Source organism: Carassius carassius, chromosome 13 (genome assembly GCF_963082965.1).
Source record: "Carassius carassius chromosome 13, fCarCar2.1, whole genome shotgun sequence".
NCBI classification, from domain to species: domain Eukaryota; kingdom Metazoa; phylum Chordata; class Actinopteri; order Cypriniformes; family Cyprinidae; genus Carassius; species Carassius carassius.
Window position 1 is genome coordinate 12,851,656 of NC_081767.1, and position 72,089 is coordinate 12,923,744.

Below are 72,089 nucleotides of genomic sequence, written 5' to 3' on the forward strand. Positions count from 1 at the left end.
TCTAGCAGTTTTTAATGCTTTTCTGTAGGATATGTTACTTTCCCGCCAAGCAATACGAAATACCTCTAGTTTTGTTTTCCTCCAGCTGCGCTCCATTTTTCGGGCTGCTCTCTTTAGGGTGCGAGTATGCTCATTATACCATGGTGTCAAACTGTTTTCCTTAACCTTCCTTAAGCGTAAAGGAGCAACTTTATTAAAAGTGCTAGAAAAGAGAGAGTCCATAGTTTCTGTTACATCATCAAGTTGTTCTGAGGTTTTGGATATGCTAAGGAATTTGGATACATCAGGAAGATAACTTAAAAAGCAGTCTTTTGTGTTAGAAGTGATGGTTCTTCCATACTTGTAACAAGAAGTAGAATTTACAATTTTGGCTATATGAATTTTGCAAAGAACTAAATAATGATCTGAGATATCATCACTTGGCTGAATAATTTCAACACCATCAACATCAATTCCATGTGACAGTATTAAATCTAGAGTATGATTTCGACAATGAGTAGGTCCTGAAACGTGTTGTCTAACACCAATAGAGTTCAGAATGTCTATAAATGCTGATCCCAATGCATCGTTTTCATTATCAACATGGATATTAAAATCACCAATGATTAAAACTTTATCTGCAGCCAGAACTAACTCGGATGTAAAATCACCAAACTCTTTAATAAAGTCTGTATGGTGCCCTGGTGGCCTGTATACAGTAGCCAGTACAAACATAACAGGGGATTTATCATTAACATTTGTTTCTTTGGATAATGTTATATGAAGTACCATTACTTCAAAAGAGTTATACTTGTAGCCTGCCCTCTGAGAAATCCTGAAAACGTTGTTATAAATTGAAGCAACACCTCCACCTTTGCCTTTTAGACGTGGCTCATGTTTATAACAATAATCTTGGGGGGTGGACTCATTTAAAATAATGTAATCATCAGGTTTTAGCCAGGTTTCTGTCAAACAGAGTACATCTATATTATGATCAGTGATCATATTATTTACAAAAAGTGTTTTCGTAGAAAGGGATCTGATATTCAATAAGCCAAGCTTTATCATTTGTTTATCCATATTGCTTCTGTTTTTTATTTGTTGAACCTCAATTAAATTGTTAATCTTAACTTGGTTTGGACGTTTTTTGTATTTTCTAGTTCGGGGAACAGACACAGTCTCTATAGTGTGATATCTAGGTGAAAAAGTCTCTATGTGCTGAGAATTAACTGACCTCTGTGACGGGAGGCGGCTAGCAGACGGTCGGTTTAGCCAGTCTGTCTGCTTCCTGACCTGGGCCCCAGTTAGTCAAGTATAAACACTAAGACTATTTGCCATATTTCTAGAGAGAAGAGTGGCACCACCCCAGGAGGGATGAAGACCATCTCTTTTAAACAGGTCAGGTCTGCCCCAAAAGCTCGTCCAATTGTCTATGAAACCTATGTTATCCTGTGGGCACCACTTAGACATCCAGCCATTGAGTGATGACAATCTGCTATGCATCTCATCACCACGGTAAGCAGGGATGGGACCAGAGCATATTACAGTGTCTGACATCGTGCTTGCAAGTTCACACACCTCTTTAATGTTATTTTTAGTGATCTCCGACTGGTGAAGTCGAACATCATTAGCGCCGGCATGAATAACAATCTTACTGTATTTACATTTAGCATTAGCCAGCACTTTTAAATTTGCCAAGATGTCAGGCGCTCTGGCTCCCGGTAAACATTTGACTATGGTGGCTGGTGTCTCTATATTCACGTTCCGTACAATAGAATCCCCAATAACTAGAGCACTTTCATCAGGTTTCTCAGTGGGTGCATCACTGAGTGGGGAGAACCTGTTTAATGTTTTGATCGGAACAGAAGGGTGATGTTTTGACCCACGACTACGCTGCCTCACCGTCACCCAGTTGCCCTGCTGCTGGGGCTCTGTTTCCGGAACCGAACAATGTACAGGAATCCCTGAGCTAGACGCATCCAAAGCCTAGAGCCCTAACATTCTTACTGTCCTCAATTAAAGTTTGGATGCGTGTCTCTAATTCTGAAATCTTCTCTGTCAGCCTAACTATTTCCCTGCATTTATCACATGTGAATCCCTCATCAGCGACAGAGATAGATAAACTGTACATGTGCAAGACGTGCAAGAAACAATGATAGGAGAAGCCATTACTCACCGTGCTTGATGAAAATTCTTACTGCGGTTGTTTGATGAACTTGTGAAAAACTCTTTAGCAGAAGTGACTTCACTTGTGTGTGTTATTGAAAAGTCACATAGAGTACACCAAATTCATTTTTTTAACAGTGCCACCTATTGGTCAAACTTGATAGGCCAAGTAATCATGCTACTAGAGGTGGTATTTATGATTTTTTTAGCCATTTCAATTACAATAATCCTAAAATTGCTGTTATTGCTCATTAATGCATTTGGTGTGATGCTCCATGCCATGCTTAGCTCCTACATTTGGCGTTGGAGTGCTTGGCCCCGTAATTGCTGCTTGCAGCTATATTTATTATTATTATTATTATTAATGTTGAAAAGAGCTGAGAATGGTATAGTATTGTATATTGTTATTGAAACTTAATATCTCACTTGATTATACATTTAGTGAGGAATTATAGTTTGGAAAAGTCTTTGGAAAAAGTCTAACTAGTAAAATGTTTACACTATATGTGAAAACTAGTATATAAATAAATAAAAAGAGACTTACTCATGTTTATGATCTCTGCTGAATAAAGTGCTTCATTCTTTTTTCGGAGGAAATCCATTTTGCAAATCCTCAACCACATCACATCTTTTTGGTGTGAATTATGTCCTATTCCTCTCATCGTGAAGCAAACAGTAAAATAAAAACTTGAAGAACAGTCTGGCTGCGTTGTCTTCTGTTGTGTGGGTGTATTCAAACCGCGCGCTTCAGTTTGAAACATTAGAATCTGAATAGGGCATTCAGCACGGGGGAGATAATGAAGATAGACATGAAAAACGGACATCGCATTGTTTTCATATAGATTACTTTATCACAGAATATTTGTTTTCAGCGGCACTTATTTAGTTTAAAAGTAGACATGTCAAGCTTTCTATAGATATCTCTCTCATGTATCTTTGTTGAGTATTCACAGAGTTACAGTTCATTTTAATAACGCGGGTCTAAATGAAGATCAGCGCAGACAAAGGCTGCAGACAGCACACCTTGTTTGTTATCTTTATTTTATAAGTGCACAAAGTTTTGTTGTTATTATGTCTGTATACAAAAAAAGGTAGACCCTTTACAGATTAGAATGATGTATTGCTCTTATCTGTACGATGAAAATTGAAAGTGTAATTTAAGTTCTTTTCAGGGTTATCAGGAGAAAATTACTCATAACGTGTATACGCGTTAATCGACTCCAGAGGGTTTACAGCCAGTAACTTCCTATACCCGATGTCGTAATTCCATTCTGTGGGGGTTAAACAATGAGAAATATGCGCAGGGATGTACTCTGCCATATGAAGGTGACCTCTGAGACAAAATCGCGGTGACGATCCACCGACGCCTTGTTCCTGTCACCAGTTCGAGTGAGGGACTCTCTGGCAACTCTCCATGTATGGAGGCATCTTTGAATAAACGAGTGCGCAGACTGGACAACAGCGTCGGATTCTTGGGAGGAGAATAAGGGTGGCTGGTAGCCTAAACAGCACTGGAAGGGAGACAAACCCATAGGCTCAACCATAGTTAATCTGGAACTCCAAGATGACGGTTCTGCGGATGCCACTCAACGCAAGACTCTCTCCAGATCTTGGTTAGCATGCTCATTCTGAACATTTGTCTGCGGGTGATACCTGGCAGTTGCCCCCAGTTGTCGACAGAATTCTGCCCAAAACTTAAACACAAATTGGGGACCCCTGTCAGAGACCACATTCACCGGGAGGCCATGAATATGGAAAACGTGATCCAGGATGACAGAGCTGAGCGGACTGTGGATTCCACCCCCCAGGTGAACATCGCTACCACCCGATCGGGAGGCAGAATGGTTAACGGTATAATTTTGTGTGTCTTTGGAAAGAAGACCCTTTGGGCTTTACTTTTTTATCAACCAGATTTGATAATGCTCAAAATATTAAAATTTATAGACACTGAAGTGTCTTGACCATACTGTTTTTTTATACAAATACATGAAATCAGTCCTGCAGCAATCTAGAAAAGTAATGGGTTGAAAGTCACATGTCTCATGAGTTTGTATTTCAAATCTGAAGAAGGTACCATGAAAAATGAGATTCCTGCAAACCTTTTTTTGAGACTATGTCTAGTCCCCCCCTCCACACCCCAAATATAAAAAAGAAATATTTTTAGGCTTCTACAAACTATTTAGTCATTAAACATACCACTGAATATTTTTTTTCAATTATAAAACACTAGACATAAACTTGACATCATATAAGTGATTTATTTGAGCACTAGAAAAATACAATAAGAATTGAGTAAGAAAAATAAGAAAAACAAAAAAAAGATTTAACTTTGCCAAATACAGAACATCCTGAGATTGCTAGAAATGCATAATTTACAATGAATTACAATGAAAATATGTGCTGATGGCCAGTTATAGAGATGGTAATAACACAAATGCGTCATAAACTACTCTCTATTCATATAGATGGCATTTACATTGATAGCTGTGATTACAAAGTAGAAACGAGCTGATTTGCGCTGATTTGCACTCATACAGATGGTAGTCATGCAGATACAGGCACATTCAACATAAAACACACTTACACATACATGAAAACTGTTGAAAAATAAAACAAATAAAGAAAAAGGCAATCATTTCCGCCTCCATCCGATGACATGTTTGTCAGAGTGCGCGTCACGGGTGCCAGAATTCAAATAAACAATCTTCTACTTATCTTTCACTTTTTTTCTTTTTTGTGGATCGTCTCATTCTGTTTGTGACACTGTACGCTACAAACCATGCCATTTTTTTACCACCAAGACGCAGTTTCTGACCGTGAGTTATTCCATAATGGACACAAACAATTCTGTCCCTGGAGAACTGAAATGTAAACAAAGGAATTATCATACATATTACAATGTTATTGCTTCATTGGACTAAACATGCTCCATGAGATGTTGTTCAGTGGACCCTTCCCTTTCTAACTAAACCGGGATTTACAGCTGTGGATGTGTTTATGACTCGCTATTACGATGAATCTGGAATGTACTGCGTTTTCATTCTTCATGTTTTGATGTGTACTTCTTACACAAATGTAGCAAATACAGTTTTTATAAGCTTTTCATTGAAAAAGAGCGATCTGTTGTCGATGCTTGAGGCTTAGATCTTCATAGTGATATATAGTTTGTTAAGATTAAATTTGTCCCACGACTGTGCGTGAAACTCGCACTTCTCCACCTTGGCGAATAAACGATTCTCAAGCAGCCGCTGGAGCACTCACCTGACATGTTGGACATGGTCGCGCTCGTTCTGGGAGAAGATCAGGATGTCGTCAAGATAAACAAATACAAACTGGTCGACCATGTCTCTAATCACGTCATTGACGAGTGCCTGGAAGACCGCCAGGGAGTTAGAAAGTCCAAAGGGCATAACCAAATACTCAAAGTGCCCCATGGGGGTGTTGAAGGTAGTCTTCCATTCGTCCCCCTCCCTAATCTGAACTATGTTATAAGCATTGTGAAGGTCCAACTTCGTAAACATGGTCGCCTTCTGCAAGAGCTCGAAGGCCGATGACATCAGCAGCAAAGGATAACGATTCTTGACTCTGATGTCATTCAAGCTCCATACATGGAGAGATCCATATTTCTTCACCACAAAGAAGAACCCTGCCTCAGCTGGAGAGGAAGAGGGCCGGATAATGCCAGCTACCTGAGAATCATTTATGTACTTCTCCATGGCCTCCCTGTCAGGCCCGGAAAGAGAGTAAAGATGCCCCCCATGTGGAGAAGTGCCAGGCAACACATCTATGAATGGGGGGAAAACAAATCTCCTCAGAATGATTACGCGAGAGGGTGAGAGTAATAAACCTGGTGGAGTGTGTAATTCTAGTGAGATAGGTGCCACAAAGAGTCCTGGCTGAAATGGGCTCGGCCAGTGGAACTTATGGAACTCCTAATCGGGCAGCCGACTCAATGTCCATAAAATCACCCTCTGCTCCAGAATCAATCAAAGCTTACAACTGATGAATAGTTTTATTAAATTGTAATGAAGCCTGGAGAACGGAATGACCACCAGAGGGTAGCAATGTATTAGTGATGCTCACCGTACACCCCTCCTTCACCACATGCCCCGCCCTCCCACAGTAAAGACACAGATTGTGATTGAGATGTTGGCGCCGCTCGTTGATCATCAGCTGGGCTCTCCCGATCTGCATGGACTCCTCCTCAGGCATGACGAGACGCTGAGAAGTTGCGTCACCCACCGCTCCAGCGACCAGGTCGGGGAAGAGCTTGTGAGATGCCATGCCCCTCCGATGCCGGGACAGGAGAGCTATCCGGTTGTCGACGTGGATGGTGAGGTCGACTAAACCATCGAGGCTGAGAGGCAGTTTGAAAGAATAGTTCATTGTCCCACATGGCCGATCCCCATTCTCTCGCATGTCCAATTAAAAGCGTGATGGTGAATGCCACTTTAGTTCGCTTTGTGGGTAAACAAGAGGGCTGGAGTGAATAAGTCAGAGAACATTGTGACAGAAAGGAACAGCATGAGTTGGGCTCACCGGAGTATGGAGCAGGTGGATTAAGATGAGGTTCGGAATGATGGGAAGCAACTGTCTCTGGTACGGACAGAGGTTGTACAACAGTAGTCTTGGGAGGAATAATCTGAAACCGATCAAGCCATTCTGTGAGATGGGTCAGTTGTAGTGACAGCTCTGATAAAGAGTGACGAGAAATGGTGATCTCCTCCTGCTGTCTACCCAGCAGTGTCCTTGCTGCCTGAGGATTCTATGAATGTCAATCTCCTCTGCTGGGTCCCTAGTGGTCAGTAGATTCTGTCAGGAACGTGAAGAGGAACTCAAACTCAGAAGATTCGTGCAACAGTTTATTTGGCACAATAGAAATTCAATACGTTAACGAAAATCCAAAACGTGTAGTGACACACACTCGAACAGAAACTTGGTGTAACAACTCCAGAGCCATCTGTACAGACACCTGTGAACACAGGCTGTGGAGACCACCTCAGGTGCAATGCCCAATGGGACTTAAAAACAAAACTGAGGATATCGGGCACACGGCCAGCAGAAAGATTCCTTGTCTAGGTGTCCTGAGCACAGCAGCTGAAGAAGTTAAGACAACAGACACACAGCACAATCACAACCGTTCATGAATGAAAATACAAAAGAATAAAAGGGAGAATGGTAAGAAGCAACAGATGAGAACAGCACATGTTAATATCTGTGTATAAACTAAACTCATTTAAGCTTTGTCAGTTTAAACATTTAAGAGCCAGAGGATGCGAGCTCGCGTGTGCAGTGAGAATATTTGTGAGTGCGCTTATCCGAAGCGCGCAAACCTCTGCCTCCGAACATGTGCAAATATAAGCTCTCTCTGAAGTATAGTGTTTAAATGGACAAATTCACACAAAAATTGTCAAAATGCCCGTCTTGGTAAGTGTCCTACAGCAGACATAGCCGGCTGAACGTAGGCCTACTGTATCAGTGCATTCTCTTAAAGTGACAGTCTTTATATTAATCGAACAGCAACAACAAAGAAATCACTCACTGCTCTTGATTAAAAAGCTTTTGTAACTTTAATAAACAACAATCTTTAATTTATACAGTCCAAATATACAATGCTGTTTTACATTTGATTACTTTATTCAATTTCTGTACCTAAAAGCTAATGCTAGACCTATCGAAACACAAGTGATCATTGTCATGTGGAGAATCTGGCCAATCATGAAACAGCTGTGTCGTCATCAGTGCTCCTGCTGTCGCTCTGGAGAAACTGTGGCAGCTGAGTCAGCCGGCTGCTCTCAAAACACTCTAAATACTTTGATGCCACACTTGACATTCATGTGGCGTCGGCACCGTCTCAAGTCGGACAAAATTTCTAACCAGCATGCACTGCTTCAAGTCAGATTGCTATCGGTTTGCGCAGTGCTGTGTGAAGTCGAACGCACCTAATGCCTGATACTCACTGAGTCAGCTGCCTAAAGTTTCGGATGCAGCCAGTTACCTCTCACTAGTGATTCCCGAAGGTTTAAATTAGTCACCCTCTGTTGTTCACAGAACAGTACACCAGGGTTCGTACACCTTCAAAAGTAAAAATCAACTGTGGTAAATAACCTGTTTACATACATACTCTTACCTTAGATAAAGAACACTCACAGATACAACACAGACACACCTTGTAAATCGATTGGATTTTTTAAGCCACATTATTAATTTGCATTGTTCTAAACAAAAATCATCAAATTGCCAGAAGGCTGCGCATTTGGACCGGTACAAACAGTTTGTATGGACATCCTTACCTTTGAATGTCCTTAGATTTGAGTCACAATGATAATTAATGTTGATTATATTTTTGGTGGGGGAAGGACACTTCATATTAATGGTAAATGGTAAATGGACTGCATTTATATAGTGCTTTCAACAGACCACATGGCCATCCAAAGCGCTTTACAAGTTGCCTCACATTCACCCATTCACACACTCATTCACACACCGACTGCGGTGTCAGCCATTCAAGGCGCCATCCAGCTTGTCGGGAGCAGCTAGGGTTAGGTGTCTTGCTCAAGGACACCTCGACACTTGGTCAGGTGGAGCCAGGGATTGAACCACCAACCTTCCGGTTTGTAGACAACCTACATGAACCACTGAGCCACTGCCGCCCTTCAATAGGTAATTTTAGTAGCATAAAACAAGATGGTTAATCCATTCGGGATTTAAACGTACAGAATCAAGCAACAAACATTCCTGATTAATGACTGACTATTCCACTACATCTCACGGACTACACCACAAATTAATTCTTGTTTACATTGTTTCAACTGTTAATGATATTCGAGAAAGTCCAGTCCAGTAACGCATGATCTGAACACAACTGTAGCATTCAACGCTGTGTGTGATTAATTATAATGCCAATAATACCTACGCTAATGCTGGGGAACACTGCATAAATATTGTAAGCATTGTGAGTCGATCTTAAATGTATACCACAATAACAGTTTCTTTCATTGTCACAGTCTTAAGATTTAGTTTAAAGGTGCCATCTGTCATATCTGGCAAAAAAATCAAGTCATACTCCACATTCCATACCAGATGGGGGCAGTATGCCTCAATAAAGTGAATTGGTCTACTCTAGAGTAACAAACGAGAAACAGCATAGTCTCTATGCTCCGCCCCTACCTTCACAACAACACTAGAGCATAGCTGAAGCCTATAAGACAGCGGTTCTCAGTTGCAGACCTCGCGCCCCACTGCTCTGCACATTTTGAACGTTTCTCTTAGAGCCTCAGACATTTGTTCTATTCGAACATAAGTGCCCTGCGAAGTGGACATCACAGGATATTCAGCCATGATTCCAGTTCGAAGTGAACGTAGCTATATGTTCCAATCAAAGTGCATTGAAGTGTGCAAGACGTGAATTTAAACTGTATTGATTTACAGAGGTATATGATGTCACAGTTGTCCATGTTTAAAGACGCTGCACAGCACAAATCAGTGAATGAATGTTTCGATGTGAGGTAAACTTCAACAGATTTCCCCTGCTCAGAGAGTAGGGAGCAATGAACATTTGAAAAACAGTTCATGCACGGAGTTCATTTCTAACGAGCTGATTATCTGAATCAGGTGTGTTAACAAAGAGAAACGTGCAAAATATGCAGAGCAGTGGGGCGCGAGGACTGGAATTGAGAACCGCTGCTATAAGAGGACGTTTTGCCTCCAGAGGAACGTTGGGTGATGTCAAGTGATTTTGAAACATGACATTTTCAAGCTACTCCCCTTCACCTTTACCAGTGAATATGTTCATATTCGTTTTGTTCATATTACATTGAGTTGTATATACACATTATTGGAATTAAATTAATTTGACAGACAGCATTCTGTCAACATCATTGGTCAACATCAGACAGCTGATGTTGACCAAGCTAACGCCAACCAACGCAACCAGAGCTGCCAATTCTCAAGCATTCACCGTGAGACACACGCAATTGACTCTTTTCACACGCTTCCATGCCACACATCAATTTTCTCACGTACAGAAAAACCACGAAGCAAAGAGGACACCGAGACCAACAGACTAGACAGAGCAGGTTACTTATGATATAAAAATATGGGTAAGTTATAGCTAGCTAATTATCAAACGCAGCTACGGTTAGCCATCGCTAACATTAGCACGTTTATAGAACAGCCTTCGATACATTTTATGTTATAACTTCCCGAAAAAAATACACAAACATATAAAACAAACTTCTAGCGAAATACTAACAGCATCTAACTTACCAATCCAAAAGAAATGTTGCAAGTTCGGTGTCGAACCTCATTTCTTTCAGGTCCATCAGTTGTCTCCAGCGATTGAAAGCAGTGCCGATGTTTACTCTGGTTCGGCTCCTTTTCTTATCGGATTTGATTTGTGTTTCCGAGCACGGTTGTTTCCCTGTAGCGGGTGGTGGTCTCTTGCCAAGGGCTTCAACCATCCTTCCGCTTGATTGACATCAGGTTAGATTACGCCCACAAGCCGTGCGAGTTATTCGTGTATTGCAGGTTGGCTGGTGGTTATGTTGCTCGCATACCGCCTCCCATGGCCGAAACTGGTATTACGACACCTGTCGGGCCGGGGCTAGTAATGCTACTGCTAATTAAGGTTGATATCTCTGCAGCACTATAACTTTACATTTTTTTAATGACATCATCGCCCTTATTTCTTCTCATACTTTTGATGCGTGTAGATAATTTTAAAAATATTTTTAGCTCAATTTTTGCACATGGCACCTTTAACTGAGCAGGGAAAATTTTGTTTACCTTTATATGTTCAAAGCGCACACTCTTCATGCAAAACAACCAGCAGACCTAACAGCAGACTACTCAATTATTTAGTTCTTGTTATACCATAATTTGTCATTTCGAGACATCACTGACTGAAGCTGCAATGTCCGGCAAGAAGGTTTTTTTTTTCTCCTCTATCGGAGGGCACGTGTAAATAAAGAGCACACAGCAGCCACATGCACAGACTCGAGCTGAGCTTCTTATTTTATGAAAAAAAACAATGATGAACCATTCAGTAAGAAAGCAAATTATGAACCAATGCACTGCATTTTCAAGCACTATCTAAATCCAAGCATTTTTTTTATTAAACCTTGAAAACACTGAATTAAATTTCAAGCATTTTCAAGGATTTCAAGCACCCGTACGATCCTGTATGACGGTGAACGTGACAAGTATAAGGCCTTGACCGTTTGGTCAGTTGCGGTTGCAGCCATCAGAGGCTCGCAAGTGGAGCCAGGCGAAAGCATAAATCCTGCTTGTGCAATGGCAGGTCTAGCACAATATGGTACTGGACACTAGTTAACATTAGATAAGCCTCAACAACCAAGCAGTCCCAATACCCTGATAGCTTTAAGCAAAGACCTTCTGAAGTGCAGTGGGGCAGCATCCCCTTATAGAAGAATAGAAGTAGTGAAGGGTGCTCTTTTATAAAAGCTAAAAAGAGCAGCATGCCCCTTTAGCAGTATGGCATATGGTCAGTACTCAAATTTAGGCAACAGCATAAACCCATGTCCAGATTACGGTTAGCATTTATATGAGCAAAATTTATGATCTGTACATTAAGTACCAAGCAACAGCATATCACTGATTTAAACACAGTGTGTCGGAAATAGTTGGATAAGATTAATGAAAGCATCCCCAATAGATGAGCCTGAAGCAGCAGCCCATTCATATCGACAGCCTTGACAACAGATTAACAAGACTTGTGCGTATATTTAACTGGAAGTGTTAAAGTTGTTGGGTCAGTCATATTAGTAAAATTTGGTGATGAATCACGGGCAAAGTGTCTATATCAAGTGCTCGCTCAGATCACTTTCAGTCCATCGCTTGACAAACAATGCAGCGAATTTGCTTAAATTCACAACTTGACATCCGGTGAGATACTCTGTGGGAATCCTGCCAAAAAATCCTGATTTAACGTTTCCTATGGAGATAGAGTTCCATCTGATTAGTTCCTGAGCGAGAGATAGCTCTTGCAAGCAGTTTTAGCCTTGCGAGCCATTTGAACATACTTACTGAGCAGCAGTCCCACGTATATATGTCCCATGTCTAATTGGAGAATGGTAGTGATTGGAGCTATTTGACAGCTGACCGCATCAGCTGGTCGCAGCCTATGCCTCTGAGGCCTGACTGAACTAACACTGCGCTCAATTAAGCCTACTGCTATATGAACAAAAGTGTAATAACATTTGGTTTGCAAACAATTTAAACAAATAAGGTGCTTTATACGGCAGTGTTCCTTTTACATAGTAGCAGGTAAAATATTTATTGTAGCCTAAATTTCAATTTATAACATTCATTAAATTAAAATAAATATAAAACAAGCCATCTGTCACTGCCAGGACATTCATGTTTTTATGGAAAATATACACACAGGGTTATTTGGCAAACAAAAAAGAAAATTATTTTCCTTTAAACTAATTAGTAATGTATCTGCCATTGCCATTAGCCCTTTACAGGCTCAGACTACAGATTATGGTGGGATATTTGAAATGCCAATAACAAGAAAGTATACGCAATATAATAAGGTGCAAGAACATGTAACATTTAGCTTTGTCCTTGACAGGGTACAAGATGACCTAAAATCTAAAACATGACATTGAAAAATTTTCTTTTTCGTTTTTTAAGAAATAATGGTGAATTAAATATTAGGAATACTAGTACAGTTTACTACAGAAAACTACATTTCAGTTCTTAGACTGTGTATTTAAATGATGTCTGTGCACTGATGCGTTTAGCCTCCTTGTATGAAGACCAACAAGTGTAAAGACCTGCAACTTTTTCCTGTGTGACTTCCCCGAGCAATGAAACAGACAACACACTTAATAATTGTTTATTATTTTCCCTTTACTCAATTTTTTTATGTTTTCTCTTTTTCACCTTTATCATGTGTTTCCAAACCATTCCTGTTGTCTCTGGAAACCGCTCTAATGTCACACTCAGATGGCAACGCAATGTTGCGAACCTGCATCCTAACCCTACAGCCTCTACTGCACCTCTTTCTTTCTCTGTGGGTCTCTGGAGTTGTCAGTCAGCTGTTAACAAAGCAGGCTTCATTTCTGCTTTTTCCTAAACTCCACACTCAGCATCTTGGGCTTGACTGAGACCTGGATTCATCCGGAAGACTCAGCAAGCCAAGCCGCTCTCTCTAACAAATTCTCTTTCTCTCAAAGTCCCTGTCAGGTTGGCTGGGGTGGGGGCACTGGTCTTCTCATTTCTAACAATTGGAATCTCATTCGAATCTCATGTGATCACTGTAGCAACTCCTATAAAACTCCAGGTTTTGGTAAATTACCACCCTCCTGGGCAAGTTCTATGCACCTTCCTAGAGGAGCTGGATTGCCTGCTGTCCTCATTCCCAGAGGACAGCAGTCCACTTTTAGTCTTTGGCGACTTCAACATTCATCTGGACAAGCCTTATGCTACAGATCTGAAATGACTTACCACTACTAGTACACACAAATCAGGCAACAAACTTGACTTAATTTACAAACATAATTGTATTACAGACAACACTTTGGAAAAACCCCTACATATCTCTGACCATTTCTTCATTACATTTAGACTACATTTTGCTACCTGTGTGCTCCAACCCCCCCAAAACGGTTTCTTTTAGACAAAACCTTCAATCTTTCCCTCCCATCTTTCCTCCATAGTATCCTCCTCTCTTCACTCACCTACCAATTTATCACCTCTGGATGTGAATGCAGCAACTAATACTTTATGCTCTACTTTAACCTCTTGTCTAGACAATATTTGCCCTCTCTCCTCCAAGGCAGCAGAGAGAAAATGTTGCAAATCAAAATATCCATCAGACCTGAGGATGTATCAGTCTTTGCTTTCATCTTTCTCTGCTGAAGTCCATACTGCAAAATCATCATACTTCCACAACAAGTTCAACAGCGCTCCAGACATGTGTATCTCTTCAAAACATTAAATTCTCTCCTCTGTTTCCCTCCACCACCTCCCACCACATAACAGGCGATGATTATAACGCATTCTTCACAGACAAAGAAACCAGAATGATAAATAGTCAGTTCTCAGCCCCCCACACACAGGACTTCAAACCATCTAAAACTCCTAAAACAGATAAAACTCCCATCTTCTCCTTCTGTCCCTTCACTGAGGAAGAAATATCAAAACTTATCTCCAGCCATCCTACAACGTGGCCTCTAGACCCAGTCCCCTCACACCCCCTCCAAGCAATCTCTCCTACACTTTTACCAGCAGTCACATATCAACAACACATCTCTCCTCACATGGACTTTCAGGGATTTCTACTTTGCTGATTTGAATCCTATCTTACTGATAGATCTTTCAGGGTGGCTTGGGGAGAGGAGGTATCCAAAGCTCATCAACTTGTCTCCGGGGTTTCTCAGGGATCAGTTCTTGGACCCCTCCTCTTCTACATATACATGACATTAACTGGGTCCCATCATGCAGGCACATGGATTATCCTACTATTGCTATGCCGATGACACACAGCTCTATCTTTCATTTCAGTCAGATGATCCAACGGTAGCTGCACGGATCTCAGGCTGCCTAGCGGACATCTCGGCATGGATAAAAGAATTTCACTTACAGCTCAACCTGGAAAAGACTGAGCTTCTTATCTTCCCTGCCACTCCAACTCTACAGAATGATTTCTCCATCCAGCTAGGCTCTTCTACAATTTCCCCATCAACAGTCAGAAATCTTGATGTAACCTTTGATGACCAGCTGACCTTAAAAGACCACATTGCAAAGACTACTCAATTTTGCAGGTTTGCATTGCACAATATCAGAAAGATCAGGCCCTTTCTAACGAAGCATACTGCACAACCTCTTGTTCAGGCCCTTGTCAATTCTAGGCTGGACTACTGCAAAGCTATTCTGGCTGGACTTCCATCAAGCACAATGAAACCTCTACAAATGATTCAGAATGCAGCGGCATGACTGGTTTTCAACGAACCCAAAAGAGGCCATGTTACACATCTCTTTATCTCCTTCACTGGCTACCAGTTGCGGCTTACATCAAGCTCAATTCATTGATGCTTGCATATAGAACAGCCACAGGTTCAGCACCTGCCTACTTCCACTCACTATTACGAATCAACATCCCCTCTAGAAGTCTGAGATCCACTAGTGAGCGACATACCCGTGTGCCCCACCCCCAAAACGGTTTCTTTTAGACAAACCATCAATCTCTTTCCCTCTCCCATCTTTCCTACATAGTATCCTCCTCTCTTCCCTCACCTACCAATTTCTGGATGTCATGGATGTATGAATGACCTTCCCACCCCTATCCGGAATGATGAATCCCTGACAATATTGAAGCAATGGCTATAAACTCTTCTCTTTCAAAAATACTTGGCTTCATCGTAACAAAAAAAAAAAAATTATATATTCCCCTTTTTTTCTAGCTTGTACTTGTACTTGTAGCTTGTACTTCGAACAATGTCTAAAACTTGGTATTGCAAACACTTCCTGTGTCTGTTTGCCAGAAGAATTCCTTTATGGATGCCCCAATTGTAAGTCAATTTGGATAAAAGTGTTTGCAAAATGACAAAATTTAAATTTAAATAAACTAATAAAACAAAATGGTACAAATAAAGTGCAGCACATGCAATGACTGTGGAAACTTGTACATTTGAAAGGATACTATGGCAAAGGTTTCCCTATTCAAACAGATTTTTTTATTTTATTTTATTTTTGTGATGAGTGGGGCGGGGCCAAGAGCCATGGGAACGGGTCGAGGCCGGTGGAATAATTGGAAATGAGTACCACTCAGCGGTATCGAGTCCCACGGAGGAGCTCCGGAGGGATAAAAGAGGAGTTACGACAGTGAAGGATGAGAGAGGACCAGGCCTGGACTTTATTTTGTGTTTTGGTTTTGTTTATGTGAGGCAGTCATCCACAAGGGGCAGTCATGCCAATTTGTGTTTATTTTGTAATTAAAGCTTCATTTGAATGTTTGCCGGTTCGTGCCTCCTTCTTCCCGTGACTATGAAGGGTTTTATATTGCTACACTGGTGCCGATAATCGCGACCTAGGGATAGGGACAGGTTTAGAGGTAGAGGATAGGGTGTGAGAGAGAAAGAGAGAGAGAGAAAGAGAGAGAGAGAGAGAAGGCAGGGTTTTGCCAACCTCACGGCATGCCACCAACTCGTCCTCCTCCAGGTCTAGCGACGCAGGCCGGTGGCACTGAGTCCACTGCGCTGTGGTCATTGGTAACCGTACGATGAACTTTTCCAGCAGTATCGATGATTTGGTCGACGCCGCTTCCCCTGCCCAACAGCTTTTTGCAGCATGCGTCCCAGAGCTGCTGAGCCATCACGAAGGGCCGGCCGTTTTCCCCCAGCTTCAGCGATCTGAAGCCCTGCAGGTGTCGTTCGGGGTTCAGGCCGACCCGCTGAAGGATTGCTCGAAAGAAGTCATTGTAGACCAGGAGGTTCGGAACTGGCAACTGCTGTGTGGCCATTTGTGCCTCCCTCGACAGCAACGGAATGAGACGCACTGGCCAGTTTATGCAGGGTCACCCACATGCCTCCGCAGTCCTTTCGAAAAGATCGATGAATGCCTCGGGGATCATCCTGCAGGCCTAACTTGTTCTAACTTGTCTTGTGGGCTGGCAGGGCTGGGGCAGGTGGACTTCCTCCAGCCCGAACCTTCCCGGTCGATCCAGCTCCGGAACAGCTTGCAGTCCTCTTGCTGCATCTGGACGAGGGCCTGGAAACAGTATTCTTGGTCTTCCCTCATGTCCAGCAGCTCTTGATGGTGTACCTGATGGAGTCCCATGAGCGAGTGGATGACCTCCGCAAATGTTAACCTTCCAGTGCTCCTCCGTGGGACTCGAGACCAGTGACTGGTGCAGGTGTCGCTCATTTCCAATTATTCCCACAAATCTCAGCCCTGAGACACAGGCATAAATAAAAATGTATTTTATTTTGTTTTATTTTATTTGTTTCTGAATATATAATTGACATAAACAATGAAAGCTATGTCATATACTTGGGAAATTATGAGCTTAATAGGGGAGGTCGTGCATGAATGGCTGCCCACTGCTCCGGATGTGTGTTCACCATGTTTGTGTTCACTGCTGTGTGTGCACTTTGGATGGGTTAAATGCAGAGCACAAATTCTGAGTATGTGTCACCTTTATCACCTTTATTTATATAGCGCTTTAAACAAAATACATTGCGTCAAAGCAACTGAACAACATTCATTAGGAAAACAGTGTCAATAATGCAAAAATTATAGTTAAAGGCAGTTCATCATTGGATTCAGTTATGTCATCTCTGTTCAGTTAAATAGTGTCTGTGCATTTATTTGCAATCAAGTCAACAATATCGCTGTAGATGAAGTGTCCCCAACTAAGCAAGCCAGAGGCGACAGCGGCAAGGAACCGAAACTCCATCGGTGACAGAATGGAGAAAAAAACCTTGGGAGAAACCAGGCTCAGTTGGGGGGCCAGTTCTCATCTGACCAGACGAAACCAGTAGTTCAATTCCAGGCTGCAGCAAAGTCAGATTGTGCAGAAGAATCATCTGTTTCCTGTGGTCTTGTCCTGGTGATCCTCTGAGACAAGGTCTTTACAGGGAATCTGTATCTGGGGCTCTAGTTGTCCTGGTCTCCGCTGTCTTTCAGGGATGTAGAGGTCCTTTCTAGGTGCTGATCCACCATCTGGTCTGGATACGTACTGGATCCGGGTGACTGCAGTGACCCTCTGATCTGGACACAGACTGGATCTGGTGGCCACGGTGACCTCGGAACAAGAGAGAAACAGACAAATATTAGCGTAGATGCCATTCTTCTAATGATGTAGCAAGTACATAGGGTGTTATGGGAAGTGTTTCTGGTTCCGGTTTACCTAATTAATGCAGCCTAAAAATCCTTTAACGGATTTGGATATTAAAAGCATATTAGTATGTTATGTGTATGCCAGGTTAAAGAGATGGGTCTTTAATCTAGATTTAAACTGCAAGAGTGTGTCTGCCTCCCGAACAATGTTAGGTAGGTTATTCCAGAGTTTAGGCGCCAAATAAGAAAAGGATCTGCCGCCCGCAGTTGATTTTGATATTCTAGGTATTATCAAATTGCCTGGGTTTTGAGAACGTAGCGGACGTAGAGGATTATAATGTAAAAGGAGCTCATTCAAATACTGAGGTGCTTAACCATTCAGGGCTATATAAGTAATAAGCAATATTTTAAAATCTATACGATGCTTGATAGGGAGCCAGTGCAGTGTTGACAGGACCAGGTTAATATGGTCATACTTCCTGGTTCTAGTAAGAACTCTTGCTGCTGCATTTTGGACTAGCTGTAGTTTGTTTACTAATCGTGCAGAACAACCACCCAATAAAGCATTACAATAATCTAACCTTGAGGTCATAAATGCATGGATTAACATTTCTGCATTTGACATTGAGAGCATAGGCCGTAATTTAGATATATTTTTGAGATGGAAAAATGAAGTTTTACAAATGCTAGAAACGTGGCTTTCTAAGGAAAGATTGCGATCAAATAGCACACCTAGGTTCCTAACTGATGACGAAGAATTGACAGAGCAACCATCAAGTCTTAGACAGTGTTCTAGGTTATTACAAGCGGAGTTTTTAGGTCCTATAATTAACACCTCTGTTTTTTCAGAATTTAGCAGTAAGAAATTACTCGTCATCCAGATTTTTATATCGACTATGCAATCCATTAATTTTTCAAATTTGTTGTGTTTCACCGGGCTGCGAAGAAATATAGAGCTGAGTATCATCAGCATAACAGTTAAAGCTAACACCATGTTTCCTGATGATATCTCCCAAGGGTAACATATAAAGCGTGAAGAGTAGCGGCCCTAGTACTGAGCCTTGAGGTACTCCATACTGCACTTGTGATCGATAGGATAGATCTTCATTCACTGCTACGAACTGATGGCGGTCATATAAGTACGATTTAAACCATGCTAATGCACTTCCACTGATGCCAACAAAGTGTTCAAGTCTATGCAAAAGAATGTTGTGGTCAATTGTGTCAAACGCAGCACTAAGATCCAATAAAACTAATAGAGAGATACACCCACGATCAGATGATAAGAGCAGATCATTTGTAAGGAGAGCAGTCTCAGTACTATGATACGGTCTAAATCCTGACTGGAAATCCTCACATATACCATTTTTCTCTAAGAAGGAATATAATTGTGAGGATGCCACCTTTTCTAGTATCTTGGAAAGAAAAGGGAGATTCGAGATTGGTCTATAATTAACTAGTTCTTTGGGGTCAAGTTGTGGTTTTTTGATGAGAGGCTTAATAACAGCCAGTTTGAAGGTTTTGGGAACATATCCTAATGACAATGAGGAATTAATAATAGTCAGAAGAGGATCTATGACTTCTGGAAGCACCTCTTTTAGGAGCTTAGATGGTATAGGGTCTAACATACATGTTGTTGGTTTAGATGATTTAACAAGTTTATACAATTCTTCCTCTCCTATAGTAGAGAATGAGTGGAACTGTTCCTCAGGGGGTCTATAGTGCACTGTCTGATGTGATACTGTAGCTGACGGCTGAATGGTTGCAATTTTATCTCTAATAGTATCGATTTTAGAAGTAAAGTAGTTCATAAAGTCATTACTGCTGTGGTGTTGGGAAATGTCAACACTTGTTGAGGCTTTATTTTTTGTTAATTTAGCCACTGTATTGAATAAATACCTGGGGTTATGTTTGTTTTCTTCTAAAAGAGAAGAAAAGTAATCGGATCTAGCAGTTTTTAATGCTTTTCTGTAGGATATTTTACTTTCCCGCCAAGCAATACGAAATACCTCTAGTTTTGTTTTCCTCCAGCTGCGCTCCATTTTTCGGGCTGCTCTCTTTAGGGTGCGAGTATGCTCATTATACCTCCTTAAGCGTAAAGGAGCAACTTTATTTAAAGTGCTAGAAAAGAGAGAGTCCATTGTTTCTGTTACATCATCGAGTTGTTCTGAGGTTTTGGATATGCTAAGGAATTTGGTTACATCAGGAAGATAACTTAAAAAGCAGTCTTTTGTGGTAGAAGTGATGGTTCTTCCATACTTGTAACAAGAAGTAGAATTTACAATTTTGGCTATATGAAGTTTGCAAAGAACTAAATAATGATCTGAGATATCATCACTTGGCTGAATAATTTCAACACCATCAACATCAATTCCATGTGACAGTATTAAATCTAGAGTATGATTTCGACAATGAGTCCTGAAACGTGTTAAAAATATATCGTGTTAACGATATTAAAATCACCAACTATTAAAACTTTATCTGCAGCCAGAACTAACTCGGATGTAAAATCAGCAAACTCTTTAATAAAGTCTGTATGATGCCCTGGTGGCCTGTATACAGTAGCCAGTACAAACATAACAAGGGATTTATCATTAACATTTGTTTCTCTGGATAATGTTATATGAAGCACCATTACTTCAAACGAGTTATACTTGAAGCCTGCCCTCTGAGAAATCCTGAAAACGTTTTTATAAATTGAAGCAACACCTCCACCTTTGCCTTTTAGACACGGCTCATGTTTATAACAGTGATATTGGGGGGTGGACTCATTTAAAATAATGTAATCATCAGGTTTTAGCCAGGTTTCTGTCAAACAGAGTACATCTATATTATAATCAGTGATCATATTATTTACAAAAAGTGTTTTCGTAGAAAGGGATCTGATATTCAATAAGCCAAGCTTTATCATTTGTTTATCCATATTGCTTCTGTTTTTTTATTTGTTGAACCTCAGTTAAATTGTTAATCTTAACTTGGTTTGGACGTTTTTGGTATTTTCTAGTTCGGGGAACAGACACAGTCTCTATAGTGTGATATCTAGGTGAAAGAGTCTCTATGTGCTGAGAATTAACTGACCTCTGTGACGGGAGGCAGCTAGCAGGCGGTCGGTTTAGCCAGTCTGTCTGCTTCCTGACCTGGGCCCCAGTTAGTCAAGTATAAACACTAAGACTATTTGCCATATTTCTAGAGAGAAGAGTGGCGCCACCCCAGGAGGGATGAAGACCATCTCTTTTAAACAGGTCAGGTCTGCCCCAAAAGCTCGTCCAATTGTCTATGAAACCTATGTTATTCTGTGGGCACCACTTAGACATCCAGCCATTGAGTGATGACAATCTGCTATGCATCTCGTCACCACGGTAAGCAGGGAGGGGACCAGGGCATATTACAGTGTCTGACATCGTGCTTGCAAGTTCACACACCTCTTTAATGTTATTTTTAGTGATCTCCGACTGGCGAAGTCGAACATCATTAGCGCCGGCATGAATAACAATCTTACTGTATTTACGTTTAGCATTAGCCAGCACTTTTAAATTTGCCAAGATTTCAGGCGCTCTGGCTCCCGGTAAACATTTGACTATGGTGGCTGGTGTCTCTATATCCACGTTCCGTACAATAGAATCACCACTAACTAGAGCACTTTTATCAGGTTTCTCAGTGGGTGCATCACTGAGTGGGGAGAACCTGTTTAATGTTTTGATCGGAACAGAAGAGCGGTGTTTTGACCCACGACTACACTGCCTCACCGTCACCCAGTTGCCCTGCTGCAGGAACTCTGTTTCCGGAACCGAACAATGTATAGGAATCCCTGAGCTAGACGCATCCAAAGCCGTATCTAGAGCCCTAACATTCTTACTGTCCTCAATTAAAGTTTGGATGCGTGTCTCTAATTCTGAAATCTTCTCTGTCAGCCTAACTATTTCCCTGCATTTAACACATGTGAATCCCTCATCAGCGACAGAGATAAATAAACTGTACATGTGGCAAGAGGTGCAAGTAACAATAACAGGAGAATAACCATTACTCACCGTGTTTGATGAAATATTCTTACTGCGGTTGTTTGATGAACTTGTGAGCGAGAGGAGAGGAGAAAAGAAAACAGCGATAGGTTTGAATGAAAACGCTAATGACAAGCTAACGAGTGCTAACGCTTTGCAGGTGTACTGCACTCAAGGATATAAAATAAAAGTGAACGATCAAAGTTAATCTGATAAAATTGATCGATAATATCAGAAATATGGTGTGAATTAAGTTATATTTTACCACTTTAAAAAACAGAGAGTGATAGTAAGATAAAGATTCTAGAGAAAAGATAAAATAAAAACAGCTACACGGAGCTACGATTTGCTACAGAAGGCCAACAGGAAGTAGAGAAAACACTGTCCAACAGCGACACCCGCAGGCAGGGAGCAAACCAAAACTTTGAATTTGGATGCGATGTGTCACCATACTTGGCTGTATATCACTGTCACTGTCACTTTATCACACTCATAGATGCTAGGGGTGTGACAATACACTTAGCTCACAAGATGAGACAAAAATGCACATACTTGTTTCCCTAGAACCAATAGAACCCAGTGTTTCAATACTTTAAGAAATTATCAAATAACAATATATTTGCCTTTTAATCACAAAAAGTAAAACAATGCAGTTGTATTCTAAAATGTTTAAACTAATCTAGTGCTTAACTAATTATTATTTTCCTAATCATGTTATCTGATTATTTTGACAAGCGAGTAATCTGATATTATTTAGTAATTTTGTAATATTTGGCCACATGCAAAGTCAGAAACATTTATTTTGAAATCACGATGTACAATAGTTCAACACTGTTATTACAATACCAGTATAGCCTTACTTCTGGCTTTGCTACTGTCCGGACGTTCTTGCTTAGTGCTCTGCCCTTTGCTCCCTATATCTGTACTTTTCTCTGATTTTTCCAAGATTTTTATTTCAGCAGATCAGCACAGTGCTCAAACAACAAATGGTTGGCACTAAAACACTAAAACTAAAATCTCTTTGGGACTGGAATAATACCACGAAAAAGAAGACTTTGCCTCCCACTGCCTGCAGCTTACATTCCTGAGAATGTAAAACAGAGAAAAAAAATGCCTCCTTTTGAATCTACATGCTGCATGAACTGCTGCAAACTTCTACAAAGGATTGCAGTTCTTGAAACAACAGGGCAGAACACTCCAGCAGACCGTCGTCATGGACCCCCTCAGCATACAGCCGGTGGGTGAGTCTCATTAATCTAGTGAATCTCAACAGTTATACCAAGGTTAGAGGAACAAGTCGAAACTGATTGTCACACTAATTGATGGCACAAACAGGGAGCAAGTTCAAAAGACATTAGAGACATCAGATTGTCACGAATTTCTCGTATTGCTGCCGTAGCATCCTCTACCCCAGATACCGCTATGACAAGGCTCGAATACTAATATTCTACCATTATACCATACTAGTATTCTACCATTCTACATCTTGAGAACAGATTTTAAACATTAATAAATGCGGGTGAGGAATTCCCAAATGTGATTAATCATAGATCGCATCAGCCAGCAGCTAACATCACTACTAACAGGCGCTTAAGGTCGAGCAGACAACGGCATTTAGCTCAGAGTGCAGCCGAGCCAAGGACTCTGATAGTGGATACGAAACATCAGTAGCAGGACTACAACTACATGCTGATCTTGCTAACTTTTGCTTGGGCTGAACACATGGCTACAAAGACTGCAGTTTAAAAGAAGTAAATTTCATCGACAACTTCAGTCTTTTCTAAACCCGTAGACAATTTTTTATTTGGGATGGCCTCCACCCAAACAAACTTGGTGCAAGGGAAACAAATAAATAAATTAGATCGTGGAAAAGTTAATTTATTTCAGTAATTCAACTCAAATTGTGAAACTCGTGTATTAAATAAATTCAATCTGGTTTCCCTGTAACACCTGTGATGTCCCCGTAGATGTGCATGCCTCTGTATGTTTTTTTTTACTCTCCCTTCTCCTGTCAATTTCTTAGGTATGCCAACACGGAATGGTTATTTGTTCGGGAATATTTATTAGCGGGAGTGACGTCATGGCTTCCGCCACCAATCCTGTCCGGCACCAGAGTTTAAAATCGGGACAGGATGTTTGTGAAGACAGTTTTGCTTTCCTGTTCCTTTGTGAGTTGAGTTGACATTTGGTTGCTTTTTGCTATTTATGTTGGCCTTTTTGTAATTTTTGCTCTTTTTGGTATTGTGTTGATTAACTTTTTGCCCCAGGGGAAAACAGGACAGGTAGTGTGTCACGTGACGTACGTTTTGCAACACCTAGTGACTTTAATGTATAGACACACTAGTTAGACGTGAGCACCACTTGTGTCCTTCTCCCCCATTAATACCTGTTTTCTTTATTATTATTTAGTTAATGTAAAATTTTATAATTTCCTTCTTGTTGTTTTGTTACCTTATTCACTATCTTCACTATTATTGTCACACAATAAACTGTCATTATCTTCTTCGTCTGAAGCTTGCGTCCGAAGCATGGCAGGGAGCTAGAGGACGCAGTGTCTTGTTCCCTACTCAGGGAACTATGGTTACATTCGTAACCTGAGACAGTTCCCTTTCGAGGGAACTTCAAACTGCGTCCTCTAGGGGTCGCTTTGGAGAACAGTATACCCACGACGCCATGCTGAGGGGAGTGCAGGCCAGAATCATGGCGAGCACTAAGTACCAACTCTACCATTTCCATGGGAGTTTCCCCTGGGACATTTAGTCGGCTGTCTGTGACAGTACCCCTTACGGCCAAAAGGCTTAAGCTACATACCCAACTTAATTGTTAGGGCCTCAGCCCAGGGTAGAGCTGAAGGCTTGGAATCAGGAAAGATTCCTTCAAAGGGTTACGGCTAAGAACCTAGCATTTCTACCAAGTCTTGCCTCCCACACAGGGGCTACCGCTAGCTTACGCATAAGCTTGCTGAAAGAGCTGTCTCGAAAGTTCTCTAGTAGCAATACCCTGTTTAGATAGGTATCCGAGGATACATAGGTGGAGTGGCGCCCGAGATGAGCGGGGCTTTTACTAACTCAAGAAAGGGCATGAAGCAACCGCGCGAAGCCCTCACCATATAGGATTTCAGAAAGAACGCAGAATACTAGCGTGCGAACTTACCACAGTGTGGATTTCAGAAAGTATGCAAAGACTTCACGTGCACACTTACCATAGCATGGATTTTCAAATACTGTTCTAAGGAATGGCTCTCATGGCACTCTGATAGAGCAGCTCATAGATGGAATGTTGCATCTCAAAACAGTATGATTGAAAGTCATCAACTCGATCTATGGAAACAATACTGGAGCACTCTGGGAAAAAAAAAAGAGAACTCAGTCTCATATGAGAGGAGAACTCCGAGCTCAGAGTAGCGCGCTCATAGACGATCCTTTTTTGGAAAAAGGGCAGTGCTGCTAAATTACCAAGAGAATCACCCAAATAGCCCCTCACGTTGAGGGAAGCAATGCTTGAGGTTTATAAACAAATACACACTGGCTGAATGGTGCTCAAGGAACCAAGGTCTAATCATCTCAAGAAAGGGAATGAAGCGGAGCGCGTAACCATTATCGTACAGGATTTCTTAAAGTTTGCAGAGTCTTGCATGCAAACTTACCACTTGTGGATTTTAGAAAGTGCGCAAAGTGTTCACGTGCACACTGACCACCATGTGTTTTTGAGAAAGTACACAAAGCTTAGCGTGTGTACTTAAAGGTTCCTAAGCATCACAGAGGCGCTGAATCTTACGGGAGAGGCAAGCTCAATTTTACAAACCTCGGGCGAGGGGAGCATGACCTGAGGCAGCATATACAAGAAGACTTCTGTAACTGCCACCTCCACTTCCCGCTAGATGCGACAGCACCACTAAGCGGCCAGGAGACCCCTCGGGGTGACCTGGCCGGACATCCATGAAATTCCCTGCAGTGCTGTGCCAGGCCTGATGATCAAGGAGGCTCCCTCAGAAACCTGTGATCTTAGCCGCCTAATACCAGAACATGAAGCCGGATGGCTGGTGCTGGCGAGTGTTTAGTAAACACTGTAACTGAGCACTGCAAAGGAAGCGCACAGAGTTTATTAGTAGACACGTAACAACCAGCAATTTAATACACATAAGTAAATACAGAGAGGGTAACATTTACTCACCCACCCTCCTGTGCTGGAGCCCCGCTCAAGGGGCGCCTCCTTTTAGTCTGGACCATCAGTCAGGTGGTTGCTATGAACACAGAACCATAAAAACATTATAGGTCCAGCATAGGAGACTGTTATGCGAGAGGTTTCCACCTAACCTCGATCAGGTGGAGAGCTGGTGGTTACAAGGGAATTAGGAAGGGGAGGATAAAAGCAGAAGTTAACCCTCTGAAGTCGATTAACTCATATACGCGTTATGAGGCTATTTTCTCCTGATAACCTCTCAGACTCCAGAGGGTTAAAAATCCCCAAAGGGAATGAATAGATACCTCGGTATCACTCCGATTTGGACGAGAATGCTGCCTCGTCTAGATCACACCCCTTAGGCTCTGCTTACCTCCTCGTGACCCACGATTCCTCTAACCCCTGTCCACAGGTGGGGGAGGAGTGCGAGTTGCGACACTAGCCTTCTGTGCTGTCTTTGATTCTCAGATCGAGACAGGCCAGGACCCCTATTTTGTTCGGGCTCAGACCTGGACCTTTGTGGAACGAAGGATCTGAAAGCAGCAGAGCGCACCTTCGTCTCCCTGAACTTCTCAAATCGCCATCTCAACGGAAATACCGAAAAGTTCAGAAGGCGAAACCTGAGCATCGAGAAGAAAGCCTTTTCTTTCCTCCCGATGTCTGCCAGGTTCATCCACAGATGTCTCTCCACTGCCACCATGGCCGCCATAGTCCCGCCCATGGCGGAGGCGGCCTGCTTGGTAGCACGGAGAGAGATCCGTGGTGTAGTGCAGCTCAGCTACCTGATCAGAAAAAGGCCCCTGCCTCTATCCAGGTCTCTTAGCAGATCAGTCTGATATGCTTGAAGCACCAGCATTGTGTGTAATAAAGCCACAGCCTGACCTGCTACTGCGTATGCCTTGCCATTTAAGCGAGATGATTTTCTGAAGGGGCTTAGATGGCAAGGACAGAGATTAAGAGAGGATGTTTCCCCTGCAGAAAGAAAAAAATTCCACAGATAAAAATTATTTATAAATTATTTATAAAAATGTTAGCTCTTTCTACAGGGGGCATTCCCTCATAGCCGCTTTCGTGCATCACCTCGATGTCGGCAAATTACTTTCATGCCGAAACCGATGGATGCGAGAAGAAAACGGCATCTTTCATTTCTTTTTAATCTCTATATGGAGTTCATGCAGAAATGAAAGGCTCACCTGAGCTGGAGGGCTATGGTCAAAAGGTAATTTTCCCTCAATAACCTCCAACAGCTGTACATACGCAGGGCAGGAGAATTGAAAAGGCTCAGCCTCAGCTTCTTCACCATCCTCAAATATCTCCTGCTTTTCCTGGGTAAAAACCCAGCAGAGCACTAACCTCAGTATCAGAAAGTGTTAAAGATAGAACATCATCCTCCCGAGGCTCTCTTTTGTCTGTCACCCTTTTTTCTTTTTTTTTTTTTTAATGAGCTCGAAAGGGAAAGTCCTTCTTTAAACCATTCAGACAGATCCACCTGTATTCTCATGAGCTCATTCTCTTCAGTGCCTCAGCACGGACAGGTCCTGAACCGCGGGAAGAAAATGGCTGCCTTTTTTTCCCCTTTTCTTTCAGAAGAGAGACGAACGAAAGCGGAGCTTTTTCCATTGAAAAAAAACGCTCACAATGCACACAGATTGCCTCCTCAAAGACATCACGTGTGCTCTTCACCCAAACAAACGACTCAAAGAACGCGTGTGTCATCGGGTGTCAAATAACGCTGACACGGATGCACACATTGTCTAAACGCTTGCTAGTTGTCTCCATGATAAACAGAGAAAGATCGCCCTTACCGGTTCTTTCAGATGCACGCTTCAAACAAAACAGTCAGTGAAGATGAAGAAGATAATGACGTGCTCTCCCTGTGCTTATTTATAGTCGCGCCGGTAGTGACGTCGGAGGCTGTTGCCGGCCAACAAGTTGGTGTTTTTTCAATGTATGCTTCAGACACGGGACTATTTTTGGCTGTACTTTCAACGGTGAGTTCGTTTTTTCAACATTTTATATCATCTGACACGTTACTTAACAGAATTATGTAAATTGATGCAAAACAGAAACCTCTTATAATGGTCAAATAATTTTTTTAAAACATGCTTGACCATATGGTTGAGTTGGCACTCCATGGTAAACCTTGGCATGGAATGACAGCTCAACCGCATGGTAACAGTTTGGTGAAGTTATGCTACTTTTATTAAAATGCACAATTTTCCATGGAATAAAAACACTTCTGTTCATGCATTGTTATCAATATGTTACAGTTATAGTGTTATTATACTTAAATGGTTTAATATGTATGATTTTTGTAACATGCTGGTATTTATATATAATGGTGCATCATTTCCTTATTCCTGCCTTGTATTTCAGTGTTTTATCCACCTACAAGCACAGTGTGGATAAAGTCATGGTGTCTTATAAAGGCACAAGGGCTGGCAATCTCCGCCAATACATTGCCAATAAACCTGACAAGTGGGGCTTTAAAGTGTTCTGTCATGCCAGTTCATCTGGCATTATCCATGACCTACTGCTCTATCAAGGGCCGCCCACCTTCTTCAATGTTGATCTAAGTGAGGAAGAACAGGAGCTACTTCTAGGGAGCAAAGTGGTGACAACATTATGCAAAACCATAACACAGCCATGACTTTCAGTTGTCTTCTTTGACAATTACTTCACTAGTTTAGACCTGATCCTGAGCCTGCACGAAAAACTGGGCATCAAGTGCATCGGCACAGCCCCATCAAACCGCATCGGTGGAGCTCACCTGATAGAAGACAAAGAGCTGATGGAGAGCGGACGTGGAGCTCTTGACTATAAGTCTGCTGAAGGAGTACTCGCAGTCAAATGGTATGACAATACATGTGTTACCCTCCTGAGCAATGCCTGTGGGATCATGCCCCTTACAAGGGTCCAACGGTGGAGCAAAGATAAGAAAGCGAAGATTGCTGTCCCATGCCCTTCACTCATTGCTGCCTACAATCAGCATATGGGTGGCATAAATCTTTCTGACATGCTGGTTCACCTGTACAAGACCCCTGCCAAGTCACGACGCTGGTACTTCCCCCTGTTTGGATACGTCCTTGACCTGTCCATCTCCAATGCCTGGCTGGTCTACAAGAGAGACTGTGGTCTACTGAAGGAAAAACCAATGCCTCTCAAAAGATTTCGCCTGGCTGTGGCTCACAGTTTGAAACAAGTCAACAAGGCAGCACCCAGAGTTGGCAGACCATCATCTGCCTCTGCACCACAAATGTCCTGTGAGAAGAAGTGCCTCCCCCCAAGACCCCCCAAACCACAACCAGATGTACGCTACGACAACTATGGACATTTGCCACTTCATACTGACAACCGGGGGTGGTGCTGCCTCTGCCCAAAGGGTGTGTCAAGATGGAAATGTGGGAAGTGCAATGTTTTCCTGTGCTTGATCGGAGAGAGGGAATGTTTTGCAGCATACCATCGAAAATAACGTGGCCAAGGTTCCCATAGGTCCTATTTTGTTTGCGCATTTTATTTGAAAGATGTTTAATTTTTGAGTTCATTCAATTATACACAGCAGAGCTGAGAAGTTGGAGAGGACCCCATATGTTTTTGACAATACAATTGTCGTTAAAATTGTTGGAATTTTATGCAGAAAATGGGAGCGAAGTTCTTTTGTTGAAATAAAATTTACTTGACATGAATTGTTTCATGTTATTTTTATATTTTCAACTTTGTTTTTGTCTTTGTAGGTATAAAATTATCATTTAAATGCTATTATACATTTATAATTATGTAATAGGTACTTTTACCATCAAGCAGCATCTCAACCATTTGGTAGAGGCCTATATTTAAAAAACTGGGTGGTATATAATTATTTATTTTTATTAATTGTGTTATTAGTGCCCCAATAACCTAAAAAATGCAAACAAGTAATTTTTACATTGTTTTTTTCTTGGAGTGAACATTAAAGGGTTAAAGGCAAGAATGTTTCTGTAACATGCGTGCTATGCCCAGGAAAAAAGACTTTATCCACGTCTGCCTCAAGCAACTCAAATCTTATGAACCACCTCACATCAACACATGCTAACATGTTACTGTACTGAATATTTAATGCTGTGTTCAAACCAGACATGACTTGCGCGAATAAATCGCGTTATTCGCACGTAGTTGGACGCTTGAACATTTTCAGTTCATACGCTTCATTCGCGTGTGAAATTACCTTCACAACAGACACGAATTCACGTCATGGGGGTTTTCTGCCAGTTGAGTTCACTCAGCATTTTCAACCACCACTTTTATTCAGATATTTTTCTAAATATTACTGTTATTGTGCCATGAAATGCAGTTTTAAAAGTATTTCTTGCGAGAATGTACTTGTTTTAAACTCAAATATGCGGTTTATTTAAAAATGTGTTTTGCCGATTTTCGTAGGTTGTCTATTCGCGTCTTTGCATTGACTTAACATTGAAATCACTTGCGCCAGACGCTCTATTTGCGTCTGGTGTGAACGCACCATAAGAGTTGGATAGTGTTCTGTTTATTGTGCAGTAACTTTAGGCCTAATATACAGTTACAGAGATTTGCACTAATGGCCAGGTTTCCCTTTGTTTCTTTTTACCCAAGTTTAAATCTGTCTTAATTTTGTACTTGAATTTTATTTTCAATATTTTTTTTATATGTTTTTATTTCTATGCATATCATATGGCAGGCTGCAATCTATTGAGTTCAAATAAATACAACATCTAAAATACTTAGTGTTTTTATTCTTCAATCAGTTAATATAAACATTTTATATATTAAAGATGTTGTAGGACATAATAGCGTTATAGAACATAAAAAAATAATGTCACAGTTACTTTGCTGAGTAACTAATTACTTTTACAATGTGGTAACTGAGTTACTAGCTCAATTACATTTTGGGAGAAGTAATTTGTAACTGTAACTAATTACTTTTTTCAAGTAAGATGACCAACACTGGTGGATGGTGAGTCTAGTGGGAATGTAGGTGCTGATGTTGCTGTGGCAAACCTCAATCTCGTGGATGATGAGTGTAAACAGAGGGGAGGTAAGGCAGAGGTGATAGCCGATGCTAAGGCCAGCTTGCCACCGGTTTGATCTGTTCTCTCCAAGTTCTGTTAACTCAACAGACAGGACACGATTGAAAGTCCGCTTGGCCCATTTACAGTATGAGGCACAAGAGAAAGCTGAAGCTCTTCTGGCTGAGAAAAATCTGCGGTTGGAGATACGCAAACTCAAGATTGAGGCTGAGATGCAGATTAAGCTGCGACAGCTTGATCTGGAAGCAAGGAAAGTTTCTGCCGATTTAGTTGCACAGTTGGATTCAGGTCAGGTCTCTGATGTTACTCCGCAGACTGATCCATCACAGGTTACGTTTGACATAGGCAAGCACATTGCATTAGTACCTCAAATTTAAGAATCAGAAGTAGATTCCTATTTTAGTGCATTTGAGCACATTGCTACCTCTCTTCGTTGGCTAAAGAGGTCTGGTCTTTATTATTACAGTGCAAGTTGATGGGTAGAGCTCAGGAGGTATGCTCTACATTATCAATAGAGGAATGTATATGATATGAGTATATGAAGTCTGCTATTCTTCGCGCCTATGAGGCATGAGAAAATTCTACCCAGACTTTTGTGGAATTTGCAAGGAAAAAAGGGATTCTGTTTGACAAGTGCACAGCTAGTAAAGTAGATGATGTTAGCGAGTTACGAGAGGTTGTGCTGATTGAAGATTTTAAGGGATGCTTGACCGAGCTTGTTGTGGTTTATCTTATTGAACAGAAAGTACTGATGAGTTTGTTTTAACACACATCGCATCTGCTCGTCCAGAGAAGTCACAGTCTGTTCATCTTCAAAATCAAGCTGTACATCCTCGATCCAATCCACCCTGAAATAAAGAGGATCGCAAATGTTTTTATTGTCACAAATGCGAACACGTGATCGCAGACTGTTTGATGTTGAAACAACCACAAACTAAAAATGTAGGGTTTATTAAAACTCTTAAGCCAATTGTTACCTTGGCTAACAGGGAAAGAATTTCTGACAGTTACTGACCTTTTATATTAAAAGGGTTAATTTCTTTATTGGTAATTGTGAGGATCAGAAAGAAATAAAGATGCTCAGGGACACAGGTGCAATGCAGTAATTTATTTTGGCAGATAGGTTACCGTTGTCTGATGATACCTTTTGTGGTTCAAACGTCATTATAGAAGGCATTGAAACGTGCTGCATACATGTTCCATTGCATCGTGTACATTTGCAGAGAGAGTTAAGTCAAAGTCACCTTTATTTATATAGCGCTTTAAACAAAATACATTGCGTCAAAGCAACTGAACAACATTCATTAGGAAAACAGTGTCAATAATGCAAAATGATAGTTAAATTCAGTGACTCAAAGATTCAGTTATGATTCAGTTATGTCATCTCTGTTCAGTTAAATAGTGTCTGTGCATTTATTTGCAATCAAGTCAACGATACCGCTGTAGATGAAGTGTCCCCAACTAAGCAAGCCAGAGGCGACAGCGGCAAGGAACCGAAACTCCATCGGTGACAGAATGGAGAAAAAAACCTTGGGAGAAACCAGGCTCAGCATATTAGCGTAGATGCCATTCTTCTAATGATGTAGCAAGTACATAGTGTGTTATGGGAAGTGTTTCCGGTTCCGGTTTACCTAATTAATGCAGCCTAAAAGTCCTTTAACGGATTTGGATATTAAAAGCATATTAGTATGTTATGTGTATGCCAGGTTAAAGAGATGGGTCTTTAATCTAGATTTAAACTGCAAGAGTGTTTCTGCCTCCCGAACAATGTTAGGTAGGTTATTCCAGAGTTTAGGCGCCAAATAGGAAAAGGATCTGCCGCCCGCAGTTGATTTTGATATTCTAGGTATTATCAAATTGTACTAGGTATTATCTAGCTGTAGTTAGTTTCTGATCGTGGGTGTATCTCTCTATTAGTTTTATTGGATCTTAGTGCTGCGTTTGACACAATTGACCACAACATTCTTTTGCATAGACTTGAACACTTTGTTGGCATCAGTGGAAGTGCATTAGCATGGTTTAAATCGTACTTATATGACCGCCATCAGTTCGTAGCAGTGAATGAAGATGTATCCTATCGATCACAAGTGCAGTATGGAGTACCTCAAGGCTCAGTACTAGGGCCGCTACTCTTCACGCTTTATATGTTACCCTTGGGAGATATCATCAGGAAAAATGGTGTTAGCTTTCACTGTTATGTTGATGATACTCAGCTCTATATTTCTTCGCAGCCCGGTGAAACACACCAATTTGAAAAACTAATGGATTGCATAGTCGATATAAAAAACTGGATGACGAGTAATTTCTTACTGCTACATTCTGAAAAAACTGTGTTAATTATAGGACCTAAAAACTCTGCTTGTAATAACCTAGAACACTGTCTAAGACTTGATGGTTGCTCTGTCAATTCTTCGTCATCAGTTAGGAACCTAGGTGTGCTATTTGATCGCAATCTTTCCTTAGAAAGCCACGTTTCTAGCATTTGTAAAACTGCATTTTTCCATCTCAAAAATATATCTAAATTATGGCCTATGCTCTCAATGTCAAATGCAGAAATGTTAATCCATGCATTTATGACCTCAAGGTTAGATTATTGTAATGCTTTATTGGGTGGTTGTTCTGCACGCTTAGTAAACAAACTACAGCTAGTCCAAAATGCAGCAGCAAGAGTTCTTACTAGAACCAGGAAGTATGACCATATTAGCCCGGTCCTGTCAACACTGCACTGGCTCCCTATCAAGCATCGCATAGATTTTAAAATATTGCTTATTACTTATAAAGCCCTGAATGGTTTAGCACCTCAGTATTTGAATGAGCTCCTTTTACATTATAATCGTCTACGTCCGCTACGTTCTCAAAACTCAGGCAATTTGATAATACCTACAATATCAAAATCAACTGCAGGCGGCAGATCCTTTTCCTATTTGGCGCCCAAACTCTGGAATAACCTACCTAACATTGTTCGGGAGGCAGACACACTCTTGCAGTTTAAATCTAGATTAAAGACCCATCTCTTTAACCTGGCATACACATAACATACTAATATGCTTTTATTATCCAAATCCGTTAAAGGATTTTTAGGCTGCATTAATTAGGTAAACCGGAACCGGAAACACTTCCCATAACACCCTATGTACTTGCTACATCATTAGAAGAATGGCATCTACGTTAATATTTGTCTGTTTCTCTCTTGTTCCGAGGTCACCGTGGCCACCAGATCCAGTCTGTGTCCAGATCAGAGGGTCACTTCAGTCACCCGGATCCAGTACGTATCCAGACCAGATGCTGGATCAGCACCTAGAAAGGACCTCTACATCCCTGAAAGACAGTGGAGACCAGGACAACTAGAGCCCCAGATACAGATCCCCTGTAAAGACCTTGTCTCAGAGGAGCACCAGGACAAGACCACAGGAAACAGATGATTCTTCTGCACAATCTGACTTTGCTGCAGCCTGGAATTGAACTACTGGTTTCGTCTGGTCAGAGGAGAACTGGCCCCCCAACTGAGCCTGGTTTCTCCCAAGGTTTTTTTCTCCATTCTGTCACCGATGGAGTTTCGGTTCCTTGCCGCTGTCGCCTCTGGCTTGCTTAGTTGGGGACACTTCATCTACAGCGATATCGTTGACTTGATTGCAAATAAATGCACAGACACTATTTAACTGAACAGAGATGACATAACTGAATCCAATGATGAACTGCCTTTAACTATCATTTTTGCATTATTGACACTGTTTTCCTAATGAATGTTGTTCAGTTGCTTTGACGCAATGTATTTTGTTTAAAGCGCTATATAAATAAAAGTGACATGGACAGTATACCGTACACACAGTTTCAATGGAGGGACTGAGAGCTCTCTGACTAAATCTAAAATATCTTAAACTGTGTTCCAAAAATAAACAGAGGTCTCACTGGTTTGGAACGACATGAGGGTGAGTTATTAGTTACATCATTTTGATTATTGGGTGAACTAACCCTTTAAAGTGTGGCCAGAAACGGGCCAAAGTGAAATGTATATGTGTGTGTGCCTGACTTTGTGTTGATGTGTGCCTGACTATGTGTTGGTGGGTCGCTGGTGGTGGAGGACTGTGCTTCTCCTCTTCCTACCCCCCTCTCGATCGCCAGCCAAATACAACCAACGCCTCAACCATTGCTCCACCTCCTGGTTCGTAGATTCTCTGCATCCAGGATTTATCTGAATGGCTTCTAGAAACAAACAATTAAAAGATATCATGGCAGGTTTCAGAGTTTAAATATAAGTCATTTTAAAGACAAAGTAAAGACAGGCAATGCCATTTAAACTTAAATTTAATTTAGGCCTTTAAGTTAAGTCCCATTCTTCTGTTGACTTTGTGTGACAGACTTAAGGGAAAGGGATAGCATAATTTGTTCATACAGTTTCTTTACCACTATGGAGTTAAACAGACCCAGACCTTACAAAAGAGAGGTATACATAGTCTGACAAGCCAGACTATATCATAATGTGTAGTCTGACCACGAACGATAGACTAACACCCCTTTCACACGTACATGGTTATTTTGAAAAACGAAGACATTTCTCTGCATTTATGTCCTTTGTTAACATACAAAAAAGATTTGCCTCTAAAAACGGTGGCCATTACACTGGAGGCGGCCAAGAGCCTTTATTCACCCTGTATTGAGGGGTGGCAGCTCATCGAAGTGACTACGAAGCTGGTATATGAACCTAAAAATGTTGCCTGGTACATCTAATCAACACTTTTACCTGTAACAACATTCTTGACTTCTAGGCCCTGGGATGATGTTTTGCCATGGAGGCCTGTCCAATTGATTTTGCAGGCCAAGTCGTTCTGAAGAAGCATCTTCATGACCCTCCACACAGTGTCCTTAAGCGTCACGCCCCCAGCAAGGCCCAGTGTCAGCACTTGGAAAAAAAAATGTTTTAAAAAAAATATGAATGTTCATTGCGGAGAAAGCAAAAAAAAAAAAAAAAAAAGTTCTGAAAAAAAATCTGGTCCAACTACTAATGATAAAAGTAATTATTACCAAGTCCTTTCTCTTCTCTGGCTTTGTCTTAATGTCACGGTCCAGCGACAAAAGAGCCTCAGCATCCCTCAACGGCAGGAAACTTCCGTCCATTTGGTGTCCATGTGGTGTAGGTGTAGAAGAGAGATCCTGAACAATCCGCAGCAGATTTCTTTGCATATCACACATCACCTCCTGCTTGGCAATGATCTCTCGTAGTAATGCTGAAACCAGAACATTTTAAAAACTGTTCATTCATTGACAGCTGTAACATAGAAATGTATTATAAATGGAAATGGAGCATAAGGTCTCACCAGAGTGCAGGTCCATCTCAGAAGCAGCATGAGGGGCAAGATGGAATGGCTCAGAAGTTCCATGGTGGCGAGACGTTTGAGAGGGAAGATGGTAGGATGGCTCAGGAGGTCCATGGTGGCGAGATGGCTGAGGAGGAAGATGGTAGGATGGCTCAGGAGGTCCATGGTGGCGAGATGGCTGAGGGGGAAGATGGTAGGACGACTCAGGAGGTCCAAGGGCGTTAAACGGCTGCAGAGAGGCAAGTTGACTAGCTGGCGGAGATATTTCATCTGATGAGGAAATGGCATCATGCAACAGTGACGGCAGAGGTGGAATGGAGGGCACCTTAGGGAGGACTGGTTTTCGCTTTACAGACTCCTCATCAGACTCCTCCTGACTCGAGAGGAAGCGCTGGTTTGGTCTTTGAAAAGAGAAAACTAAAATTATTTGAAGCCCTACAGCCGTGTAAGGTCCGTTTACACTGCCTACTCTGAAGAGACCTATCTATGAATAAAACTCGATAAAACTAAGGTTTTGAAGTAAATTAAATCCTACAGTTACGGTTTCTCACCAACTACCCCACATACTATTTTTTTCAGTGATACTTCTTACAGAAATTTGGCAACTTAAATCTTTTTACATGCCTTTAAAGACTAACGTTATGTAGATAAAACTGAGCAAAATCTGAGTGCAACACACAATATCCTGGATTCAGCAGATTTGCAACATACCTGGTTTTTCTTTTTACTGGCCTCCCCTCCTCTGCTTCTGACTGGAGGTCTGTGTCATCTTCTGCCCGGCGAAGTTTCAACCTTGCCTCACTAAAGCTATCTGTCAAGAATGGGAACCAAGTGAAAAACAAAACTTTACCCAAACCGGTATTGGTGTTGTGAGATAAGATCATGATTGTTATATATTAAATCATTCAGTTCTTGTAATGTCTGCATCCCAGTGTCAACTTTACATTACAAAAAACAAATAAATACACTTAATGACACCAGTCATAAACATAGGTGTCATTAAAGGTCATGATGTGCGTCATGCTAATAAGGCTCACTCTTATGTAGACACTTTAAAATCAAGTGTTACCATTACATTTACATTTTAAGAAATACATAAAAAGGTGGCTTAATTTAGTCTTAAACCATGAACAATGGATTAAAGTGAACACTTACTTGCTTTGTAAAGAACCCTGATGTCATAACTTGTCCAGGTCTCCTTAGGCATCTCACAGTTCTTGATGGCCTTCAACATGGCAACGGGGTTTGTAGTTAGGCCATTTACAGACCTCTCCTTCCACCCACACACCTGGCACCACCTCCACTTCATTTGTCTTAATGAAGCTCACTATGAAATACACTGAGGGTTGGGGGGGAATTAAAAGTTATTTTTGATGTAAAAGAGGAAATACAACAAAACTGCCCTGTTCCCCATATGGCATCCTGAAATATTTGAATACATCATTTAGCCTTGTACATTTTAAATCTGAAGAAAAATTTGACTACAAAAACTCCTACTTCTTGAGAATCAACTGGGTAATGAAAGAATGTCCCCATCTTTGCAAATTCACGGTAGATGATGTACTCCTGGCCTTTATAGACAATAATATTTTCCACCAAAGCAACAACCTGATTGATTCTAACACAATTGTCTCCTTCTGTAATTCTGACGTGCACATCATTCACTACCAGTTCTCTGAATTGAAGAACATCCCCTTCAAACAAGTCAGGTACAGGCCCATTTCTATGCTCTATATTTACTTGCATTTTTGGCCACTTAACTTCAGACACTCTACGGATAACCTAAGTTAGAGGGCTGTGTGGTTTCCTGATCATTTTTTTTAATGTACACAGGTAATTTTCAAATGGAAACCCAGAGATCACATCTAAATGACCATGAATCTTTACATCATCACTAAGATGAATCAACCCATGTATATTGTAGACAACAAACTCAGGACCATACAATTTACTGAAGTGCTCCACAAATGACCCAAGTAACCTTTTCGCAAAACCATTCAAAGCTGAACAAAGGCGGGGATTGGCTAAAATCGAGATGGCAACTGATAGCAGCATGAAGTTGTTATACATTTCCTCAGGTAACACACCCCTAAGAACAAGAGGACCGGTGTACAGAAGGAACTGCCTGAGTTCAGTTGCCTTCTACCTTAGTCTTTCTGCCAGACTCCTTGGCTTCCTAGCAAATTCAACTGGGACAAATGCCTTCAAACTTAACAGCTTTTCAGAGATCTCCTGCATGTCACGACCCGACAATGCCACCAATGATACACCATACTCAACAGCCCAGTCAGACAGAGCAGTGGACAAATCTAAAGGAGGAGATATCTCATCATCCTCCTCATCATCTTCAGAGACCTCATCCTCACTCACCTCAGTGTCCACAACTTCACCAAAGTCACTACTTACCATCTCATTGTGCACTACGACACCTGTGCAAAGATTTCTTTGTACCTCTAAAATTCTGTCATTTGTCCTTTTTATGGCTCGCTTGCGCATGTTACTCCACTGTGACCGCTCCATGTGAACTGGGGAAAACCAAACACAAACATTTGTTAATGCTACTGATTTAGAGAGAAAAGGGAGAAGAAAGCTCTATATGCATTTCTTGAACAGTGTATGTCTCAAGTAGTCTAGGCTGTACTGTAGGGTAAACCTTAGTCACATAATAAACAACTCCACTGCTCATTTGATTTATTAAGTTGGCTTGAGAAAGCCAACTTACTGAAATTCTATTTAAACTTATTATTAAGTTGGCTTGAGAAAGCCAACTTACTGAAATCCTATTTAAACTTATTAAGTTGGCTTGAGAAAGCCAACTTACTGAAATCCTATTTAAACTTCTTCTTCTTCTTCTTCTTCTTCTTATTTTTCTGGCCGCAAAATCTTTGGACACTAACTCCTCCTAGACCGTTCAAGCTACATACTCCAAACTTGGGTCAGACCTTCATACTGTTCTGACTTGGTGTGATATATCTTTTCAGACTGGTTTGAGTTACGTTTTTCTTAAAAATTAATATTAAAAATCATAAAAATGCCCATAGACTTTCATTGACAGGATGTTCAGATGACCCAAGCTCAATCAAGCTTTGATGCTAATCAATTTAAACTCATCTAATCTATCTATCTATCTATCTATCTAATTCTAGCATCATGCTAGCAACATAATAATCATGCTAGCATGGTAAACTATGGTAAATCATGGTAAACTATGATAAATCATGCTAGAATCAGTAAATCATACTTGAACATGGTAAATCATGGTATACTCTAGTAAATCATGGTAAACTATGGTAAATCGTGGTAAATTATGGTAAACCATGCTAGCAACATGGTAAAAAAATTCTAGCATCATGCTAGCAACATAATAATCATGCTAGCATGGTAAACTATGGTAAATCATGGTAAACTATGATAAATCATGCTAGAATCAGTAAATCATACTTGAACATGGTAAATCATGGTATACTATAGTAAATCATGGTAAACTATGGTAAATCGTGGTAAATAATGGTAAACTATGGTAAATCATTGTAAATAATGGTAAACTATGGTAAATCATGGTAAACTATGGTAAATCATGCTAGAATCAGTAAATCATACTTGAACATGGTAAATCATGGTATACTCTAGTAAATCATGGTAAACTATGGTAAATCATGCTAGAATCAATAAATCATACTTGAACATGGTCAATCATGGTATACTATAGTAAATCATGGTGAACTATGGTAAATCGTGGTAAATCATGGTAAACTAGTAAATCGTGTTAAACTGCTAAATCATGCTAGAATCAGTAAATCATACTTGAACATGGTAAATCGTGGTATACTATAGTAAATCATGGTAAACTATGGTAAATCGTGGTAAATCATGGTAAATTATGCTAAATCATGGTAATCTATGATAAATCATGTTAGAATCAGTAAATCATACTTGAACATGGTAAATCATGGTATACTATAGTAAGTCATGGTAAACTATGGTAAATCGTGGTAAATCATGGTAAACTATGCTAAATCATGCTAGAATCAGTAAATCATACTTGAACATGGTAAATCGTGGTATACTATAGTAAATCATGGTAAACTATGGTAAATCATGGTAAATCATGGTAAACTATGGTAAATCATGGTAAACTATGCTAAATCATGCTAGAATCAGTAAATCATACTTGAACATGGTAAATCGTGGTATACTATAGTAAATCATGGTAAACCATGGTAAATCGTGGTAAATCATGGTAAACTATGGTAAATCATGCTAGAATCAATAAATCATACTTGAACATGGTAAATCGTGGTATACTATAGTAAATCTTGGTAAACTATGGTAAATCGTGGTAAATCATGGTAAACTATGGTAAATCATGGTAATCTATGATAAATTATGCTAGAATCAGTAAATCATACTTGAACATGGTAAATCATGGTATACTATAGTAAATCATGGTATACTATAGTAAATCATGGTAAACTATGATAAATCATGCTAGAATCAGTAAATCATACTTGAACATGGTAAATCATGGTATACTCTAGTAAATCATGGTAAACTATGGTAAATCGTGGTAAATAATGGTAAACTATGGTAAATCATGGTAAACTATGGTAAATCATGCTAGAATCAGTTAATCATACTTGAACATGGTAAATCATGGTATACTCTAGTAAATCATGGTAAACTATGGTAAATCGTGGTAAATTATGGTAAACCATGCTAGCAACATGGTAAAAAAATTCTAGCATCATGCTAGCAACATAATAATCATGCTAGCATGGTAAACTATGGTAAATCATGGTAAACTATGATAAATCATGCTAGAATCAGTAAATCATACTTGAACATGGTAAATCATGGTATACTCTAGTAAATCATGGTAAACTATGGTAAATCGTGGTAAATTATGGTAAACCATGCTAGCAACATGGTAAAAAAATTCTAGCATCATGCTAGCAACATAATAATCATGCTAGCATGGTAAACTATGGTAAATCATGGTAAACTATGATAAATCATGCTAGAATCAGTAAATCATACTTGAACATGGTAAATCATGGTATACTATAGTAAATCATGGTAAACTATGGTAAATCGTGGTAAATAATGGTAAACTATGGTAAATCATTGTAAATAATGGTAAACTATGGTAAATCATGGTAAACTATGGTAAATCATGCTAGAATCAGTAAATCATACTTGAACATGGTAAATCATGGTATACTCTAGTAAATCATGGTAAACTAGGGTAAATCGTGGTAAATCATGGTAAACCATGCTAGCAACATGGTAAAAAAATTCTAGCATCATGCTAGCAACATAATAATCATGCTAGCATGGTAAACTATGGCAAATCCTGGTAAACTGGTAAAACATGGTAAACTATGGTAAATCGTGGTAAACTATGGTAATTCATGCTAGAATCATAGTAAATCATACTTGAACATGGTAAATCATGGTATACTATAGTAAATAATGGTAAATTATGGTAAATCATGGTAAACTATGGCAAATCATGGTATACTATAGTAAATCATGGTAAACTATAGTAAATCGTGGTAAATCATGGTAAACTATGGTAAATCATGCTAGAATCAGTAAATCATACTTGAACATGGTAAATCGTGGTATAATATAGTAAATCATGGTAAACTATGGTAAATCGAGGTAAATCATGGTAAACCATGCTAGCAACATGGTAAAAAAAATTCTAGCATCATGCTAGCAACATGCTAATCATGCTAGCAACTTGCTAGTCGCATGCTAGTCATGCTAGAAACAAGCTACCAACATGCTAATCATGCTAAAATCATGCTAGCAACATGCTAGTCGCATGCTAGTCATGCTAGAAAAATGCTAGCAACATGCTAATCATGCTAGAAACATGCTAGTCGCATGCTAGTCATGCTAGAAACATGCTAGCAATATGCTAATCATACTAAAATCAAACTAGCAACTTGCTAGTCGCATGCTAGTCATGGTAGAAACAAGTTAGCAACATGCTAATCATGGTAAAATCATGCTAGCAACATGCTAGTCGCATGCTAGTCATGCTAGAAACATGCTAGCAACATGCTAATCATGCTAGAAACATGCTAGCAAAATGCTAGTCGCATGCTAGTCATGCTAGAAACATGCTAGCAATATGCTAATCATGCTAGAAACATGCTAGTCGCATGCTAATCATGCTAGAAACATGCTAGCAACATGCTAATCATGCTAAAATCATGCTAGCAACATGTTAGTTGCATGCTAATCATGCCAGAAACATGGTAGCGACATGCTAACAACATGATAATCATGCTAGAGACATGCTAGCGACATGCTAGCAACATGCTAATCATGCGAAAATCATGCTAACAACATGCTACTCGCATGCTAGTCATTCTAGAAACATGCTAACAACATGCTAATCATGGTAAAATCGTGCTAACAACACGCTAGTCGCATGCTAGTCATGTTAGAAACATGCTAGCAACATGCTAATCATGCTAGCAAACATGCTAGTCACATGCTAATCATGCTAGAAACATGCTAACAACATGCTAGTTGCATGCTAGTCATGCTAGCAACATGCTAATCATGCTAGAAACATGCTAGTCGCATGCTAATCATGCTAGAAACATGTTAGCAACATGCTAATCATGCTAAAATCATGCTAGCAACATGTTAGTCGCATGCTAATCATGCTAGAAACATGGTAACGACATGCTAACAACATGATAATCATGCTAGAGACATGCTAGCGACATGCTTGCAACATGCTAGTCGCATGCTAGTCATTCTAGAAACATGGTAACAACATGCTAATCATGCTAAAATTATGCTAGCAACATGCTAGAATCATGCTAGAGAAATGCTAACAACATGTTAATCATGCTAGCAACATGCTTATCAAACATGCGACTAGCATGTTGCTAAAATCATGCTAGCAACATGCTAGTCACATGCTAGTCATGCTAGAAACATGCTAGCAACATGCTAGTCGCATGTTAATCATGCTAGAAACATGCAAACAACATGCTAGTCGCATGCTAGTCATGCTAGTAACATGCTAGCAACATGCTACTCATGCTAGCAACATGCTAGTCGCATGCTAATCATGCTACTCATGCTAGCAACATGCTAGTCGCATGCTAATCATGCTAGAGACATGCTAGTGACATGCTAATCATGCTAAAATCATGCTAGCAACATGCTAGTTGCATGCTGGTCATGCTAGAAACATCCTAGCAACATGCTAATCATGTTAAAACATGTTAGTCGCATGCTAGTAATGCTAGAAACATGTTAATCATGCTAGAAACATGCTAGAGACACGTTAGCAATATGCTAATCATGCTAGAAACATGCTAGCAACATGCTAATCATGCTAAAATCATGCTAGAAACATGCTAGTAACATGCTAATCATGCTAGAAACATGCTAGTCGCATGCTAATCATGCTAAAATCATGCTAGAAACATGCTAGTAACATGCTAATCATGCTAGCAAAATGCTAGTCGCATGCTAATCATGCTTGAAACATGCTAGCAATATGCTAATCATGCTAGAAACATGCTAGCAACATGCTAGTCGCATGCTAGAAACATGCTAGCAACATGCTAATCATGCTAAAATCATGCTAGCAACATGCTAGTCGCATGCTAATCATGCTTGAAACATGCTAGCAACATGCTAATCATGCTAGAAACATGCTAGCAACAAGCTAGTCGCATGCTAGAAACATGCTAGCAACATGCTAATCATGCTAAAATCATGCTAGCAACATGCTAGTCGCATGCTAGTCATGTTAGAAACATGCTTAGAAACATGCTAGCAACATGTTAATCATGTTAAAATCATGCTAGCAACATGCTAGTCGCATGCTAGTCATGTTAACAACATGCTAGTAACTTGCTAATCATGCTAGAAACATGCTAGCAACATGCTAGCAGCATGTTAATCATGCTATAAACATGCTAGAAACATGGTAGCGACATGCTAGTCATGCTAACAACATGCTATTCGCATGCTAATCATGCTAGAAACATGCTAGCAACATGCTAGTCATGCTAGAAACATGGTAGCGACATGCTAGTCATGCTAACAACATGCTAGTAACTTGCTAATCATGCTAGAAACATGTTAGTCGCATGCATTCTTTCTGTCAAACTAATCTATCATTATTTCTTTTGAACTAATCTTTATCATTATTTCTAACTAATCTATCTGTCATTCTTTCTAACTAATATATCTTTCTTTCTTTCAACTAATCTATCAATCTAACTTTAAACTATATACTTCTAACTTCTTTAAACTTCTTCAAACTTTCTGGTCAGGCTTTCTCAAGCCAACTTAAAGTTTGTCTCAACAAACTTTTTTTTCTAGTTTGTATTGAAATTTGAAATCAAATCTTTCAAATTTCAATAAACATATGCTGATCAAGGCATACAATGTTACACTAGCCAAATAAAACAGCATCATTCAAAAATACTTAGAAAAGGTAATGAAAAATACTTCCTGTTGAAGCCTGCAGCTTATTGATAATTTTACTGCATGTAAAAATCTGTCATGCTCAATTGTGGAATAAGATAGAAACCATGCAATGAACACGGGAAAGGACATTTTTTGTTGGTGAGGTTAAAAACAAAAACATCCGGACTTTGACACAATTGGATAGCACCATGACTGTCATCGGTTTAGTGATCTTATACCACCTATATCAGATACACCGATGTGATTTGCTCCCGGCGATACAAGTGGCAAAAGTAATGTGCATCATTATTCATTGCCAGAGTGTCTCACAGAGACAATTAAAATTGTGCTCTTGCGAGAACTCTGGAGTTTCTAGGATACAAGAAGGCTGTGGTACATCGATTTTCATACAACGCAAACTCATAGCTGCCAACTTTAGAGTTTTGCTTGAAGTGAGATCTTGTTGTTGGGATATAAAAAAAAATCTTGCATCACAATAAGTGTATTGTGATTGTCAAAACATTTTAGTATCTAAACTGAATTTTATTAGGTTTAGTGACAACATCTGGTAAGCTACGTTTTTTTATTATTGCTTGAAACAAATTTCAGCTTTTCAGTTAAATTCTTGTGATTTGATTTAATATTGACTAATTTGGATAAATATTAGGTACACAAGATAGACATTATTTTTTCTCAAGAAAAAAAACTGGTAGTATTAAAAAAATTTCAAATTAAATATAATGCGTTTTTTATTATATTAACAACATTATCTAATGATACAAGTAAAAATATAATAAATGTGTAATATAATAGGCTATACATATTTAGCTAAATACTCTATAGCTCTTTTTTTTCTAGCCAACTAACGTGCTATGGCCTATATTATGGTCATTAAATTGCTTTCCTGAGGTAGGCTAAATGTTATGTGACAATTGTTCTCCAGCTGTTTTATTGACCCCTTTCCATAAAATTGACAGAATCTGAGATTGTTTTATATCATGAGTAAGCTGCTTGGTCTAGTCTGTTGGTCTCCGTGTGCTCTTTGCTTCGCGATTTTTCAGTGCATGAGAAAATGGATGTGTAGTGTGAGAGCATGTGAAAAGTGTTAATTGCGTTTGTCTCACGGTGAATGCGGTGAATCTCATGAAGGCACGGGTTTTTTAATAGCCCAAAACTAAGTGGAAAACATGTCAAACTCAAATTTAGAATAAAGCTGGCGCATCCCTCATGTACACTAGTAGGCAGAATGCAGCGGGAAAATGTTTGCCTCCTGCATTCTGTCGGTGACCAACAGACAGAACGACAGCGCCATCTTGACCACGCCAAGCGGTGTGAATAGACACAAAGTAGTGGCTTTTATACGGATTTCTTCAAACAACCATTGAACACTCGAAAAATGTGCTATTATAATACAAATAAACTACTTATCCATATCCATCTACTTAGCAGATAAAAGATGTTTGCATAGCCAATGCAAAAAAATGCTACATAGAACAAGAGTTAAAAACATACAGAACACAACTTACCTTACTTTTACTTGGCTCTTGATAATCACCGGTGAAATCTCCGAACATTTGGTTCGGTCAAGAGAAACGGGCCCGGTTAGCTAAAGTAAGTGCTGACGCTAAGGTCTGGTACAACTATTCAAAAACGGGACAGTTTATGCTTCTCATAACATATAATATAATATGCCAGTTTACACGGAACTTACCACCTAACGTATACAACAGGAAATATAATTAGGTAACTGGCTATTTGCAGGACAGTTAATGAAATTACTAAAAAATAAATCATAGTTCAGCTTAAGCAACACACTTTACCTCAACAGTTCAGGTACTGTCTGAGGATGAGAATTTGTCCGACTCCGTTTAAAATGGCGCGGCAGCAAGGTCAAAGGGTAAATCATAAATGTTTTAATAAGTTAGTTTTTTCATACTTAAATATCCATTTTTATTTTATTATGTCAAATAAATTATGGTCAGACCCTGCCTTTACATACATTTTAAATATGATTTCAGTAAAATTGATTAATTATTAAATTGTGTAACTTCGTGTAATTTCATAGTTATGACAAAGAGAACTTTGTCCATTAAGGCGGGCGTACACGGTGCGATTTTTGCTGTCGTACGAGTTCGCATGCAATTTTTTTCAATCGTGTGGAAATCGCGTATGCTCGTATGGTCGCGGCTCGTATCATTTGCGATGAATTACAAGCCGAGCAGAGTGGCTTACGAGCACTTCCCGACCTCCTGATCATTTTTAAACATGTCTAAAAAGTTTGTGAGCTATCAATTTGAATTCGTGACGTGTGCGTTTGAACGAGGCGATTGTGGACTATTGACCAGGAGGATAAACTCGCTTAAGTCTGACATGAACAGCGAGCACTGTATGATGTTTCTAGCAACATGTTGCAATGCCTTTTTAGTTCTCTCTCTCTCTCTCTCTCTCTCTCTCACACACGCATATGTAGTTTACAGGGACTCTCCATAGACGTAACGGTATTCTATACTGTATATCCCCATACACTACCTCTATCCATCACGGAAAATGCATGTTTAAAATTTCTATTAAACACCGTATAGTATTTTTTAAAGCCATTTGGTTTACGAGGGCACAGGAATTGTCCTCAAAAACCATGTTTACACTGTAATACCTATTTCAGATATTTATAAACCATATACAAGAACACACACACACAGGGTGACCAAATGTCCCGGTTTCCTATCGCTGAAAAATAACCTGTAAGTTATGTGTAGGAAACAGTCACGGCTCGTATCAATATTTTATATGCCGTTATGAGAGAGGGAGAGCAGTTATATTAGGCGCGTTCGACTTGAAGCAGCGCTGCACAGAATGATCACCTGTATGACATCAAAGTACCGTGAGAGCGATTCGAATGCATTGGAAATGTGTGTGCTCTCTTATTGCTCTCGCGGTACTTTAATGTCATACAGTGATCCTTCTGTGCGTGCAGCGGTGCTTCAAGTCGAACGCGTCTATCAACTTCGTGCGATTGCTTCTGGAATTCGCAGGTTGTAAAATCGTGTCGTATATCATCTCGTCCGTACGATTTTCAGATAAACTCACTCGTGCCGTGTGCGTGGACATACGATCTTCCGACCATCCGAATTCGCACTGTGTACGCCCGCCTTTAGTGGCATATATATATATATATATTAGGGGTGTAACGGTACGTGTGTTCGTACCGGACCGTTTCGGTACAGGGCTTTCGGTACGGTGCACATGTGTACCGAATGACCGAATGCAATATTTTTTTGCGGAACATATACATTTTCGTGTTTCCAAACGAACATATTAAATGGTGGAAGTCTCCGCGTTCAGCGCAAATCCTGCCTTGCAGCTGATTCTAAGGCCGGTGACACACTGGCTGCGTGGCGTGAGCGTGGCGTTTCTGCTGTTTGTCAGTTGCGTGACACCTGCTTTGCGTTTTCTGTGTCTTTACACACCAGAATCGTGCCCGACGCGACGCTGGCGCGCTGCTGCTACTGTAGGTGACAAAGAGGGAGGCCGCCGACAGATCAGGATCTTGTCTTCACTACAACAATATCTATACTTCATGTTGAGCATAAATATAAAGCCTACTGATAAAGGACACCGTCAACAGTATTGATGGCAAAATAGACTATGTTTGACAGGTGCAATATGCCAGTGTGTCACAGGCCTAAGATTTTCAAAAGGCATCACGCGAGTGTGAACATCACTACAACTAGGAAAAAAACGATTGTAATTCAAACGCAGCTCCCGTCGGCATTTAAACAGACCTTTGCTCTTAATTCTGATCGGTCCAACGCAATAACGAAATCTGAGCAGGTCTCAAAACTGAAACTGTTCATGCTGCACTTTACACTTTGGAAAAGTTATATATATTTTTTAAATATGAGCAGGCCTACAAGCTGGGATTGGTAATGCTGCACTGTAATCATAGTTATTTATTTATATTTTTCATTATATTTTATTATATGATATTGGTTTGAGACTGAGAGTATTTTATTTAGTGGAGAACTTTGCAGCAGTATTTTTTCTTATTCTTTTTTATTTTATATATATTTTATTAAAAAGTATTTTTTAAAAAGTGTAAACAAATTGTTAAAAAAAGTTTATAGTCATAAACAACCTGCAGTTTAATGTTTTCATTTCTTTCCATTACTGTACCGAAAATGAACCGAACCGTGACTTTAAAACCGAGGTACGTACCGAACCATGATTTTTGCGTACTGTTACACCCCTAATATATAAATATATATATATATATATATATATATATATATATATATATATATATATATATATTATGATAAAACTGGAGAGGAAATACTTGTTTAAGTCATTTCACAATCACTCCCACAACAGCAACTGAAAAATACATTGAATCTGGCATGTTTCATATTTGCCAGAAGAGAGCCATAAAATAATGCCCCTCCCTCCACCACCTCCAGCTGCGCCACCACCTCCAGCTGCGCCACCACCAAGTCCGGGACTCTTCAGGGTTGCCATCCATTTGCCAACAACTTACACAAGCCAAACAAATGCCAGAAGAATCCAGAAAAGGCCCGGAAAATTTTGCTATCTGGGAAGAGCTTCTGCTGATTTGTCATTCATTTAATCGTATTTCATCAATTATAATGTCAATTAAAATTATATATATTTTTATCTTTAAGAAAGATTATTTATAGCCTAAAAATGGCAAGGTTTTACCAAGTAGATTACAACATGTTCCTGGCTCAACATCTTTGTTGATCCTGGAACTACAGTTTACTTGTAACTGATTTCGCTGATAGTTTGTATAATACTAATAATGTTTGTATAGTACAGATGTCATATGTTCGGAGACCAGAAATATTATTTTTCCATCTACTCTGCTATTTGATGTTGTACAGAAAGAATGCTGTGACAGTTGGTCGGTGTGGTATTTTGTTCTGCCCCTCCTCCATTGTGATTGAACTCTCACTTATCTGTAAAAAAAGCTGAGTGTTCAGCGCTTTAAAGCCAGAAAAAAAAAAAAAAAACTCAGCTACTCATGGCATTTTAAAAACGTGGCACTCCAATTGAAGAAACACACCAGCCGCGTAAAAAAAAAAAAAAAATACACGCAGCCTAAGTGATTGCTTCATCTATACCAAAAAATATTGTTAAATGTTGTTAAAAAATGTTTAAGAAATATTCATGCAGTTTCAAAGTCTGTCCTTTTTAAGCTAAATTAGCCATTGTCAGAAGTGTTGCATCCAAGCCAGAAATGGACTTACCACATAGGTTTAAATTGTTATGCATTATATGGGTCATATTTGCCATGTCATATTAGTGGCACTTTCGGCTCACAGCCAGATGAGGTAGTGCCACTGTACCATATCTTTGCCAAAACTGGCCAAGATATGTTTTAAAATGACTGGGCCAAATTTCCATAATTATATGTGGGCCACTTTTGGCTCACATCCAGATGAGCCAGTGGTCACTAAGCCATATGTTTGCCTAACCTGGCCCAGATGAGTTATAAGATAACTAGGCCGAATTTGCAACTTTATATGTGGGCCACTTTTGGCAAACATCCAGATGAGCCAGTGCTCACTGAGCCATATCTTTGCCAAAACCTGGCCCAGATGTGTTATAAGATAACTGGGCCACATTTGCAAACATTATATGTGGGCCACTTTTGGCTCACATTGAGATGAGCCAATGATCACTGTGCCATATCTGTCACAGTGTCTGGGTTGTGTCCCTGGGTTTCCACTAGATGTCCTCCTTTCTCACGGTGTCTGTCACCTTATCACTTCCTGTCTCCTTATTTGGTCACCTTCCTCCTTGTTTAGGTAATTGATTGTTCCCCACCTGTCTCCTGTGTCCCCATCATCCTTTTGTGTATTTATATCCGGTCTGTCTGAGTCTGTGTGACGGAGTCCTTGTGTATGTTTCATGCTTTCCATAGTCTTGCCCTTGCCGTGTGTTATTGTCTGTTTTCATGTTGTTTGGATATTCTGGTTTTGACCCTGCCTGGACTGTTTATGCTTTTTGGATTGCCCCTAAATAAACCGCATACCTGCATTTGGATCTCTCCGTGTTTCTTGAATCCCCTACGTGACAGAAGGACTCCGTCACCTTGAGATCCAGCGGTATGTCGATTAATGCTTCTTCCCCAGCCACAGAGCGGGAGAGGAGCAATCGGTTTGAGGGAACCCGCCTGGTCGTGTTTCGCGGGACCAGGGGAGGTCGCCGAGGAGGAGGTGGGCGAGAGGAAGCTCAGCATCGCTCTCCACCATGGCCCCCCTTCGACTCGGGGCTCACGTGGGAGGTACCAGAGCCGCCGTTTCACCAGGGCAGAAGAAAGAAGTCAGCGACACTGCCTATGATGGCCGCTGGTCCAGCACCACAGCACAAGATGGCCGCCAGCCCAGAGCCACAGCACAAGATGGCCGCCAGCCCAGAGCCACAGCACAAGATGGCCGCCAGCCCAGCGCCACAGCACAAGATGGCCGACTCAACGCCTGAGTCTCCAGACAAGGTATCACCGGTTCGCCAACATAGAGGGCGGAGGAGGAGGAGACAGGCGTCTACCGTTCCTCAAGGCCCAGAGGACGTTCCCGAGGCGGTGCCCGATGCTGTTCCGGAGACCGAGGCGGTGCCCGATGCTGTTCCGGAGGTCGAGGCGGTGCCCGATGCCGAGGCGGTGCCCGATGCCGAGGCGGTGCCCGATGCTGAGGCGGTGCCCGATGCTGAGGCGGTGCCCGATGCCGAGGCGGTGCCCGATGCCGAGGCGGTGCCCGATGCTGTTCCGGAGGCCGAGGCGGTGCCCGATGCCGAGGCGATGCCCGATGCTGTTCCGGAGGCCGAGGCGGTGCCCGATGCCGAGGCGGTGCCCGATGCTGTTCCGGAGGCCGAGGCGGTGCCCGATGCCGAGGCGGTGCCCGATGCTGTTCCGGAGGCCGAGGCGGTGCCCAATGCCGAGGCGGTGCCCGATGCTGTTCCGGAGGCCGAGGCGGTGCCCGATGCTAAGGCGGTGCCCGATGCCGAGCTCACAGCCAGATGAGGTAGTGCCACTTTCGGCTCACAGCCAGATGAGGTAGTGCCACTGTACCATATCTTTGCCAAAACTGGCCAAGATATGTTTTAAAATGACTGGGCCAAATTTCCATAATTATATGTGGGCCACTTTTGGCTCACATCCAGATGAGCCAGTGGTCACTAAGCCATATGTTTGCCTAACCTGGCCCAGATGAGTTATAAGATAACTAGGCCGAATTTGCAACTTTATATGTGGGCCACTTTTGGCAAACATCCAGATGAGCCAGTGCTCACTGAGCCATATCTTTGCCAAAACCTGGCCCAGATGTGTTATAAGATAACTGGGCCACATTTGCAAACATTATATGTGGGCCACTTTTGGCTCACATTGAGATGAGCCAATGATCACTGTGCCATATCTGTCACAGTGTCTGGGTTGTGTCCCTGGGTTTCCACTAGATGTCCTCCTTTCTCACGGTGTCTGTCACCTTATCACTTCCTGTCTCCTTATTTGGTCACCTTCCTCCTTGTTTAGGTAATTGATTGTTCCCCACCTGTCTCCTGTGTCCCCATCATCCTTTTGTGTATTTATATCCGGTCTGTCTGAGTCTGTGTGACGGAGTCCTTGTGTATGTTTCATGCTTTCCATAGTCTTGCCCTTGTTGTGTGTTATTGTCTGTTTTCATGTTGTTTGGATATTCTGGTTTTGACCCTGCCTGGACTGTTTATGCTTTTTGGATTGCCCCTAAATAAACCGCATACCTGCATTTGGATCTCTCCGTGTTTCTTGAATCCCCTACGTGACAGAAGGACTCCGTCACCTTGAGATCCAGCGGTATGTCGATTAATGCTTCTTCCCCAGCCACAGAGCGGGAGAGGAGCAATCGGTTTGAGGGAACCCGCCTGGTCGTGTTTCGCGGGACCAGGGGAGGTCGCCGAGGAGGAGGTGGGCGAGAGGAAGCTCAGCATCGCTCTCCACCATGGCCCCCCTTCGACTCGGGGCTCACGTGGGAGGTACCAGAGCCGCCGTTTCACCAGGGCAGAAGAAAGAAGTCAGCGACACTGCCTATGATGGCCGCTGGTCCAGCACCACAGCACAAGATGGCCGCCAGCCCAGAGCCACAGCACAAGATGGCCGCCAGCCCAGAGCCACAGCACAAGATGGCCGCCAGCCCAGCGCCACAGCACAAGATGGCCGACTCAACGCCTGAGTCTCCAGACAAGGTATCACCGGTTCGCCAACATAGAGGGCGGAGGAGGAGGAGACAGGCGTCTACCGTTCCTCAAGGCCCAGAGGACGTTCCCGAGGCGGTGCCCGATGCTGTTCCGGAGACCGAGGCGGTGCCCGATGCTGTTCCGGAGGTCGAGGCGGTGCCCGATGCCGAGGCGGTGCCCGATGCCGAGGCGGTGCCCGATGCTGAGGCGGTGCCCGATGCTGAGGCGGTGCCCGATGCCGAGGCGGTGCCCGATGCCGAGGCGGTGCCCGATGCTGTTCCGGAGGCCGAGGCGGTGCCCGATGCCGAGGCGATGCCCGATGCTGTTCCGGAGGCCGAGGCGGTGCCCGATGCCGAGGCGGTGCCCGATGCTGTTCCGGAGGCCGAGGCGGTGCCCGATGCCGAGGCGGTGCCCGATGCTGTTCCGGAGGCCGAGGCGGTGCCCGATGCTAAGGCGGTGCCCGATGCCGAGGCGGTGCCCGATGCCGAGGCGGTGCCCGATACTGTTCCGGAGGCCGAGGCGGTGCCCGATGCTGTTCCGGAGGCCGAGGCGGTGCCCGATGCCGAGGCGGTGCCCGATGCTGTTCCGGAGGCCGAGGCGGTGCCCGATGCCGAGGCGGTGCCCGATGCTGTTCCGGAGGCCGAGGCGGTGCCCGATGCTGTTCAGGAGGCCGAGGCGGTGCCCGATGCTGAGGCGGTGCCCGATGCTGAGGCGGTGCCCGATGCCGAGGCGGTGCCCGATGCCGAGGCGGTGCCCGATGCTGTTCCGGAGGCCGAGGCGGTGCCCGATGCCGAGGCGGTGCCCGATGCTGTTCCGGAGTCCGAGGCGGTGCCCGATGCCGAGGCGGTGCCCGATGCCGAGGCGGTGCCCGATGCCGATGCTGTTCCGGAGGCCGAGGCGGTGCCCGATGCCGTTCCGGAGGCCGAGGCGGTGCCCGAGGCCGATGCTGTTCCGGAGGGCGATGCGGTTCTGGAGGGCGAGGCGGTGCCCGATGCTGTTCCGGAGGCCGAGGCGGTGCCCGATGCCGTTCCGGAGGCCGAGGCGGTGCCCGATGCCGATGCTGTTCCGGAGGCCGAGGCGGTGCCCGAGGCCGATGCTGTTCCGGAGGGCGAGGCGGTGCCCGATGCTGTTCCGGAGGCCGAGGCGGTGCCCGATGCCGTTCCGGAGGCCGAGGCGGTGCCCGATGCCGTTCCCGATTCGGTGCCCAAGACCGGTCTAGAGTCAGGGCTAGTTCCTGTTGACCGTCCAGAGTCGAGTCAGGTCCCAGGGGACTCTCCAGAGTCAGGGCCAGTCACTGATGACCTTCCAGAGTCAGGGCGGGTCACCGTTGGACGTTCAGAGTCAAGTCAAGTCACTGGGTGGGCTGCTGCTCGGGCCTGTTGGACTCCGGCATCGACCACAGGGGGGTGGTGGTCATCCGCTCCGCCCTGGGGGACTCTGGCGTCGACCACGAGGACGTGGTGGTCCTCCGCTCCGCCCTGGGGGGCTTCCGCTCTGACCACGAGGACATGGTGGTCCTCTGCTCCGCCCTGGGGGCTTCCGTTCTGACCACACGGACGTGGTGGTCTTCCATTCCGCCCTGGGGGGCGTCCGCTCTGACCACGAGGACGTGGTGGTCTTCTGCTCCGCCCTGGGGGGCTTCTGCTCTGACCACACGGACATGGTGGTCTTCTGCTCCGCCCTGGGGGGCGCTTGCCCTGACTACACGGTTGTGGTGGTCTTCTGCCCCGCCCTGGAGGACTCTGGCCTCGACCACAAGGATGTGGTGGTCTTCTGCCCCGCCCTGGGGGGCTTCATGTTGTTTTTTGTTTGTTGTTTTTGTATTTACTCCTGTCCCTGTTCCTTTCTGTAGTCTGGCCCTCCATCCCTCCCCCTGAACCTCCTCCAGTCCTCCTCCCTCCTGGTCTTCCTGTTTTGTGGTTACTTTCTGGTGCCTGTTTCCAATGTCTTTCTTTTCTGGCCCTCCATCCCTCCCCCTGAGCCTCCACCTGTCCGCCTCCCTCCTGGTCTGTTTTGTGTCTGTCGTGGAGCGTCTGGGAGCCGCTCCGTAGAGGGGGGGTTCTGTCACAGTGTCTGGGTTGTGTCCCTGGGTTTCCACTAGATGTCCTCCTTTCTCACGGTGTCTGTCACCTTATCACTTCCTGTCTCCTTATTTGGTCACCTTCCTCCTTGTTTAGGTAATTGATTGTTCCCCACCTGTCTCCTGTTTCCCCATCATCCTTTTGTGTATTTATACCCGGTCTGTCTGAGTCTGTGTGACGGAGTCCTTGTGTATGTTTCATGCTTTCCGTAGTCTTGCCCTTGCCGTGTGTTATTGTCTGTTTTCATGTTGTTTGGATATTCTGGTTTTGACCCTGCCTGGACTGTTTATGCTTTTTGGATTGCCCCTAAATAAACCGCATACCTGCATTTGGATCTCTCCGTGTTTCTTGAATCCCCTAAGTGACAATATCTCAACTTGTCTTTTGCAAACCATATTTCCCATGTTTCCATATTTCTAAAGATGAGTCTAAAGATGAGCCAGTGCCATATCTTTGCCAAAACTGGCCAAGTTATGTTTTAAGATAACTGGGCCATATTTGCATAATTATATATGGGCCACTTTTGGCTCACATCCAGATGAGCCAGTGCCACTGTGCCATATCTTTGCTAAAACTGGCCAAGATATGTTTTAAGATAACTGGGCTACATTTGCAGCATTATATATGGGCCACTTTTGTCTCACATCCAGATGAGCTAGTGCTCACTGAATCATATCTTTGCCAAACCTGGCCCAGATGTGTAATAAGATAACTGGGCCACATTTGCTACATTATATGTGGGCCACTTTTGGCTCACATTCAGATGAGCTAGTGGCCACTGTGCCATTTTCAATTCAATTCAAGTTTATTTGTATAGCGCTTTTTACAATGCACATCATTATAAAGCAACTTTACAGAAAATTACGTTTCTACAATAATTAGTAGTAGCTTATAAGTGGTGACTTTCAGTTTATGTGCATATGACAGGATTTTTTCAGAAAAATTAATACAAGATGTAGTCACCCAGACGATAAACATTATTATTATTATTTGAATGCTTGGCGAAAGAGTTGTGTTTTTAATCTAGATTTAAACAGAGAGCGTGTGTCTGAACCCCAAACATTATTAGGAAGGCTTATTACAGAGTTTGGGAGCCAAATGTGAAAAAGCTCTACCTCCTTTAGTGGATTTGCTATCCTAGGATCTACCAAAGGTCCAGCGTTTTGTGACCTTAGGGAGCGTGATCGATTGTAACGTGGTAGAAGACTAGTTAGGTATGCTGGAGCTAAACCATTTAGGGCCTTATAGGTAAGTAATGATAATTTGTAACTGATATGGAACATAATAGGTAGCCAGTGCGGAGACTGTAGAATTGGGGTAATATGATCATATTTTCTTGACCTGGTAAGGACTCTAGCTGCTGCATTTTGGACTACCTTTAGCTTGTTTATTGAAGATGCAGGACAGCCACCTAGACGTGCATTACAATAGTCCAGTCTAAAGGTCATAAATGCATGAACTAGCTTTTCTGCATCGGAAACAGGTAATGTTTCGTAGCTTGGCAATGTTTCTAAGATGGAAGAATGAAGTTTTTGTAACATGCGAAATATGGTTTTCAAAAGACAAGTTGCTGTCTAATATAACACCCAGATTCATGACTGTAGAAGAAGTAACAGTACATCCGTCTAGTTGCAAACTGTTTTGCAACATTATATATGGGGGCAACTTTTGGCTCACATCCAGATTAGCCAGTGGTCACTGAGCCATATCTTTTCCAAACATGGCCCAGATGTCTTTTAAGATAACTGGGCCACATTTGCAACATTATATTTGGGCCACTTTTGGCTTACATCCAGATGAGCCAGTGGTCACTGAGCCATATCTTTGCCAAACCTGGACCAGATGTGTTATAAGATAACTGGGCCACATTTGCTATATTATATGTGGGCCACTTTTGGTTCACATCGAGGTGAGCCAGTGGTCACTGAGCCATATATTTGCCAAACCTGGCCCACATATGGGTGTTGGGGTGTTATACAGTATATGGGGTGTTGGTGGCGCAGTGGATAAGACACATGGCTTTGGTGTTAGAGACCTGGGTTTGAATCCACTGTGAGACACCAATGTGTCCCTGAGCAAGACACATAACCCCTAGTTGCTCCAGATTCATGCGACCTCTGACATACTGTAACTATCGTGAACACAGGAACCGAGAGATCCAAAAGCAGTGTGAGATTTACTGGGTAATCCAAAATCAAAATCCAAAAACAGGCAAAAGGTCATAACCAGAAACATCCGTCCAAAAACAAAACAAAAACGAAACAAGAAACTAGAACCACAAGGGAACGCGAGGAAACTAGGTGATGGAAAGTAAGAACTCCATGAAACAAACAGAAACAGACCGGTTTAAATAGGCAGGGTAATGACTATGAAGTGAAGACACCTGAGTGCAATTAACAGGTGTGCAATTACTGTGACGAAGGGACAAGCAAGGCCTTGTGGGAATTGTAGTGCCTGCGGTGAGGTGCCTATGGGGAAGTGAGACCACTAGTGGAGACCCAGGGAAACACAGACCAGACACCGTGACATTACCCTCTCCTCTATGGAGCAGCTACCAGATGCTCCACCCGAACATAAGAACAACCCAAGGAACACCGAGACCAGGAGGGAGGTGGACCGGCGGAGGACCAGGTGGAGGAACAGAGGGCCAAGTAATAGAGGGTAACAGAGACAGGAAGTGCAAAAACAAAACAAAAACAACAACAATGAAACCAGGAGGGAGGTGGACCGGCGGAGGACCAGGGGGAGGGACGGAGGGCCAGGTCCATAGTGGGAAACAGAGAAAACAAAAAAACAACAACAAAACACAAGGCCAGGAGAGAACAGAAAGTTCAGGGGCCCAGGGCCGAACCGACAGGAATCCAGGGTGGAGCAAGGCTGAACTGGAGCCATAAGTCATAAGCCATAAGTCAAGACAGAAACCCACCAGGGCGGCACAGAAGACCACCACATCCGTGCGGTCGAGACAGAAGCCCAACAGAGCGGCGCAGAAGACCACCACATCCGTGCGGTCGAGACAGAAGCCCACCAGGGCGGTGCAGAAGACCACCACAGCGGTGCGGTCGAGACATAAGCCCACCAGGGTGGCGCAGAAGACCACCACAGCCGTGCGGTCGAGACAGCAGCCCACCAGGGAGACACAGAAGACAACCACAGCCGTGCGGTCGGGACAGGAGCCCACCAGGGCGGCGCTGAAAACCACCACAGTGGGATTGATGACACAGGAGAGCAAGTCTGGTTAGGCAAGTCTGAAACAGAGAACATGAACAGGTTAAGGGTGGCCTCCGTGGCCACGACAGGATAAGTCGAGCGCTCAGAGTTTGGCTGAGACGTGACGAGGCTCTGAAAGTTCTCAGAGACGAGAAGAGGCTCTGGTATTTCAGCAGAGACGTGGAGAGGCTCTGGTAGTTCACCAGAAACATGGAGATGCTCTGGTAGTTCAGCAGAGACGTGGAGAGGCTCTGGTAGATCTGTGGTGTTTTGACTGGATTCAGGAAGATCAATGGTGACTTGACTCTGCTCATGAAGATCATTGGTGACTTGACTCTGCTCATGAAGATCATTGGTGATCTGACTTTGCTCATGAAGATCATTGGTGATCTGACTTTGCTCATGAAGATCAATGGTGACTTGCATTTGCTCATGAAGATCAATGGTGACTTGCCTTTGCCCATGAAGATAGTCGGTGACTTGCCTTTGCCCATGAAGATCATTGGTGACTTGAGTTTGCCCATGAAGATCATTGGTGACTTGACTTTGCCCATGAAGATCATTGGTGACTTGACTTTGCTCCTGAAGAACACTGGTGACTTGCCTTTGCTCATGAAGATAGTCGGTGACTTGCCTTTGCCCATGAAGAACACTGGTGACTTGACCTTGCCCATGAAGATCATTGGTGACTTGACTTTGCCCATGAAGATCACCAGTGACTTGACTTGACTTCTGAGGTCTAACTGTGGTAGTGATTAACTCATGAGTGTAAACGGGAACCTGACTCGACTCTGGAGGGTCAACGGGAACCTGACTCGACTCTGGAGGGTCAACTCTGGCTGTCATCTTGTGCAGAGGTGCTGGACAGGCGGCCATCTTGTGCCGTGGCTCTGGGCCGACGGCCATCTTGTGCTGTGGCGCTGGGCCGGCAGCCACCTTGTGCTGTGGCGCTGGGCCGGCAGCCACCTTGTGCTGTGGCGCTGGGCTTGCGGCCACCTTTTGCTGTGGCGCTGGGCTTGCGGCCATCTTGCGCAGTGGCGCTGGGCTGGCGGCCATATTGTGCAGTGGTGCTAGGCTGGCGGTCCTCCTGTCTGTAAACCCCGGTCTAGAGTCAGCCATCCCACCGGGAGAGACAGGTGTGGCTGGGGTATCCCACGGAGACCGATGTTGTAGGTACAAAATGAACCCCCAAAAATCAAAAGCGTCCAGCTGGTCCATTTCCCTTTCTGGCACAGGGTTATCCAGACCGGCGTTGAAAAGGTCTTTCAGGGCCGCAACATTATATCCCATTCCACCTGCCAGGGTCCAGAACACTTGTGCCACACCACCCACCTCATTCCCCTCTTGACGGAGGGTGGTTAATTTGAGGAATTTCGCCCTCCACTCCTCCACACTGGCTGGGGAACGTACACGAAGTCCCACACCGCTGGATCTAGACATGATGGAGTCCTTCTGTAACGATCAGGAACACAGACCAGACACCGTGACAAATACTGGGCCACATTTGCAACATTATATTTGAGCCACTTTTGGCTGACATTCAGATGAGCCAGTGGTCACTGAGCCATATCTTTGCCAAACCTGTCCCAGATGTGTTATAAGATATTTGGGCCACATTTGCTGAAACATATGTGGGCCATATTTGGTTTACATCCAGATTGGTCATTGTCGATTATGCCAATTTTTGCCATAGGTTGCCCACATTTGGTTTGCCACATTGGCTGAAAACTGTTTTGTAGAATCTCCTTTTGTAACGTTTTCCAAATGTTTTTGTTTGTACATAAAGTACTCCCAACACTGTACATTTGTATGTCTCCCTATATCTGACACTCCCACTTCAGGTCTTGCAGTCTCCACTAATGAGCTGATGAGTTGAATCAAGTGTGATAAATGTGGGAGACATACAAAATGTGTAGAGCTGGGGGTACTCCAGGACAGGTTTGAGAACCACTTTCTAAAGCCTGTCTCACACTGTGCGATTTTGGCCACAATTTGGTCGTCTGAGACAAATTTTAAAAATACTAACAGATTCCTTCAATCTTAGTCTAAAATATGTAGTTTTTGATTGCTGGTTTGACAATGGATTTTCACCGACAGCCGATTAATGGGGTTGCAATCAAATTTTGACCTCTGATGAACTTCTGGCAGTGTCAGAAGATTTGTCACACAGTCCTGCAGTGTGACATCTCCTTATGCAAAATGTCATACTTGCTATGTTTGTCAAGACAAGCCATGATCAGAATCAATGCTAGACATTTCTTCTAACCGCACAAACTCTGGCGCTCTCGTCCTCCACTCACTGAATTAATATGATATGTTGCCTTTGCTATGATAAACACCAGTTTATCATACAATTACAATCCTAAAGGACTTCACACAGTGTGAGCACTGCTTTAAACAAAACCTTTAACCAGGAGATCCTCACCAGCAATCAATGCAATAATACCAACAATAATCACCTTTCAATAGGAAACACGACCCAGTCAACACAACAGATACATAGATGGCATTCATATATGTACAGTCAAAAGTGAGCAAATCCAAGTGTTGCAAAATTTACTTGATTAGAGACAGAAAACAAAGAAAAACAAGAACAAATCTGTTCAAAATTACGTAACCACAAATTAGGCAACAAAGAGAAAAAAAATTGTTCAGTTCAAAAAGCATGCAGTAATTCAAGCAGTTAACAATCCACAGCATAAAATAGTTCAAATAGTCAAAATATTAGAATAGAAAAATCTAAAATAAATCCCCCTACCAAAAACAGTCAACAGTCAAGTTATGCACAGCAGGCTGAATTGTACTCACAACTTATTTTGTAATAGCCTGGCACACATTTTCTGGGACTTTTTCAGTGCTGGTACAAGGCTGGAGGCTCCCACTCCTTCAATCCAGTTTAGGTTATGGAACTACACACTTGCGAGTATACTTAATGTTTCCCCTGCAGTGTCTCAATGCCTGCTAGTCACATGATGTAGATGATAATCCTTGTAGCAAATTAGCTCAAAAGGGAAACGTAAGGGAAATGTACTGTATATAAATACTTGCAATTAATAATAATTATATTATTAATTTAAATGAGCTGCAAGTAGTTACTGTAGCATAATTAAATTGTCCTCAACTAATCTATTCGTCCACCGAACATTCAGTGTACATTCATATCAACTCAAGGAAATGATATTTTCTTGGCTACATAAAATATTTCATACACTATTGATGCATTAAAACGTAGCAAAATCAGAATTAATTTAAAAGGCAGAATCAAAAACTCATGTAATTAGCTTTATTAACTACAGACTAACACAAACTAGTCTAACAAACAAACAAATCACTGATGCATGGGAAAGGCTAAATGAGTCTTGATGGCTGAAACCATCAGGAAAACTATGAAGCTATGAAAAGAGTTAACCACCTGAGTTAAACCATCAGCACCATTTATAATTGGGTCTATACATCTGTTTTGTTTAGTGAAATGTATATTTCTTCCCAGTGGAAAGTGAAAAAGAGCTAAGAGAGACATTAAGAGAGACTTAAAAGCTGCATAAGCGTTTTAGCACACCTCATCTTCTCAGAATCTAACTGAACCGCAGACTGACTGACTATGTGTTGGAGCCCTCCGGGAATGCTCGCACCGGCTCAGGCTCTTCACACGGGCTGCAATCAGAAAATTTTAGCAGAAGACTTGATCACAACTAGAATTTGAGTTTCAAGATGGCGCCTGTGTATGTGGCGAGCCATCTTCTGCTCTCAGCTCTGTTTATTATTTGGTTGTTTTTAAGTGCCTTCCTGTCTTTCACGTATGATCATCAGACTCTCTTGAACATTCGTAGTTCCTGTGTAAGTGTCTTGGATGCGAATTTGAGCATTTTCGCGAAACCACACACATGGGACTCTTACGGGACGTCCCCGCCTTCCTCCGGTTACTACCTCTGGAAACTACTCCAAGAAAGCATTGGAGAAGAAGTGGGAAACGTGGGGGTGTGATTGTCAGAATTAAAACCTTAATGAGAGCTGGTTCTTTGGCAGTACTCAGTTTGTTGCCTCGATCAAGGGTTATGGTATCAAATCGCTTTATGGTGCTGGAGCGGCCAACCCCGGTGACACATTGGCTTAGGTCAATCATGACCGACCCCCCTGCCTCTGCTCCTGCTTCTCCTGTCTCCCGAAATCAAGCGGAATATCTCCACACTCTGATTATTATCCAGCTGTGCCATGAGGGAGCTAATACTGCCAACCTCTGGCCTCTAAGAAAAGCACCTGCTTTGCGCACCATTCTATGCTTCCCAAAAATTTAGCTGATAAACACTCGCTCTCTGGTGAACAAGTCATACATTCTGAACAATTTTACCACTGCTTATGACCTGGATTTTCTGTTTATCACTGAGTCGTGGGTGAAGGTGGGGGACCTCAGTCCATATTCTGAACTAGGTGGCAGGCTAGCTATAATTGCCAAAGATTATTTTAGACCTCAATGCAGACTATTATCTTATGCCACCTTCACAAGTTTTGAAGCTTAGATTCTATTTCTGAACTGGTCTAAACCCATGGTCTTAGCTCTGATCTATCGACCACCACATCTAATCAAAAATTTCATTGTAGAGTTTTCAGAGTTTGTAGGGGATCTGATCACTAAACATCATCCCTTCCGGTGACTTTAACGTCCATATATGTTGCCCCCTAAGCAGCTAACTCCTGAGTTTTTTTAAATAATTGACTCTTTTAACCTACTGCAGTGGGTTAACCCTCTGGAGTCGATTAACGCATATACGCGTTATGAGTCATTTTCTCCTGATAACCTCGAAAAGAACTTAAATTACACTTTCAGTTTTAATCGTACAGATAAGAGCAATACATCAAACGAATCTGTAAAGGGTCTACCTTTTTTTGGATACAGACATAATAACAACAAAACTTTGTGCACATAAAATAAAGATAACAAACAAGGTGTGCTGTCTGCAGCCTTTGTCTGCGCTGATCTTCATTTACAAACACGTCATTAAAATGAACTATAACTCAGTGAATACTCAATGTTTTAACATTTTTAGTTTTTCACTAACCACGCATAACATTTTTTTCCTCAAAAACACAATCATGTACGTACAATAATTTCACATATAATTACAGCCCAGTTTGTGCTGATTACAGTAAGATTAGACTTTACCCATTTAGATATTTATAAGAAACTGAAAAAAGCACAAATGTCAGGGCGACAAAACTTCTCCAGGCCCCAAAAATACCCTTAGACTCCAGAGGGTTAACCATCCTACACATCTATCTGTAACTGACTTTGAAGTTGTTGATTTTGTCATCTCTGATCATTTTTTCTCTCCCACTGCCTTCTCTTACACCTGCCTCTAAGATACACATGCCCATGAATATTTGCCTCATTTTTGTGAGGATTTTGTCAAATTCCATTATGAGGTCAACCCTCTTATATCACTAGAATCTCTATTATCTGATCTTAATGTTGAAAATAATTGTAATGTTTTAAATACCACATGGACAGGTGCAGTAAACTTTACAGCTCATTTTAAACTCTTTAAACCAAAACCTACATATAAATTGGAGCCATGGGCTGACCACAGTATTCGTTCCTTGAGACAGTCATGCAGAAAAGCAGAAAGGAAGTGGAAAAAGGACAAATTACAGATTTCCTATGAGATCTTAAAAAAATTGCCTATCATCATATCAGTATGCTGTTAAGAAAGCTAAGGCTTCCTGTTTTTCTAAACAAATTGAAAAACACCACCACACCCCAAAAGCTCTTTTTTTCTGTTATTAACTCCATTTTTAACCCCCCTGTTATTTCTCTTCACTACCTGTCTTTGGCTCTTTGTGAGAATTTTTCTAGTTATTTCAGCAGTAAAGCTTCAAGTCTGAGAGCCCAGTTTCCGATCTCCGATCAGGTAATACCAAAAGAGATGACTTCACCTGTCCTGTGGACTTCTTTCAATCCTGTCTCTCCGCATTATGTAAAGGAAGTTATGCTTAAACTCAAACCCTCCTTTAACTCACATGAGACCATACATCCGTACTATCTGAGACAAATATTTGACACTGTCGGCCCAGGGCTGGTGTCGCTATTTAACAAATCTATGTTAGAAGGAGCTTTACCATCTAATTTGAAAATTACCACGGTTACACCTGTTCTAAAGAAACCCTCACTTGATGCTTCAATTTTATCAAATTGTCGTCCGATTTCCATTGTGCCATTTATTTCTAGGATACTGAAAAAAAAAATGTTTTTACAGCTCCAGACCTTCCTGACTGATAATCAGGTTATTGAGAAGTTTCAGTCTGGGTTTAAATCACTGCACAGCACAGAAACCACTCTTGTAAAAGTTCTCAATGATATTTATATGGCAACAGATTTGGGGGACTCTGTCATTTTAGTAATGTAAGACCTATCCTCTGCTTTTGATACCATCAATCACTCAATCCTCATCTCGCGACTGGAGCATTGCGTTGGGTTAGGGGGGACTGTTATTTTCTCAGTCAAAATAGGACATTTCTCTTCTTCTGATTTTTCGTCATCAGTTAGGAACCTAGGTGTGCTATTAGATCGCAATATTTGAAAGCCACGTTTCTAGCATTTGTAAAACTGCATTTTTCCATCTAAAAAATATATCTAAATTACGGCCTATGCTCTCAATGTCAAATGCAGAAATGTTAATCCATGCATTTATGACCTCAAGGTTAGATTATTGTAATGCTTTATTGGGTGGTTTTACTGCACGCTTAGTAAACAAACTACAGCTAGTCCAAAATGCAGCAGCAAGAGTTCTTACTAGAACCAGGAAGTATGACCGTATTAGCCCGGTCCTGTCAACACTGCACTGGCTCCTTATCAAACATCATATGGATTTTAAAATATTGCTTATTACTTATAAAGCCCTGAATGGTTTAGCACCTCAGTATTTGAATGCGCTCCTTTTACATTATAATCCTCTACGTCCGTTACATTCTCGAAACTCAGGCAATTTGATAATACCTAGAATATCAAAATCAACTGCGGGCGGCAGATCCTTTTCCTATTTGGTGCCTAAACTCTGGAATAACCTACTGAACATTGTTCGGGAGGCAGATACACTCTTGCAGTTTAAATCTACATATAAAAGACCCATCTCTTTAACCTGGCTTACACATAACATTCTAATATGCTTTTAATATCCAAATCCATTAAAGGATTTTTAGGCTGCATTAATTAGGTAAACTGGAACTGGGAACACTTCCCATAATACCCGATGTACTTGCTACATCAAAAGAAGAATGGCATCTACGCTAATATTAGTCTGTTTCTCTCTTATTCCGAGGTCACCGTAGCCACCAGATCCAGTCTGTATCCAGATCATAGGGTCACTGCAGTCACCCGGATCCAGTTCGTATCCAGACCAGATGGTGGATCGGCACCTAGAAAGGGACCTCTACATCCCTGAAAGACAGCGAAGACCAGGACAATTAGAGCCCCAGATACAGATCCTCTGTAAAGACCTTGTCTCAGATGACCACCAGGACAAGACCACAGGAAACAGATGATTCTTCTGCACAATCTGACTTTGCTGCAGCCTGGAATTGAACTGCTGGTTTCATCTGGTCAGAGGAAAACTGGCCCCCCAACTGAGCCTGGGTTCTCCCAAGGTTTTTTTCTCCATTCTGTCACCAATTGAGTTTCGGTACCTTGCCGCTGTCACCTCTAGCTTGCTTAATTGGGGTCACTTGATCTACAGCGATATTGTTGACTTGATTGCAAATAAATGCAGAGACACTAGGGATGCACCGGTTGACCGGCCATAAATCGGAAGCGGTCGGTTTTTGCTTAAAATACGCGATCGGCAGTCGGCCGGTTTTTTGGTCTTTTTTTCGGCCGATTTTTCCGGAAGTGTGCCCGCGTGCACAGACTACATTGTAATCATTCGCTATCATTTCATTTGTCTGAGTTCGAATCATGTCTCAAAACTTATCTATTCTCTGTTGCTATTAGCTTGTAAGAGTGTTCTGTCATAAATGGTTTTGCTACTATTAGTTTACTTTATAAGTGTTTTGTTTTAAACTGTTTTGCTGACTTTAGAGTACTTAATCTTTTATTTTTTCCAACTTGTACAGCACTTCGGTCGGCCTGTGTATGTTTTAATTGTGCTTTTAAATAAACTGAACTTGAACTTGAGAAGACGTAGCAGAAGAAGAACATGGGCAGAACTGTGCATGAGCCTTTTAAGGTCTGAGAAGATTAACGCCTCTCAGGGTGGGCTTGTCCAATGAGAAAGGCTGTAATTCCGAGCGGGAGGTTGGAAATACTAGAGGTTTATGACCCTTTATGTGAGAGCATGGTAATTTACATAATGGAACTCATTGGGTTTTGATGCAAAATTACTAAAGGTTCTCAGAACACTAATATGTTGCATAGGTATAAACATATACTCTCTCAATTAGATCATCTGAAGATGAATTCATAGAGACCAAACATGGTATATGTAAGGTTACATGAATGAGTGGTTCTGTCATAAGCATGCATAAAACAGTATACAATAGTCAAGTCAAGTCACCTTTATTTATATAGCGCTTTAAACAAAAGAATTGCGTCAAAGCAACTGAACAACATTAATTATATAACCCATGAATAACCCATGATTAACATGTTGCTAGCATGTTTCTAGCATGATTAGCATGTTGTTAGTATGTCGCTAACATGTTTCTAGCATGATTATCATGCGACTAGCATGTTCCTAGCATGATAAGCATGTTGTTAGTATGTCGCTAACATGTTGCTAGCATGATTAGCATGTTGCTAGCATGTTTCTAGCATGATTAGCATGTTGGTTGTATGTCGCTAACATGTTGCTAGCATGTTTCTACCATGATTAGCATGTTGCTAATATGTCGTTAACATGTTTCTAACATGACTATCATGCGACTAGCATGTTGCTAGCATGTTTCTAGTATGATTAGCATGTTGCTAGCATGTCGCTAGCATGTTTTTAGCATGATTAGTATGCGACTAACATGTTGCTAGCATGATTAGCATGTGACTAGCATGTCGCTAGCTTGATCAGCAAAGTTACTAGCATGTTGCTAGCATGACTAGCATGTCTCTAGCATGTTGCTAGCATTACTAACAAGTGACTAGCATGTTTCTATGCTAATCCAGCTAAAACCAGTTGATGCATGTTTACATAAAGGCATGTTTATAGCCTGATTAGTGAGTAACTAGCATGTTGTTAGCATGTTTCTATGCTAATCCGGCCAAAACCTAGCATGTTGTTTTTCATTATTCTATACTAAACCAGCTAAAACCAGTTGATTCAGTAAAGAAAACCAGCTAAAACCACCTAAGACCACATAAGGCCAGCGTGACAGTGGCCAAAACCACTTTAAAACCATGTTAAAGGCATGTTTATAGCCTGATTAGTGAGTAACTAGCATGTTGTTAGCATGTTTCTATGCTAATCCGGCCAAAACCAGCTAAAACCAGTGGATTCAGTAAAAAACAGCTAAAACCCAGCTAAGACCAGCGTGACAGTGGCCAAAACCACTTAAAAACCAGCTTGGGAGACTACCCAAAGCAACTGATCAGCTTAGGCTGGTTTTAGCTGTATTCTCAGTAGAGAGTTTTTAAGGTTTGCTATGGTAGTAGACAGCTTAAATACATTATAAGTCTTATTTTGTAAAAGTTTGCACCCCCTCAATGAATGACCCCCTGAATGATGACTCCGCCCCTTTCTCTCGTGCTCTCGCCAGATAATGAAGCCCTCACTTCCGTTTCTCAAGCGCCCGGCGCTTCTTCTGAAAGGCCCGAGGAGACTTCATCTCTTGCTTCTGTGGAGATCTGTCTCTGCGTGCGACTAAGCAGACGGTGTCACAGTGTCTGGGTTGTGTTCCCTGGGTTTCCACTAGGTGTCCTCAGTTCCCACGGTGTTTATCATATTATCACTTCCTGTCTCCTTATTTGGTCACCTTCCTCCTTGTTTAGTTAATTGATTGTTCCCCACCTGTCTCCTGTTTCCCCATTATCCTTTTGTGTATTTATACCTGGTCTGTCTGAGTCTTTGTCACGGAGTCCTTGTTGTATGTTTGATACTTCCCAGAGTCTGCTCTTCCCATGTGTTCTTGTTTTGTTTATTGGATATTCTGGTTTTGACCCTGCCTGGACTGTTTACCCCTTTTGGATTGCCCCTCAATAAACCTCATACCTGCATTTGGATCTCTCCTGTGTTCCTTGTATCAACGTACGTGACAGAAGGACTCTGTCACCTTGAGATCCAGCGGTATGTCAATTAACGCTTCTTCCCCAGCCACCGAGCGGGAGAGGAGCAATCGGTTTGAGGGAACCCGCCTGGTCATTTTTCGCGGGACCAGGGGAGGTCGCCGAGGAGGAGGTGGGCGAGAGGAAGCTCAGCATCGCTCTCCACCATGGCCCCCCTTCGACTCGGGGCTCACGTGGGAGGGACCAGAGCCGCCGTTTCACCAGGGCAGAAGAAAGAAGCCAGCGACAATGCCCATGATGGCCGCAGGTCCAGCACCACAGCACAAGATGGCCGCCAACCCAGCGCCGCTGCGGTGCATGACCACCAACCCCGCACCACGAGGCAAGATGGAAGCCAGCATCACCCCACAGTGCAAGATGGCTGCCAGCTCAGCACCAACGCCCAGGATGGCCGCTGACACCCTTCTCTATTACTTCGAGATGCTATCAAGGATCCTAGATGTTCCCAAGACGGTTCACGTCATGGCTGCTGAGCTAGAGCCACAGCACAAAGTGGCCGCCAGCCCAGCGCCACAGCACAAGATGGCTGCCAGCCCAGAGCCACAGCACAAGATGGCTGCCAGCCTAGAGCCACAGCACAAAATGGCCGCCGGCCCAGCGCCACAGCACAAGATGGCTGCCAGCCCAGAGCCACAGCACAAGATGGCCACCAGCCCAGCGCCACAGCACAAGATGGCCGACTCAACGCCTGAGTCTCCAGACAAGGTGCCACCGACTCGCCATCATAGAGGGTGGAGGAGGAGGAGACAGGCGCCTACCGTTCCTCAAAGCCAGGTGGACGTTCCCGAGCGGGCCGCTGCCGTCCAGGAGGACGTTCCCAAGCGGGCCGCCGCCATCCAGGAGGACGTTCCCGAGCGGGCCGCTGCCGTCCAGGAGGACGTTCCCGAGCGGGCCACTGCCGTCCAGGAGGACATTCCCGAGGCGGTGCCTGAGGCCGTTCCGGATGCCGAGGCAGTGACCGATGCCGTTCCGGAGGCCGAGGCGGTGACTGATGCAGAGGCAATGCCCGATGCTGTTCCGGAGGCCGAGGCGGTGCCCGATGCTGTTCCGGAGGCCGAGGCGGTGCCCGATGCTGTTCCGGAGACCGAGGCCACTCCCGATGCGGTGCCCGAGACCGCTCCCGAGGCCGTTACCGAGGCCGCTCCAGAGGCGGTGCCCGAAGCCGAGGCGTCTCACTTCTCCACCGGCAGTCCAGAGTCGAGTCAGGTCCCAGTGGACTCTCCAGAGTCGAGTCAGGTCCCAGTGGACTCTCCAGAGTCGAGTCAGGTCCAGGTTCCAGTGGACTCTCCAGAGTCGAGTCAGGTGTTTGTGGACCCTCCAGAGTCGAGTCAGGTGTTTGTGGACCCTCCAGAGTCGTGTCAGGTGTTTGTGGACCCTCCAGAGTCGAGTCAGGTCCCAGTGGACTCTCCAGAGTCGAGTCAGGTGTTTGTGGACCCTCCAGAGTCGAGTCAGGTGTGTGTGGACCCTCCAGAGTCGAGTCAGGTCCCAGTGGACTCTCCAGAGTCGAGTCAGGTTCCAGTGGACTCTCCAGAGTCGAGTCAGGTGTTTGTGGACCCTCAAGAGTCGAGTCAGGTGTTTGTGGACCCTCCAGAGTCGAGTCAGGTGTTTGTGGACCCTCCAGAGTCGAGTCAGGTGTTTGTGGACCCTCCAGAGTCGAGTCAGGTGTTCGTGGACCCTCCAGAGTCGAGTCAGGTGTTCATGGACCCTCCTGAGTCAGGGTTAGTCACCGTTGACCCTCCAGAGTCGAGTCGGGTTCCAGTTGACCCCCCAGTGTCGAGTCGGGTTCCAGTTGACCCTCCAGAGTCGAGTCGGGTTCCAGTTGACCCTCCAGAGTCGAGTCAGGTGACTGTTGAATTTTCAGAGTTGAGTGAGGTTCCGGTTGACCTTCCAGAGGCTAGTCAGGTCCTTGTGGACCCTCCAGATTCAGGGTTAGTCACCATTGACCCTCCAGAGTCAGGGATAGTCACCGATGACCCTCCAGAGTCAGGGCCAGTCACCGATGACACTCCAGAGTCAGTGCCAGTCACCGATGACCTTCCAGAGTCAGGGCCAGTCACCGATGACCTTCCAGAGCCAGGGCTAGGTACCATGGACTTTCCAGAGACAAGGCTAGTCATCGTGGAACTTTCAGAGTCAGGTCAAGTCACTGATGATCTTCCTGAGTCAGGGATAGTCACTGATGACCTTCCAGAGCCAGGGCTAGGTACCATGGACTGTCCAGAGACAATGCTGGTCACCGTTGAATTTTCTGAGTCAGGTCAAGTCACTGGGTGGCCTTCTGCTCCACCCTGTTGGACTCCGGCATCGACCACGAGGACGTGGTGGTCATCTGCTCCGCCCTGGGGGACTCTGGCGTCGACCACGATGACGTGGTGGTCCTCTGATCCGCCCTGGGGGGCTTCTGCTCTGACCACATGGACGTGGTGGTCTTCTGCTCTGCCCTGGGGGGCTCTCGCTCTGACTACACGGTTGTGGTGGTCTTCCGCTCCGCCCTGGGGGGCTCTCGCTCTGACTACACGGTTGTGGTGGTCTTCCGCTCCGCCCTGGAGGGCTTCATGTTGTTGTTTTTGCTTTTTGTGTTTGTGTTCACTCCTGTTCCTGTTCCCCATGTTTTTTCTTTTCTGACCCTCCGTCCCTCCCCCTGAGCCTCTACCTGTCCGCCTCCCCCCTGGTCTCTGTTTTGTGTCTGTCTTGGAGCGTCTGGGAGCCGCTCCGTAGAGGGGGGGTACTGTCACAGTGTCTGGGTTGTGTTCCCTGGGTTTCCACTAGGTGTCCTCAGTTCCCACGGTGTTTATCATATTATCACTTCCTGTCTCCTTATTTGGTCACCTTCCTCCTTGTTTAGTTAATTGATTGTTCCCCACCTGTCTCCTGTTTCCCCATTATCCTTTTGTGTATTTATACCTGGTCTGTCTGAGTCTTTGTCACGGAGTCCTTGTTGTATGTTTGATACTTCCCAGAGTCTGCTCTTCCCATGTGTTCTTGTTTTGTTTATTGGATATTCTGGTTTTGACCCTGCCTGGACTGTTTACCCCTTTTGGATTGCCCCTCAATAAACCTCGTACCTGCATTTGGATCTCTCCTGTGTTCCTTGTATCAACGTACGTGACAGACGGCCCATGCCATCGGCTGTTCTATGGCTGCTATGGTCTCTACGAAGAGACATCTGTGGCTGAACCTCACGGGCATCAGGGAGAGGGATCTAGCTTTCCTTCTTGATGCCCCTGTCACACCTTCCGGCCTATTTGGCGTTGCTGTCAACACTGTCGCCACTAGGTTTTGGGAGGTGAAACGCTATGAGGAAGTGTTTGTGAGGTTCCTCCCCCGCCGTGCTCAAGCGTCGGGACCGTCAGCCACCCAGT

The 72,089-nt window shown here is 42.8% G+C and overlaps 2 protein-coding genes across 3 annotated transcripts in view; one reads left to right on the forward strand and one right to left on the reverse strand.

Annotated features, from left to right (window-relative positions):
* Positions 1 to 35,048: 35,048 nt before the first annotated feature.
* Positions 35,049 to 46,518, reverse strand: LOC132155602 (uncharacterized protein C2orf16-like). 2 transcript variants are annotated; one of them, XR_009437305.1, is made up of 6 exons: positions 46,473 to 46,518; positions 37,204 to 37,303; positions 36,493 to 36,893; positions 36,200 to 36,402; positions 35,919 to 36,077; positions 35,049 to 35,380 (listed from the first exon to the last, which is right to left on the reverse strand). XR_009437305.1 is itself a non-coding variant. In XM_059564346.1 (5 exons), the coding sequence occupies exons 1-5, from the start codon at positions 37,799 to 37,801 to the stop codon at positions 36,072 to 36,074; spliced, it is 864 nt and encodes a 287-aa protein (XP_059420329.1). In that variant the 5' UTR covers positions 37,802 to 37,824; the 3' UTR covers positions 35,990 to 36,071. The 2 variants fall into 2 exon arrangements, 1 of the variants encoding a protein (XP_059420329.1); XM_059564346.1 differs by lacking the exons at positions 35,049 to 35,380; positions 46,473 to 46,518 and adding an exon at positions 37,648 to 37,824 and having other exon boundaries at positions 35,990 to 36,077.
* Positions 46,519 to 68,989: 22,471 nt separating this feature from the next.
* Positions 68,990 to 72,089, forward strand: part of LOC132155508 (uncharacterized) — a 3,144-nt gene continuing 44 nt past the window's right edge. The window contains exons 1-3 of the mRNA XM_059564302.1: positions 68,990 to 69,501; positions 69,568 to 69,726; positions 71,840 to 72,089. The exon at positions 71,840 to 72,089 is cut by the window's right edge and continues 44 nt beyond it. Coding sequence (XP_059420285.1) covers positions 68,995 to 69,501; positions 69,568 to 69,726; positions 71,840 to 72,089 — 916 coding nt within the window. The 5' untranslated portion in view covers positions 68,990 to 68,994. The remainder of the gene's footprint in view (positions 69,502 to 69,567; positions 69,727 to 71,839) is intronic.

Coding starts and splice junctions, on each gene's coding strand:
- LOC132155602 (XM_059564346.1), bottom strand. CDS start 37,801: ATGAAGTGGAGGTGGTGCCAGGTGTGTGGGTGGAAGGAGAGGTCTGTA. Junction 36,894..37,203: donor CCAGTAAAAAGAAAAACCAG/GTATGTTGCAAA, acceptor CTCTTTTCAAAG/ACCAAACCAGCGCTTCCTCT. Junction 36,403..36,492: donor TGAGATGGACCTGCACTCTG/GTGAGACCTTAT, acceptor TTCTGGTTTCAG/CATTACTACGAGAGATCATT.